Here is a 72089-nt window from a genome sequence, read left to right on the forward strand (position 1 = left end):
ATGTTGTCACCTTAATATCATCATCATACATGTTCTACCTGACAAGAATTTAATGTCAACTGATGTATACCAATTATTAATTATTGATTGTTGTTTAATTAGTCATAATTAGTGCAAGTTGTGTTCTACCTGACAAGAATTTAATGTCAACTGATGTATACCAATTATTAATTATTGATTGTTGTTTAATTAGTCATAATTAGTGCAAGTTGTATGGTTCCCAGTGTTTTTAGTTAAAGTTAATTATTATTTATGAGAGTATGGTATATTTTGGCCCTTCTAAATAAAATTCTAATCATTTTTGTATGTAAAATTTTCTAAAGCACCTATGATTCAGTTAATAGAATAAAGTTAAATAATAGCGATAGTTACTAAAAACACAATAAAAATCGATCAAAAATACCCCATTGACTTTTGAATTGACCAAAAATCAACCAACTCGGTTGATTTGATAACTTAATTCAATTTTTTCCAAAATTTTTTAAAACAAAATTGATTGAGCTTGATCGATTAATTTTCAATCGGTTTATTTTAAAAGTTTGATTGGAATTTTGACCAAAAAAATCAACCGGGTTGGTTGGCTCAATTTCTTTTAATAGATAAAACCAACCAAGCACTTTTTTGTATGTTACATTGTTCAACGAGATGTGTGTGCTCGTATTTGTTTGGGTAGCTTCAAAGAACATGTACATTAAATAACCAATGTATCTATCTATATTCATCACATACTTGATACTACTATTAATTACACACACAAATTACTAATCGTTTCAATTAGCCCTTTGGATTAGATTTGGTTATTTGATAGTTTTTACTCCCTTGATCTTGATGTTGGCCTGATAAAGAGTGTAGATACACTTTCTTTTAGTCGCCCGGAAGATGAGACATATTGAAAAATCAGCTTTCCTGTAGAACATTTTTCAACATGTTTATTTAAAAAGTTTGATTGGACAAAATATCAATCGAGTTGGTCGGTTTCTCAATTTTTTTGATAGATAAAACCTCAAGCTCGTTTTTGTTTGTTCTCCGATCAAATTAGATGTGTGCGCTTGGTTTTGTTTCGAAAACTTTAAAGAATATGTACATTAAATAACCAATGTATTTATATTCATGATCATATTTAATCTAAGTAGAATAAATAAAAACCCCAAACTTAACGCACACAAATTGTTAATCGCCTTAACTACTTCACTGGATTAGATTAGGTTATTTGATATTTCCTTGGTTCTAAATACTAAGTGTTCTTTTTTCTTTTGATTCTAATCTTAAATAAGTGTTTGTTTAAATCTTCATGAGGAATGAATTGATCATGTTCTTCCAAATTTGTCCTTGTTGAGATGAAATGTACTTCCTCCGTTCACCTTTACTTGTTCATTATACTTAAAATAGATGTCTAACTTGTCCACTTTGAAATATTAATGAATAATTTGTCATTTTCTACTCATTTTATCCTTGTTATTAAATATTACTCCCTCAGTCCCAAATTACCCATCTCAAATTGAGATGACAAATTGATTAAGAAAAATAATTAATAACATGCCTAATTTATCATAATACCCCTATTAAATAATGTTTATATTTTAATTTGAAGAAAAAAATAATTAATGCAAAGGATAAACATGAAAAGAAAAAATTGTCTCTTCTTGATTAATGAAAAAAGACAAGTAAAATGAAAAATCAAATTAGAAAATTTGAAACGGGTAATTTGGGACGGAGGGAGTATTTATCATTCAATCCATTTCTTAAGGTATTATATTTATTATATTTAAAGGGTGATAATTGAATAAAATTACACCTACTCTTATCTATTGCTTTTCTTAACATCAGTGTCAAGTCAATAGTAAACAAGAATTATTGAACAAAGGAAGTAATCAATGTCAACTCGAAAAAAAACAAATTTAATTAAGTCTAAGTTGGTAAAATTACTTTTATTGTTTAGGAGTTAGTAATTTGTTATAAAGTGTGTTCACCCTAAAAGGAGCATTCATTTAAAAATGAAGGAATTAGTTAATATTGAGCTGATAAAGAGTGTAGATACATTCTCTTTAAGTGGCGGGAAAGTTCTGAGAAATTGAAAAATTAGCTTTTATGTGATTTTTTTAACCTTTAATATATCGCATAGTCATTATAAATTTATAATAATTTTTTTGTTCCAATTGCATATTTTCTTCTTGTTTCTTTTTTTGTTTCTCATTCGGTGTCCGGTATTCGTATTGAAGCCTCGACTAACTCGGATCGCGCGTTGCAAGACCCATTAAGGTGACAGCACTCCCAACAGAGTTTTCTCCATACTCAGTATCGAACTCTCGACCTCAGGTTAAGGATGGAGCAGCCTTATCCACTGTATCACAACCCATGTTGGTATATTTTCTTCTTGTTTCATCTAAATATGTTATGCATATTCTACCCCGTTAGCCATTTTTTTTATTAATTCTCTTTAAATACAATGATTATCTTGTTGCAAGTACCAACAATGCATATTATTATTTTCGAGCCAAATTTATAAAACTTGGATAGAATTCCATCATTATGGACAAAAATGACAATTAAAGTTCTACATCGTGAATTAGTTCATCAATTTGGTGAGAAAATTCATGGATATTTCAATGAGTGGTATGTATTTAATGTTAGGATTTGTTTGAATTTCCTACTTACTTGATTTTCTAACGTAATTAGAATTGTCTTTCCTGATTGAAAAAGATTTTCTTACTGGAAAAGATTTTTTCATTATTAGGTTTATTCTTTCTCTCAGGAAGGATTTTGTACCTCTATAAGTCTCTCTTTTCAAGCCAAAACACGATATCATGGATGCAGTCCTTTAAGTCTACAATAAAAAACACAAGATAAAATAATAATAATTCAAAACATTAAATCAAATCTATAATCATAATCCGACAACCTCAATCAAATATCCAGCTGGTGCCAACCCCAATACAAATATCAATACCAAGACTGACACCAATACCGACAACGTCCATGCCCATAGTAGTACGACAAAGCCTCTAACCCGAATCAAGTAACATCCGGTCGGAACATGCCCCCGACCATAGCCAAAATCAAAATTCAAGAAAACAAAAATAATGAAAAGGAGTCCATAGCATAAAATGGAACTTCCGAAGTATAAAAGCTCACCACTTCAATTTGACTCAAAGCTTTTTCTGAATCCAAGTCAATGAGTAGGAGGAATAGTAGTATGACTGGTTCCTGTATCGCGTAGGGATACAACGCCCAAAGACAATTACCAGAGTGAACGCTAGCATGTACTCAGGGATAAAGATACAATAATGTCATTATTAAAAATCCAATCAAATGACCTTATGCAATTACACATATACATATATATCATGCGGGGATAGGAAACCGAGTTTAACATACATTTAAAACCTTAACCTGGGTTGTGTAGCTCTGCCGTCCTAAATGTCCACCTACAAGCTATATGAGTTCAGCTCTCTCTGCTGAAAGGGCTTCGGTGTGTGTTAGCAGCACAAACCAGTGAAAAAAAACTAAGATGACTAGTAAATCTCCCAAAATATAAAGTGGGACATCATGCACACAGTCACTATATCAAACTTCACATCGACAAATATGAGTTTCCAGTATTGGTCCCCCCAGGACCTCCACCTTCCACGGAGTTGCTAACACAACCCTTTTTAAGCTCATATTAAAATCAATTACACATTCCAACCATTTACCAAAGAGTCTTTTGTTTAGGCATAAATCGTTGGTATCGTCATACCAAAATTAGAGCTTGTAAGTCTATCATTTTATGCCATACCAAAATCATTAAATGAAATTGACTCCAGAGTTCTCAATTAAAATAATACCATGGCCATCAAGGCCTTTTCAAACCATTTAAAACCAACTAGACCAATTTAGGTTCCATTACCATTTATGCAATGCAAAGATATCAAAAGTAGTCAAACAATGTGACTAAATCCTTCTCATTGGCATTTTAACAAACAGGTTGAGAGCACATAAGTTTCAAAACCATAACCAAGTAGCTTGGGGAATCCATAATACCCCGAAACCTATTTAGGTACAAGAGGCTATAAGATATTTTTAGGATCAGTTTCCCTTCTTCTAGTATTTATGTCGTGCGAGTGAGCATAAGATTAAGTTGATCCTTAGTCTAATACCATTAACATGCATTCTGTAATGTCAAAATCATACTAAAAACGTGAAAGAAAACATAATTAAACCATGAGAACCATTATTCAACCATAAAAATCCAAAACCCCAATCATTATTTCAAACCATAACAATATCATGAAAATCTTACATTAAAACACATGCTCTTTGTAAAATAACAATGGGGGAGGAGTAACATGCCTTAGACACCAAGGAAGACGAGGAGAAACCACCCTTGAAAGCCTTAATTGATTATCTTGAAGAAACTCTAGCCTTTTGTTTGAAAGAGAGCTTGAGAGATTTTTAAGAGTGTATGATTGAGGCTACTAGGTTAATAAAGCCTTCAAATGTTTTTTATGTCGTGTCATCAAAGGGAGTTAAAAGGAAAAAATGTCCAGAATACCCTCAACTTAAAATCGTAAAAAATGTGTAGGTGGTTAGAAGTCGACCTTGTGACTCGTGATCACAACATATGACTCGTACCATTGAGTCTTCACCAATACAGTGTGTTGGACACCCATGCACTATCCACTATACGACTTCCTGACCTCCACTTGTGACCAAGCCATATGACTCCTATTGTCTAGTCAAACCCAAGGTAGAATCCAAAAGGATTGACACTAGACAATATACGACTTCTCACAATGACTTGTAACCTACCCTTACGGCTCTTAGTAGCCACTCGTATTCAGAGCCAAGTCAAGTCACTAAGTTACTGATTTGATTAGGGAACCGACCAAACGAACCATCACCACCCCTAACGACCCGTAACCACAACAAAAACCCAATCACTGTCTACTGGACTCCCTATGACTAGGGTCACTTGACTCGTACCCACACCATACGACTCATATGGTGAGTCATTACTAAGACAGTAAGTCCAAAACTCAGGAAATTTCCAAGAGCCAAAACCCAGGGTGTTTTAATTCTCCCCTACTTAGATTATTCGTCCCCGAATTATGGAACAAGGCATTGACTAGAATGATTAAACCTCCAAACACCCCTACGTTTACCTTTAAGATAGAAAATAGATTAACAAGTAATTTACAATCCACTCTTACCTTTAACTAAGAAAATAAAGATTTTAAGAACAATACATACCTTAAGCACGATTTGTCAGAATGGGAAATAGGAATGGATATTTGGACTTCATGTCCTCTTTAGCTTCCCAAGTAGCCTCTTCAAGCTTGTGGTTCCTCCACAAAACCTTTACCGAAGCTACATCCCCAGTCCACAACCAAAGAACCTGCCAATCTAAGATTTCAACTGTGACCTCCTCATATGACAAACGATCTGAAATACAAATATCCTTGGTAGGTACAATCTGCGACGGGTCACCCACACACTTCCTCAACATAGATACGTGAAACACCGGATGAATGAAGCTTAGACTAGAAGGCAAATCCAACTCATACGCAACACTACCAACCCTTCTCAAAATTAGGTACGAGCTAACATACCGGGGACTGAGCTTTCCCTTCTTCCCAAATCGTATCACTTTCTTCATGGGAGACACCTTCAAGAACATCATATCCCGAACCTCAAAATCTAGCTTCCTACACCTCATATCCGCATGGGACTTTTGGCGACTTTGGATGCTCTAAGCCTATCTCGAATCACCTTCACCTTCTTCACGGCTTGGTGAACTAAATCCGGGTCAAACATCTCGCCTCACCAACCTCAAACCACCCAATAGGAGACCAACAATTTCTACCATATGATGCCTCAAACGGAGTCATTCCAATGCTAGAGTGGTAGCTATTGTTGTATACAAACTCTATAAGAGGTAAATGCTCAACCTAACTACCACCATAGTTAATCACGCAAACACATAGCATATTACAAGAAGTGACCAGACTTTGTCATTCTATCCATGATGATCCAAACTGAATCAAACTAATTCTGAGATTAAGGAAGACCGATAATGAAATCTATATTTATCACTTCCCACTTCCACACAGGAAACTCAATTTCTTAATACAATCCTCCGGGCCTCATGTGCTCAACTTTCACTTGTTGGCACACCATGCACTTAGCCACAAAACTAGCCACATTCTGCTTCATATTGCTCCAATAATACATTTCCTTAAGGTCATGATGTATTTTTGTCGAACCAGGATAAAAATCATAACGCGACTCATGCACCTCAACCAAGATCCCCTCTCGTAATCCATCTATGTCAGGAACACATAACCTCCTTTGGTAACGTGAGGTACCATCACCACTGACCTCAAAGGCCATTACTTTCTGCCCACCTACGTGGCCTTGATCCTCATCAAGACAGGATCCAACACTTGCTTCTCCTTCACCTTGGTACCCAGGGACGATTGCGCCACCTTCTTCACAAACACACCATCATCCTTAAAGTCCAAGAGGCGAACTTCAAGGTTAGCTAAGCGATGAACATCCTTCACCAACTCCTATTTTTTTTTATCCATACGAGCAAGACTTCCCATGGATAACCTGTTAAGAGCTTCAGCAACCACGTCAGATTTACCTGGATGGTAGTGAAGGCTCATGTCATAATCCTTGAGGAAACACATATTGTAAGCTCTGATGATCAAAAAAGATATCCACATGCATGTCATATAAATAGCAATGCTAGATTTTCAATGCGAACACCACAAGCAATAATTCCAAGTCATGAGTCGAGTAATTATTCTCACGCACCTTCAACTGTCTAGAGGCATAAGCTATCAACTTGTCATACTACATCAAAATGCACCCAATCCCCATACGGGACACATCACAATAGACTACAAAATCTTCAGTGTCTTCAGGAAAGGTTAGAACTGGAGATGAATTTAGCTTATCCCTCAGCTTCTCAAAACTACCCTCACAAGCATCAGACCACAAGAACTTCACCTTCTTCTGAGTTAACTTAGTCAACAGGGCAGTTATAGTCGAAAACTCTCCACAAACCTCTTGTAGTAGCCAGCTTAACCCAAAAAGCTTTGAATATCAATTGGAGTCACGGGTCCAGGCTATTTCTTAACCACTGTAACTTTATACGGGTCTATAATGATCCCTTCACAAGAAATGACGTGACCTAGAAAAGTGACAGCGTTCAACCAGAATTCATATTTAAAAATTTGGCATACATCTGTTGTTCTTTCAGGGTCTATAATACAATGCGGAGATGATTAGCATGATCCATCCCGCTCTTAGAATACACCAGAATATCGTCTATGAAGACAATCATAAATAAATCCAGAAACTGACGAAAAACTCTATTCATCAAATCCATGAATATCGCCGGGACAATGTTCAAACCAAAAGACATAACAAGGAACTCAAAATTCTCATACCGAGTACGAAAAATAGTTTTAAGGATATCCACCTCCCTAATCTTTAGCTAATGATAACTAGACTGAAGATTAATCTTGGAGAAAAACTTAACACCCTGAAGCTGGTCAAACAAATCATTTATTTTCGAAAGAGGGTACTTATTCTTTACTGTCACCTTATTCAGTTGTGGGTAATCAATACACATTTGAAGGGAATCATCCTTTTTATGCATGAATAACATCAGTGCACCCCACAAAAACACACTAGGATGAATTAAACCTTTGTTTAAAAGATTCTTTTGTTGCTCCTTTAGCTCTTTCAACTCGGTTGGAGCCATTCTATACGGGACAATAGAAATAGGACGAGTGTCCCAAAAAAGATCAATCCCAAAATCAATCTCCTTATCAGGAGGGACACCAGGAAGTTCATCAGGGAGGTTTACCTCAGGAAATTCATTCTCCGCCAGGACGGAATACAAAAAAGGACTCTCTGAGTTAGAATTTTTATCCCAAACCAGATAATAGAGACACCCCTTGGAGATTAATCTATGAGCTCTAAGATATGTTATGAGCTTCCCCTTAGGAGCTAGGAAAACACCCTTCCACTCAATAACCGACTTATTAGGAAATTTAAAGATGAACTTACGGGTTTGATAGTCTAAAGAATCATAGCATGAGTGCAACCAATTCATCCCCAATATGACATCAAAATCAATCATGTCAAATTCAAACAATTCACCAAAGTCTCCCGGCCGCCCACAGATACCATACAACCCCTATAGACTTTTCTAGCCACCACAGAGTCACCCATCAGGATAGAAATAGAAAAAAGATCCAAAATACACTCGGGACCAAAGCTAAAATACACAGACACAAATGGGGTCACATAAGAAAGAGTGGACCCCGAATCAAGTAAACAGTACACATTATGAAAAAAGAGTTTCAACATACCAGTAACGGCATCAGGTGATACCTCAGACTTCTGATGAGTAGTGAAAGCATAGAGTCAATTTCGACTAGTGTCGGAGCCATAGGGTGCACCCTTTGGTGCCGGAGCAGAAGAAGAAGCAACAGGAACCTTATTTGCCTTAGAAGCAAACATACCAACAGGATAGTTTCTAAACATGTGCCATGACTGACCATAGTTAAAGCACTTGTCCTTTTCTTCATCATAGTAACCCCGATGCAATCAACCATAGAATCTGTAGTGAAGGTATAATGGAGCGGATTGGGCTCTGCTAGCCTGATATTGGGCATCCTGTTCCCTATAGTTGTCGACACTCTGAAAATGTCTATCACTAGATGGCTTTGGGTTGGGAGTACTAGCTGTCAGTAAGACCCAAAATTGTCCCACTTCTTCTTGGATAACTTTCCACCATTCCTGTCGCTCTGTTGTTGACCACCACCTTGATAAAAAAATCTAAACTTTTTTTCTGCCTTTTCCCAATCTCAGCCTACTTCTTCGTCTCTTTATCTACCTGTTGCATATACACAAACAACCTGAAGATATCCATGTCCTTGTTCAACAAGGCAGCCTTACTCTCCAAAATCAAGTCTCGGGATAACTCGGAAGCGAACTTCCTCATTCTAGCCCTCATGCTAAAAATTAACTCCGGAGCATACCGCGATAATTGGTGAAACTTCAAGGCATACACCTTGACTGACATCTTGCCTTGCTTCAAGTTAACAAACTTTTATCCTTCGCCTTCCTCAACTCCCGAGGAAAGAAGTGATACAGAAAAGCACTAGAGAAGTTATCCCACAGGGCTGACTCAGCATCGTCACCTTGACTGTTTCTATTTCTCATACCATTGGTATGCTACATCTTTCAGTTGGTAGACAACAAATTCCACACTCTCCATGTTAGTAGCATGCATAATGTGAAAGATCTTTTCCATATCACCAACAAAACCCTGAGGATCCCCCTCAACCCTAACACCAGTGAACACAGGAGGGTTCAACCTCATAAACTAGCCAACCCTTGTGACCTCAAAAGATGGAGTAACAGAAGCACCACGCTCGATGTGAGAAGCTACTAACTGTGTTAATATATGGATAAACTTACAAAACTCATCATTCATCACATCTACTTGAAGAGCTCGAGGAGGGCTGGAAGGGACTGGTGGAACTCTAAGAGGACAATCAGGAACTGGACCCCTAGACGGGGTCTGGATCCCATAAGCAAAGTGTGTCCCATTAGCATTGTCCTCAAGTAGGACAGAGGGATTTTATGAGCTTCATATCATCGGGTAGATGTGATATAAAAGGCGAACAAATGAAAATTAGAGGAAAATTCAGTACCTTAGACCCTATAACTTGAATACAGAACACAAGAAAGAGAAACATTCCTAAATGTCTCGTAGCCTCTCCCTTATGAGTGTGACATACTACACATCCTAAAAAAAGACACTACTCAACATAACTTTGTCGGTTACCCAATCTACCATAAACCTAGGGCTCTGATATCAATCTGACACGATCCAAACCAGCGCCTAGTTGTGTCGGGCATCTCAAATCCAACCATGACCGGAGACCATCCCCAATACCCAATCCTAACTGCTCTACACCCTATGTCGGATGAATTCCAAACATATAACAAGATAAAATAATAATAATTCAAAAATATTAAATCAAGTCTATAATCATAATCCAATAACCTCAACCAAATATCCAACCAATGTCAACCCCAATACCAATACCAATACCAAGGCTGACACCGAAATCAAATAAAATAAAATAATGAAAAGAAGTTCATAGCATGAAATAGGGTCTTACGGTGTATGAAAGCTCACCACTTCAATTTTACTTAAAGTTGTCCCCGAATTCAAGTCACTGAGCAGGAGGAACAGTAGTATGATCGGTTCCTGCATTGCGTGGGGATACAACGCTCGAAGATGGTTAGTGGAGTAAATTCTAGCATGTACTCAAGGATAAAGATAAACTAATGACATTATTCAAAGCCCAATCAAATGACCTTATGCCATCACACAGACACACACATATATATATATCGTGCCGCGATAGGGAATCGGGTTTAGCATACATTTAAAACCTTAACCTAGGTTGTGTAGCTCTGCCATCTTAAATGTCTATCTGCGGGCTATATGAATTCAGCTCCTCTATTAAAAGGGCCTCGGTGTGCGTTATTCGCATGAAGCGGAGAAAAGAACCTGAGATAACTAGTATATCTCCCAAAATACAAAGTGTGACATCATGCACACGATCACTATGACCAAACCTCACATCGGTAAATATGAGTTTCCAGTATTGATTCCCCCGGAACATCCACCTTCCACGACTTTGCTAACACAACCCCTTTTAAGCCTATATTAAAACCAATTACACATTCCAACCATTAACCAAAGAGTCTTTTGTTTAGGCATTAACCATTGGTATTATGATACCAAAATTAGAGCTTGCAAGTCTATCATTTTATGTCATACCAAAATCATTAAATCAAATTGACCCAGAGTTTCCAATTAAACCAATACCATGGCCACAAAATCCTTTTCAAACCATTTAAACCAATCAAACCAATTTAGGTCCATTACCATTTATGAAATGCAAAAATATCAAGAGTAGTCAAGCAATGTGACAAAATCCTTCTCATTGGCATTTTAACAAACAGGTTGAGGGCATATAAGTTTTAATACCATAACAAAGTAATTTGGGGTATCCATAATACCCTAAAATTCATTTACCATTAATATGCATCCCATAATGTCAAAATCATACTAAAAGCATGAAAGAAAATATAATTAAACCATGAGAACCATTATTCAATCATGAGCATCCAAAACCCTCAACCATTATTTCAAACTATAACAATATCATGAAAATCATACATTAAAACACATGCTCTTTGTAAAATAACAATAAGGAAGAAGTAACATGCGTTTTACCAAGGAAGACGAAGAGAAACTACCCTTTAAAGCCTTAATTTATAAGAGTGTATGATTGAGGATACTAGGTTAATGAAGACTCCAAAGGTGTTTTATGTCTTGGTATCAAAGGAAAAAAGGGGAAATGTCCAGAATGCCCCCAACTTAAAACTGTAAAATTTTTGCAGGTGGGTTATGAGTCGATCCCATGACTCGTGACTACAATATACGACTCAGACCATTGAGTCGTCACCAAGATAGTAAGTTGGACACCCATGCACTATCCACCATACAACTCCCTGACCCCCACTCGTGACTAGGCCATACGACTCGTATGGTCCAGTCATACCCAAGGCAGAATCCAAAGGGATTGACACTAGACAATATACGACTTCTCACAATGACTCGTAACCTATCCTCACGGCTCTTAGTGAGCCACTCGTACTCAAAGTCAAGTCAAGTCACTAAGTTACTGATTTGATTAAGGGACCGATCAAATGAACTGTCACCACCCCTAACGACCCATACCGCCCAACCGTAACCACAACAGAAACCCAACCACCATTCACTGGACTCCCTACAACTAGGATCACCTGACTCGTACCCACACCATACAACTCATTTGGTGATTCGTTAATAAGATAGTGAGTCCAAAACTCAAGAAATTTTCAAGGGCTAAAACTCTAGGTGTTTCACTAACATAACTGGAATTGTCCTGACAGAAAAAAGTTTCCTTGTTGAAAACTTTTTTTTTCCTATTAGGTTTATTTTTTTAGAGAAGGGATTGTGTACCTGTATAAATATAAGAACTCTCTTTTCAAGCCAAAATACCATATCATTCATGTCGTCTTTTAAGAATTTTGTTTAGGGGGAGATTTCTCCTAATAGAGTTTCAGCTTTTTGATTTAGTTTTCAATATATAGGGTCCTTGGTCAATCATATCAAATAATATGTGTTTTTATTATTATTTTTTTTGTTTAAATTATTCTCTATAATTTTTAAATTATTAACTTTCGCATGATGTTATCTTCATTTCGAACCCAATACTTGTTGATAGTAGTTATGTAACAACTCTTTAAAAGAAAAATCCAGGTGTGAAAAATTGGACTGGGATGCAACATGCAAGGAGAAGGTTCTTTGATTTGAAGTGGGGCAGATTCACATGTATAGTTTCTTTTGGTTTAAACCACCCGGTGTTCAGTACCTACTTTTTAGGACTCCGATTATATCCGGATTTGCTCCGCGTTGGGCCTCATTTGGGAGGGCAACTCAAATGTTCAACCTACTAATAGAGCTGTTCAATCTAGAGCAAGTTCACTTATCATCATAACATTATTTAGCTCCTTATCATGGCTTCTCTTTTTCTTTTCATTTTGTTTTTGGACGAAAAGAACTTCAAATTGAAAATGATTAATTTTAATCGTATATAGCTAATAACAATTTTAATCGTATATAGCTAATAACATAATTTAGGAAGAAACTGTGCCACAAAAGTCATCAATCATCAATTAATCTATTTACTTTAAAGAATAATATCCTGATCTTTTTCTAAGTTGGTGATGACGCTAATACGATGACGATAACGACGACCAAGATGGTGAGGAGGAAATTTTAATTCCACTATAAGATAATTGAATTAGTTAAAGGGTGAAAATGGTTTTACTTTAATTTTATTTTAAAAGTCAATCTCCCTCTCTGAATAATAATTAAATTCCTCTTTTTTCTACTTAAATTTTTAAAATACCTTATTTACACTTTCATTTTCGACTTCTTTTTTTACTTTCTTCAAAAATCATGATATTAATTTTTGATAAACACATATAACATTATTGTTTGGATGAAAAGTGAAAATACTAATTAATATGTAAACTAATAGTGTTCTATAATGAAGTATGTTAGCATAATGAGAAAAATTAATTTTATTAATAATAATCAAAACTCTGGTATTTATTTATACAAGTAAAAATAACAGATAATAATAACTATACAATTATATTTCAATGCAAAAAATATAAAATAATTAATTAAATTAAGCTCAAATCTTTAAAGATTGTATTCATTTAGATTTTAAATTATATTAAACTATAATTTATATAATACTTCATTAATGGTAATCAAATCTTTTTATTTATATAGACAATACAGAATATTTTTGTCGTTTCATATTACTTGACCCTCATACTAAAAAAATTTATTTTAATTTATTTATCCAATTTATGAAATAAAAAAAATAATATCTTTTTATTTCTATCCTTGGTATTATATATCTGCATAAAGTCGTAGTAGTCAAATTTAATGTTTCAAAGTATTATCACTAAGGTTAATTTAGTAAAATATACCTCTAATTAAAATTTTCTTAATGAGGAGTGTGACATATTAAGAAGGGTCAAGTAAAATGAAAACACATGAGGTAAGAGAGTGGGAAAGACAAAAATATACGCACATGCATGTATATATATATACACACACTTAGGGTGTGTTTGGTATAATGAAAAATGTTTTCTTATTTTCCCTTGTTTGGTTGCCATTAAATATTTGGAAAACATTCCACAACAACTTATTTTCCTCAATTTGAGGGAAAATGACTTCCCTCATGGGCTAAGGGAAGTCATTTTTCAGAAAATGACAAATGTGACTTATGACTCCCCCCCTACCCCTCTTTCCCACACCAACAACACTCATATTCACATGACTGAAAAAATTCATATTTCTAAAAAATTTACATTACTCGAAAATATTTTTCATTGTGTTTTGCTTCAATTTTTTACTGCTTGAAATAAAAAATAGTGAAGCCCGAATTTTTTTTATTTCCAATGTTCGTTGAATGTATTATTATTTTCAGATGCATAGAGGAAGACTTACTTATGTTACTTTTGCTAATTGCATATTTCATTTTGTCATCGATGTAACTTGTTCCATGAAGTTGAATAAGTTTGCCGTTCCGTTATATTTCTATTGATTGTAGTATCTTGAGATTGTTCAATTAATAGTTGCTTAAATTTAGTGATTTTAATATTTTAGTATTCGATATTGATATTATTTGTTATGCTTAAATTAGTTCTTACAAATTGTTGAGTTGCTAGAGACACTGACATACAAGTTAACAGTTAGTAGTATTTTCTAAAGAATAAAATTTTCACTCACCAATCAAACACTAGAAAATATTTTTCTAAGAAATAGTCTCTACTCACCAACCAAACACTAGAAAATATTTTTTACTCACCAACCAAACATGAGAAAATAAGTGGAAAACCAACTTATTTTCCAGGAAAATATTTTCCAAGAAAACTTTTTCCATGGAAAATATTTTCCATCATACCAAACACACCCTTAATGTATATAATATTGAAATAACGATCATAAAAATAACATTAGATTTTGTGACAAATTCATGATAGTGTTAGTGAAATTAAATAAAAAGTTTATTCATGTGGCTTCCAAGATGACCTATATAAATAACTCTTCTTCATTTGTGTTGTTTTTGGTTTTTATTTTCTTCAAATAATTTTGATTTCAATTGAAATGCAATAAAAAGTGGGACGACAACGTGTAAGCAGGTAAGTTCCATGTTATTCTCTAATTTTTAAGGGTTAGAGAAATAATAGTCGTTCCACCTTATAATAAAAAATGATGATTCTTTTAATAATATTTTTTGATGAAATTTTTCTATATTTGAATTAAAAAAATTCTAGAACTTAAAAATACGAAATTATTCTTATTCTACTAATATATCACTCATTCCAGTTGAATATAAGACCATTAGATGTGTTTGGTCATGATCATTATAGAATAAAAATTAAACTATTTACCGGGCTTAATACATTGCAAGCTACTTAAGCCTCTTTATCTAAACAAAAACATACAATATATACCATCCCTAATGAAGTATATGTCTCTAATGTATTCAGTATATAAATTTATTAGAATATCTCCTGGCCTTTTACTAACTTATTCATTTTTGTTACTATAACTTCGTTTTTGTTGTTATTTTTTGTTTTCACTATTTTAGGGGTTTGTTGTTGTTATTATTATTATTATTGTTTTTGCTTTTGGAGGAAATTCTTAATGATTAAGGGGATAAAATGAAAATTTACTCTATATATAACATCTTGCTATAAATTCTGTCAATATAATATTTAAATAATTGAATAGATAAGATTTTTTTTATTTTTTTTAGAAAAGTCAATAATCAAAAATCAAAAGGAATTAAATCCTCAAAATCAACAGAGTCCACCATCATATCTATCTTCATCTCCATCTCCAAACTACAATTAGTAGTACAAGAAGAGTAGTTGACATCATGATCGGACGACCCTGGTGACAATGCTGCTCTAATCAGATGATCATCGGATTGACTTTGGCCAACATTAGGGGAAAAACAATTTGAAGAGATCTCCCCTTTAGTTTCTTGTTTTGTTGAATGAAATGAGTGAATATATGGTTGGTGATAATTAATTTTATTGGTGTTGAAACTTAGTAACACCGAACAATCCTCATTTGTTGAAGAATCAAAGAGTATTTGAGAAATCGAAGGATAAGTTGTGCACGAGTGATGACCTTGGTATGTGGTACGAAACTTTGGTGGATTTTCTTGGATTCTTTGCACTTGTTTAGTTGCTTCGCATCCTTGATCAAATTTATGGGTACATCTATAATAGTTCCTGCATATATCAATCAATTATAAGTGTAATTAACGAAGAAATTGTGAAAAGAAAATAAAATAAATTATATATTAAACCTTGGATGTGGGAAATTGAGTATTTCTTTCTGACCATATTTTCTCCAAACATGGCCATCATCTACTAAAGTCGAGGCTTCTTTTATGGTTGTAGCTGAAGTTTTTCTGCGCACAATATTTGGCGAGCATTGGTTAGACACACACACATAATTATACCACCAATAATTGAACTTCATGAGACTAACCTATGTACAACAAAATCCAAAGAATAACTATGTTGAAAAGGGGAGCTTTATGTTGGAAAAAAGGGGTAAATTTTCCCACTACAAAAGAACAACTGGCTTTGATACCAATTGTTGAGATCATATGTAACTTTAACCAAACTCCGCACTAGTATGATATTGTCCGCTTTGGGTCAAGTTCTCGCAGATTTATTTTTGAATACCTCTCAAAAGACCTCATATTAATGAAGTTGTGTGAGACTTTAAATAAAGGACATGCTTCCTCTATTTCTCTAGTGTAAGATTGCTTTGCTTCCCAATAATAATATTAGTTGTTGAAAATAAATTCCGCCACGATATTGCGATAATAAAAAAATAATAAATATGACAACAATAATACGGTTAAACAACAAGAATAATAAGAGTGATTATGACACCAAGATTTTTACTTGGAAACCCTTCTAAATAAGAAAAAAAATCACGGACTAAAAGGAGCAACTGATATTACTATAGTAAGAAATTTTATACCGTAGTCACAGTACAAGATACAAAGTGACTACTAAACACTCAAAAGAAATAACTCTCTTTTGACTCCCACCTTACAAAAATACCTAGTAAGGAATTTTATACCGTAGTCAAAGTGACTACCACATCTTACTAAAACACCTAGTTAGAAATTTTATACCGCAGTCAAAGTAACTACCACACCTTACTAAAAAATATTACTCACTCTATTTTTCCTTTTACAGATTATTTTTATCACAGTCTATGAAAATACACTGCTCTCTACATTTTTCTCTCTTTTCTTGGTGTTCTGTGTTGGTATATTTAAGAAAGAAGCTGGGGGCTCCTTTTATAGGAAAATTTGCCCCTCCCCTCAATTGATGTGAGTCGTGACCTCACAAGCAAACAATCTTCAAAGTTTGCCAATTTTGAAGCAACAAAAATTGAAGATAAAAAAAATTGCCAATTTTGAACAAAAAACACAACTTTTTCAAAAGTTGTTGGGGGACTGGACCCCACAAATCTCCCCTCCTATGCATGCACCTGAAGGAGGTATCCTTATTCTTCTCAGAGAGAACTCATGCCAACAAGTTCTTTGCACAATTGAACTTGTCTTTTGGTACCAGTTTTGTCAACATATCCGCAGGATTTTCAGTCGTTCTTGAAGGAATCTCTGAAGCCATATTATTTCCTTGCCAGCTTCAGTAGTCGCAATATACTCAGCTTCAGTTGTAGATAGTGCAACACACTTCTGCAACTTTGACTGCTATGATATAGCTCCCCTTGAAAAATATAAATAAAAATTCAATAGTCGATTTTCTGTTATCAAGGTTACCCGCTATATAAGCATTTGAATAACCCTTCAATATTGGATCATATCCTACAAAACACAAACAGTCACCCAAGGTTCCTCCTATGTACCTCATATCCATTTGACTGTTTCCCAATACTCCTTCCTAGATTTTCAGGAAACCTGCTGACAACACCAACTGCACGAACAATAATAGAGCACCATGCTCCCTCTCAAACTAAGATTATACCACTTGTGACCTCCTCTTTAGCGATAATCCATTTGATATTGCTAACCATCTTGTACCGCCACTATCAATCAGTGGGACACGCCGCTCAACCACCATTTGTCAAGAAGACTTTCGACACAAGGCATCGTAGGTCACTTTACATGATCTGTCAAACAGATCTGTCAAACGTCTTGTACCGTCGATCTGCCAAACAGATCTGTCAAATATTTTTGTACCGCCAATCTGCCAAACAAATTCACAAACATATTGTACCACCGCCAATCTGCCAAACATATTGTACCACCGTCGATCTGTCAAATAGATCCGACAAACATATTGTACCACCGATCTGTCAAACAAATCTGACAAACATCTTGAACCGTCGATCTACCAAACAGATCTACCAAACACTTTATACCGCCACTGCCAAACAGTGGGACACGCCGCTTGACCATCACTTGTCAAGAAAACTTTCGACACAAGACATCAACCGTAAATCTTCAACTACTAGGAGACTTCAGATGATCTGCTAAAATCTGTCATACATCTTGTACCGCCACTGTCAAATAATGGAACACGCCGCTTGACCAACACTTGTCAAGAAGACTTTCGACACAAGGCATCAGTCGTAGATCCCCAACTTGTTGTCATACCGAAAACTTCTTACAAACTGCAGTCCACTACTCCGATACATTCGAACTTGGGCTCTGATACCACTTGTTGGAAAAAATGGGTAAATTTTTCCACTACAAAAGAACAACTGGTTTTGATACCAATTGTTGGGATCACGTGTAACTTCAACCAAACTCCGCACTAGTATAATATTGTCCGTTTTGGATCAAGCCCTCAAAGATTTATTTTTGAACACCTCCCATAAGGCCTCATACTAATGAAGTTGTGTGAGACTTTAAATAAAGGAAATGCTTCCTCTATTTCTCCGGTGTAGGATTGCTTTGCTTCCCAACAATAATACTAGTTGTTGAAAATAAATCACGTCATGATATTGCAATAAAAAAAAAAAATATGACAACAATAATACGGTTAAACAACAAGAATAATAAGAGTGATAATGATACCAAGATTTTTACGTGAAAATCCTTCGAAATAAGGGAAAAAACACGGACCTAAAGGAGCAACTAATATTACTATAGTAAAAAATTTTACACCGTAGTCACAGTACAAGACACAAAGTAACTACTAAACACTCAAAAAAAAAATAACCCTCTTTTAACTCTCACCTTACAAAAACACCTAGTAAGAAATTTTATATCGTAGTCAAAGTGACTACCACACCTTACTAACACACCTAGTAAAGAATTTTACACCGCAGTCAAAGTGACTACCGCACCTTACTAAAAAATATTACTCACTCTATTTTTCTCTTCATAGATTATTGTTATCACAATCTATGAAAATACACTCCTGTCTACATTTTTCTCTCTTTTCTTTGTATTCTGTTTTGGTACATTTAAGAAAGAAGTTGGGGGCTTTTTTTATGGGAAAATTTGCCCCCTCCCCCAAGTACAAGACATAAAGTGACTACTAAACACTCAAAAGAAATAACCCTCTTTTGACTCTCACCTTACAAAAACACCTAGTAAGAAATTTTATATCGTAGTCAAAGTGACTACCACACCTTACTAAAACACTTAGTAAAGAATTTTATACCGCAGTTAAAGTGACTACCACACCTTACTAAAAAATATTACTCACTCTATTTTTCTCTTCATAGACTATTTTTATCACAGTCTGCGAAAATACACTGCTCCCTAAATTGCGGTAATAAAAAAGTAATAAATATGACAACAATAATACGGTTAAACAACAAGAATAATAAGAGTGATAATGATATCAAGATTTTTAGGTGAAAATCCTTCTAAATAAGGGGAAAAAATCACGAACCCAAAGGAGCAATTGATATTACTATAGTAAAAAATTTTACACCGTAGTCACAGTACAAGACACAAAGTGACTACTAAACACTCAAAAGAAATAATCCTCTTTTGACTCCCACCTTACAAAAACACCTAGTAAGGAATTTTATACCGTAATCAAAGTGACTATCACACCTTACTAAAACACCTAGTAAAGAAGTTTATACCACAGTCAAAGTGACTACCACACCTTACTAAAATATATTACTCACTCTATTTTTCTCTTCATAGACTATTTTTATCACAATCTATGAAAATACACTGCTCTCTACATTTTTCTCTCTTTTCTTTGTATTCTGTGTTGATATATTTAAGAAAGAAGTTGGGGGCTCCTTTTATGGGAAAATTTACTCCCCCAGTACAAGACACAAAGTGACTACTAAACACTCAAAAGAAATAACCCTCTTTTAATTCTCACCTTACAAAAACACCTAATAAGGAATTTTATACTGTAGTCAAAGTGACTACCACACCTTACTAAAACACTTAGTAAAAAATTTTATACCGTAATCAAAGTAACTACCACACCTTATTAAAAAATAATATTACTCACTCTATTTTTCTCTTCATAAACTATTTTTATCACAATCTGTATTTAAGAAAGAAGCTGGGCGCTCCTTTTATAGGAAAATTTGCCCCCCTTCCCCCCATTGATTTGACCCGTGACCTCAGAAGCAAGCAATCTTCAAAGTTTGCCAATTTTGAAGCAGCAAAGATTGAAGATAAAAAAAGAGCTGCCAATTTTGAACAAAAAAGCAAAACTTTTTCAAAAGTTTGTTGGGTACTGCACCCCACACTTTAAATCTTAATTTTTCAAATATTAGTAAAAGTTTGTGACACCATTTTCATTAATGCTAATTAATACTTCCCCTGTGTATTTTTTTTTTTAAACATTATCTAAAGCATGTCATAACATATGTCTGTAGCTATAAAATAGTATAGTCGATTGTTTCCACACTTAGGAATGCGGCATCAGCTAAAAAATCTCCATTTTCTTCTTGATAACCGAGGTATCACGATAAATTTACATGCATCTCAATTAATTCTACACAATACATGTCGTCTTCCACGATAATATATTTCTCCTATCTCAAATTACTCTTTTTAAATTGAGATGACACATTATTTAAGAAAAATAATTAATAACATACCTAGTTTACCATAATTTTCCTATGAAATGATGTTATATTTTAATTTGAAGAAAAAATAATTAATGCAAAGGGTAAAACATGAAAAAAAAAAAATTTCTTCTTGATTAATGAAAAAAAAAAGTAAAATGAGAAATCAATTAGAAAATTTGAGATCGATAATCTGGAACGGAAGGAGTGATAGTATTAGATACTTTCTTCATTTACTTTTACTTGTCACTTTTTAATTTGATACATCTTTTGAAAAAATAATTAATGCACTATTAAATTACGTTTATATTGTGTGTTGAAATAATTAATGCTAAAAGTAAAATAGAAAAAAAAAATATGTCAAAAATAGTAAGTAAAAAGTATAAATTTAATTAAAAAATTAGTAACAAATAAAAATGAATGGAGAAAGTAACTCTTTCTATCAAAACTAGTGGTCAATAAAGTGTTGTAATTTTTATTTTAATTTTTTAATCAAATTTAAGTTTTACTTTTCTTGAAAGAAAATAAAAATAATACACTCTTCGTTTCATTTTAGTGAGCATCTTTCTATAAATATTTATTTTAATTTAGTTGTCCCATTAATAAAAGGATTTTAATATATTCTTCTAATAATATTCTTCTCATTAAAGGACTAAACAAGTTATATATTCAAATTTATATTTTTAAAATATAATTAATAAGGCTGATTTAAAAAAATAAATCCCTAATAAATATTTTTCTTAATGGTATGACAAATCTATAAAGAACAACTAATTTCAAACAGATGAAGGACCATAAAACTTTTACTTTTTCTAAAAAAAAAAATTATACATTTTTTTAATATTTAGCTAACCAAGAAAAGATTTTATACTTTTATAAATTGAATATCATTCTCTTTATTATACAAGACAATATGATACACAATATAGTTGTTTAAGAGCCTTATTTAGGAATATTTTCTCTCAAATATTTTTTATGCTTTTAATTTAGTTTTTAATATGTATGTCGATTGACCGAATCATATTAATAATATTATGTTTTAATATGTTTTTATTTGTCGTCTAAATTATTACTTCTATGATTTATAACATATTTCGAACCCAATATGAAGTGGGTTGAGTAAAAAAAAAAAAGATATAGAAGTTTAAATTTTCCGACTGAAATTCCGTCGAAAATCCCAAAATCCGGACTGATTTCCAAAGGAAATGCCGACTGTCTTTTCTTAGTTCATATATCTTTTTTTTGAAACAGACAAAACAACCGTGAAAGGAGTGAAATAATGATAGCAGTACTAGCTACAATGTAGTGTAATAAAAATATAAAATGTGGATACACACCTTCTCTTGTTGTATCTTTCTTGATCTTTTAGTGATGAAGGCTTGCAGCTATCAGTTGATTCTTCTGAACAATACGAGAAGGCCACCATCGGAACTTGAGAAAATTGATGTAACTCAGCACTGGAGTACAACAGTGAGAGTGACTTAGAGAAAGAAGTCATAATTTTCCCCAACAAATCCTCAGCCAACATAATATTATGTTTCTTCATCAACTCTCTTAGCTCATTCGTGAATTTCTGACCACAATTCAACTCTTTTATCAACCTTTTCATATCAACTACTGATGAATTGATTTCCATAATATAACTGTGTATGTATATAGCAAGAAGTCAACAAGTGCGAGGGCCTTTATATACAAGGGGTGGGTTGTTAAGATACTCTATTACTCCCTTTATTTTATTTTACTTACTTGACATTTTTCTTTAAAAAAATATCTATTAGAATTTTTTTTATTAAATTAATTTTATTAATTATATTCTAAAAATATAAATTTAGAGGTGTTTGGATTAACTTTTAAAAAATAGTTTATAAATTAAAAACTAAAAGTTATAAGTTGGTAGCACCCTACTTTTAACTTTTGACTTATTTTAATACTTTTAAAATCTAAAATGAGTGATTAAAAATATTTTTAAACTTTCCCAAACAACACCAAAATTAAAAAAAAAGTACTTAAAAATAAAAAACATCTAAAAATATCTCAATTCAAACACCCACTTAAAATATTACTATATACTTTATATAATCGCTTAATTACAAGATGACTATTTAAAAAATATAATAAACTTCCCAAACAAATAATTTGAAACAACTATTCTTTAATAATAAGAAAACCTAGTAAAATGAAACTCACGGAGTAGTTGGAAGTTCAAATTTACTAACCTGAATGATAGTTTAAGAAAGTTACTCCATGATCAATGGCCAGATATTAATAAATTAACGGGGTCATGTTCATGAACCTATATGGTCAAGCCACGTTAAGAAAATGCAACACATATATAGTTGGTGACGTTTGTAATATGATGTCACTCTAATATCGTCATCCACGTTCCACTAATGCAAGAAATTTTATTAAATGGAGTATATTCCTACTTATTGATAATGGTTTAGTCAAAAGTGCAAGTTGTTGGGGTTGGGATATTTAATCCCACTAACGAACAATTTAATCATATTATTGTGACGAGACGAGGCAATTACGTGATCTGAAAAATATTGTCTGGTTCTCATTCTGAGCGTTCACACATGCAAATTAATTGTGGTTGAGTGGGAACTGAGATGTAATTAAGTTTATCATCAATCATCATCAGTATTCACACACTCAGAGCCAAAAAGTATACACGGAATACGATCGCTTGCTGCTAACTTGACACTATTTTATTTTGACACCTCAAATGAATATTATTTATTTTAGGCATCTTAACTAACGTATTGATGTATTATTTTGATACCTTTTTTTGACTGATGTGGCATCCATGTTATCCCACAAATAATATATTAACTCACCACTATTAATTTATACCTTTTTCTTCATTTTTATCCACATTTTGTCAATATTAAATTTATTTAATGATAAAAATTATTGAGAGAAATTTAAAAATTGTATACACATTTAGGGGTTCGTGACGATTAGAGAATAAGCACAAATTTTTTTTAATCATTTCTTTTCTTTTCAAGCATTAAAAATAGAGAGACAAATTTAGTTGAAGAAGGCGATTTGCAGAAATAGATTTAGTTGGAGAAGGCGATTTGAGTAGAAAAATGTTATGAAAATTGTATTATAATGGAATAATAAATATTAGTTATTTCAAGAATTTAAATACGCTCGAAAAGAATTAAAATTCTCCATGAAATGTGAAACTGAAAAAATAAAAAGGAAGAAATACAAGAAATGGAGAGTGGAAGTTATACAAAAAAAAAAAAAAAGAGGAAAATAAATAGACACAATAAAACAATTTAATTGTATGTATGATGTTTCGAGAGGGGCGCAGGCAAAGGGGTTGAGGTATTTGCAGAAAATGATTTGGGGTGAGGGGTGGTGGACTGAGATGTTTGGAGAAGGTGACTGGGGGGTTGGTTTGAAGGGGGGGGGGGGATTGTTTGTAGAAGACAATTCACGAGGGTTGGAGGGGGGTTGATTGAAATTCAAAAATGAGGGAGGGATGAATTAAAAATTTATATGAGTCGACTGCTGAGCTTTCTTAGTCTACTTATCTGTAAATCAATATGCTTCACAAACCAGATTAGATTTAAGTAAATAGATAAGTAAATAAACAAATGAAAATAAAAAACAAGAAGATTTATCCTGCTTCAAAACGCCAATGTGATCTCTACTTCCAGTCTCTTTGGGTTTCAAAATTTCCCTAGATCTTTCAAAGTGGGGCTCTAATACAATGATAATAAACAAATTTCGAAGACTTCTTTTGTTCTTCAGGTCTTGTGACACAACTTCAATTTGTATTATAAAGTTAATTCGATCCTATTTTTTGTATAACTATTGTAAACTAATAAGTACAAAGATTTGTGAGATTAAGATTGATCCACTTTGAAGTTCTTTCTTGAAGTTGTGTAGTGTCTTCTGTCCTTCGTTTTGGCTTTTATAGTCTTCTGCTGCATCTGTTTCTTTTCTTCATAAGGAAACCCAAGAGATTTTTTCTCAATCAAGGATTTGAGTTGATTCCTTGATTGAGAGAGTATGCACCTTATGGTATGTCCATATCAGATATGGTCATATTCGGTGCAATTTTTTTTCTCACGATAATACAGATCCATATCAGATATGTCCATGTAGAGGGTGTGATCTCCTTTCCTTTAGTCTTGTCGTGAGGTATGTTTAATCATCCTCTGATTGCCTTGTCCAACAAGATCTTTAGTTGATGTGGTTCTTGTTGCCTTGTCCAGCGAGATCCTTAATTGATGTGGCTCCATATTTCGCACCGTCCTCTTTGATAGGATATTCCTTGCCTTTGTGCGAAATATCCTCTCATATTAGAGATATTCAATATCCATTGTGCGAGATATCCTTCCATTATCAGAGATTTTCAATATCTTGTAAATGTCCACTTATTAGTTTGTCATTATTAAAACATAGCACGTAAATATAGGGGGCTAACATTGATTTTTTTTTCATTTAAATCAATTATTTAAAAATTATTTGAATAAAGAATGACAAATATCCTATTATTATTGATTACTTTACACATCATATTGGTCACTTTATACGTTATAGCGTGTGTAATACACACATATTATATATTTTTGCAGATTGTGAAAAAAAATGTCAAAATGACACATCTGTACGCTAGTTGAGATGCCTAAAGTGAACGACGTCCATTGAGGTGTTAACGCAAAAGATGATATTGAGGAACCTGAGGATGCATTCCGCCAAAAGTATAACTTTCTGAATTTTAGAAATATACTAATTTCAAATGCTAATAATTGTACGCTGAACATATGCATCTATATTTAATGAACTTTTTAACACAAACAGTGTGAAATCATAAATTTCATTAAAGGTGTTTGAAATTTAATAGTACTATATATGAAAAATAATTTTTGACTATTACTTGTCTTGTATTTTCTTCACATATAATTTTTTGACGATATATGTTCAACTTGCCAACCTTCACTATATATGGCTATGCCACTGAACACAAACATATTGTATGGGTAAAAATTATTGAGTTAAGCAAAATTCACAGCTCGATTCCTACCTCCGCCTTGGGCATTAATGTTTACAGTATTTTAATCATAAGTTTAACTTTTGTATTTATCAAATTTATTTTTTTAAAAATACTTTTCTTCAGCGAAAAATCTATTAAAAATAGTCTTTCCACTTCACATAAAATAAAAGTAAGATTTATATACATCCTATCCTCCTTCCACCTCGCTTGCGGATCACATTATTATATAAGTTATTGTGTTGTTTTAGTAAATGTGAACTACCTGGGGAAGTTTATTGGTGGTAACTGGGGGACAGTTTGGCAAAGTATTAAGTATGCCTTAATTCTCAATTTTCTAATGCATTTTAACATTATGCGTTTTTGTCTTTTTCAAAATAAATTTCTTTATTATATAGGGCCGGACATATTTTGATTAACATCAAAAAATCGAACCAAAATTTAAATTTGATTTCAATTTTTTAAATTTTCGGATCGATTTTGATTTTCAATTTTTAAATTTCGATTAAACGGTTCGATTTTTTATTTTTTAAAAATAAAATTCGGTTAAACCGAAAATCTAAAATTATATTAATCACATATATATATATATTATTAATTTATTATATATATAATATAATATATTTAATATATAAATAATAAATTAATAAATATATAACCCTAATTCTCAAAACCGAAATCATATCAGTATATCACAATTCATAGGCACAGCCGCATAGGCACAACAACCGTTTTATCACTTTTCACAGAACTCTTTCTTTACAAATTACAACGACACCAGAGGCGGACGATAGACCGCCGGTGACAACGATGCAGACTCCCTTTCTTTACAACGACACCGGAGGCAGCGATCTGTGACTCTGGTGTTTGTGTTTTTTGACCGGTGAGTCGGTGACCGATATCTACTGTGGAATAGTCGTTTGATGAAGTGTTCGATGGGAAATGGATTGTTTCTGAAGAGGAGTATTCAGGTGAGTTTATTGCATTTTCTGCTGGTATGACCCATGTTAATCATGTGGAGTTATGTTTGGAATCCTTGTTTTAATGCACTTGAAATGGGAATCACCAGTGGATGAAAGTTCAACCAGTTCATTGAAGACGGCACCAGTAATTTTGTTATGTTACATTATTTCTTTTGATTTGGGTGTTCTGATGTAACGCTGTATCTGCAACTTAACAAATTAATTATTTCGTTGTTTCCAAATTCGATAGGACTGTTTTTTCAAATTCAGAAATCATCGACTCACTGACTGAGTAATAATTGCCAAATGTAACAATTTCTTTTATTGGGTCTCTGATTCTGATTGGTGTTGTCTGGTGAAATGTTCCAAACAAAGAATATGAACATTTGTAAATGTTGTGAACTATAATGGCCACTGCATTAGTAGGGCCGTTGTATTTAGTCTATGATCAAAGATCTAATTAAAGCAACTCATGCTCATAACTGACAAGTTGGAAAAATGTTTAGATGTGGTGATAAAGATAGCATGGGAAAATACACCTAATGATCATATACATTTCGTTAGTATTAAAGCTTTTTAACTGTCACATGTATTCAATTTAACTCCACAAAGTGCAGGTGTAGGGAAGGCAGATGTACACAAGTGTTAACCCTTAAACTTGAAGGCAGAGATTATTTTCGATGCACCTTGACTCCTATGTTAAACTTGAAGGCAGAGATTTGAAAGAAATCATTTTTTCTAAAAAAATAATCATCAATTTTAAATGCTCGGTAATGAAAAAGGGAGTCTCTCTACTTTAATATTTCAAATCGAAATAAAAATTCGAAATAACCGAACTGAATTTGTAGAAATCGAAACAAATTGATTTTATTTCGGTTTGGTTATGATTGTCAGTTTTGTCAATTTGAAAATCGATAAACCAAATCGATATTAAACGTTCAGACCGAAGCCAGACCAAACTAGTGAACTTAGATTGTAACTTATAGACCGATTAGTCGACCTTCAAAAATTAGCTTATTTTAAAGCGTTATCTAGTTAGAAAGGAACTTTAAATGTAATTCAATTTCAAAAAAGGAACTTTAAATGTAATTCAATTTCAAAAATTAAATTATGAAATAAGAATTATTTATATAGTATAAATAACATAAATACCAACTCTTTTCGAAGTAATTACACTCTCTCTCACTTTTTAAATTACTTTATTCTTTCTCCCTATTAATATACATAACATAGCTGATTTATACGTAACATTTTATGTATATGTTGAGATTTTTGTAATATGTTTAGAGAGTTGGGATTTTTTATAATATTAAAAATATAAATTGTGCATTTGTGTAATTTTTAGTATATAAAATCATATAAGAAATGCCTGATAACTAATAGGCATGCACTCATATGCGACCATATGTATGTATATGTCACAAGATAACTTATAATTGAGTTCGGAGTCTAAAGGATAATTTTTTTCGTCCAAAATTTTGAAGGAATATATATATAAAAAAAAAGCTTTCAAAATAGACAAGGCAAACCTAAGGCTCCCGCCTTGTCCATAAAAAGTTAACAGCGTCAGATAATAGTAAAGTGTAAGGCGGGAGCATAATTTTATCTTGTAAGGTAAATAAAATCTCTTATCTTATCTTTTGACTGAAAAAGCTGATGGGTGTTGGAAATTTAATTTAAGGTGGTGATGGGTAGAGCTGTCAAAATGGGTTGGTCCAACCCAACCCTAGCGGGCTAGAGAATTAAATGGGTCAGGACTGACTCGCTCTTTTAACTAAAGGGCCTCTGAAATAGCGGCCCAACCCACCCTAAGTTGGCCGCGAGTTAGAACGGTTTGACCCTTTAGAAAAGAATAAAAGCAACCTAAAACATAATAAACAAAAATATTGTAAGTACTAGATAATCATCAACTTTTATGAGTTCACTTTAATATGTCTCATACTAGTTTTTAGTATGTTATAGGCATCTTACTAATAACTTTAGGGGTCGTTTGGTTGGAAAAGAGTTATATCGGAATAATTAATCTCGAAATTAGTTATCCAACCATGTATATTGAATAATTTATCTTATCACTATGACGTAAATGGTGCGATAATTAATGTCAGTACTAACTAATACCTCCCACCAAACATGGGATAAAATAATCCTTTATTTATCTCGTACTATTTATCCCTTATACCTCACACCAAATAATCACTTAATTGTAATTAGCTCATGGCATTTACTGTAATAAGCAGAGAAATGATGAATAACTACAAATTTCACAGAAAAATTCTACTATGATTAAGATAATAAATACAGATATACACAAAGTATCTACATAAAAACAGCAAGACTATAATAGAAAAGAGCCTAAATTTAAATAACATAATGTCACATTAAGTAAAGGCAATAACTACTAAACCATCCCGAGTAAAAGTAATTTTTTGAAGTTCACTTAAAAGCAGCTTACCAGCCATTTCAGACACACACTAAGAACTTTCAAAAAGTTAGTATCAATCAAAGGATAGATAAAAAAATATGTAGCTAGTTAGAAAAGATTAATAAAATTCTAATTCATAATAAATAAATGACCAACTTAAAAATATTTAAAGTTATTTTTAATGTCCCAACCCACGGGCTAGCCTTTAAAGTTGATGGGTTAGGCCTCTGAGGCCGATGGGCCAAGTGAGGCTGGATTTATGAGCTTCTTCTCTAAATGGACTGAAAAAACTTAGCCCAACCCACTTAATTAAAGGGTTGGGTTGGGCTGGCCTTACGGGCCAAGCCCATTTTGATAGCTCTAGTGGTGGGTTATCTGGGAAGGAGAAATATTAATTTCTAGGAGGTGGCACCGATATACTCCCCCAATCCATCTTTACTTGTTCACTTTTCTATTTTGGGATGTTCAATGATACTTGTCCAGTTTATAAAATTAATGGATAATTTATCAATTTTTACCTATTTTACCCTTGGTATTAAATAAAATACATCACTTATTGCATTTTTTAAAATAAAAAAATTATTATATTCAAAGGAGGATTTAGTAAAAAATTACTCATCTATTTATTGTTTCTTAAGGTATCTACCAAGTTAAAAGGAACAAGTATTTATAGACGACGAAGTATTTAGTGAAGAATTTATCTTAACTGCTGATAGTGTAAGGTTGAGAGATTGTTGTACCATACAAGGTAAAATATATCCCTGCCTTATTAATTTTCTTTTATAAGACACCCATTTCATTCATTTCAAATCGAGATTTCACTAAATATTGGTTGTCAGTTGGATGCAAAATAATTTGGATATCGACCAGAAATAACCACATCATCTTCAGAATTAGTAATATCCATTTTATTCCTAAACAACCTTTTCAAACAATCCATTTAATTCCTAAACAACCTTTTCAAACAATCCATTTTATTCCTAAACAACCTTTTCAAACAATCATATTTGAGGGATGGAGGAAACGATTGAACTGCTATAGGATGCCAACTATATCGCACTGAATCTCCATCATGCAAAACTTCACCATTTCAATGTAAATTTACTCTTACCTTATTATCATCCATCATAAAGTAAAAAATGAATAGGATTCAATAAATATTTTGAGTTATACACTTTGACAATTTTTTCTAGGATTGCTGCAAATGAAAGTAACCTACTCTGTTTATAGCACCAATGCAATCACATAAAAATGAATTTTGTGAAGCTGTTACAAGGCAAAAATGAGATCCTAAATTACAAGACGAGAACTCATACTCGACTTACAAGTAAGTACCATCAGCTAGCAATAGAAAATTTATTCCCTCAGTAAAAGGCAAAAGAAAATTTATTCCCTCACTTGTCTTGCAGACACTCCTTTCGTAGGAAAATTTATCCCCCTTTGTTAGTCAAAGAATAATGTAAGAGACTATTGCACTTTATCATTGACGACGTTAACTTTTTATGGATAAGGCAGGAGCCTTCATTACCTTGTCCATTTTATTTATTTTTTTGATTTTCATATGTCCCTTCAAAATTTTGGATAATCAAACTTGCCCTTTAAACTTCTAACTTCTTATAATCTTGTACATTAATAGTTTTTCAGCGGCTCAATCACTGTAATACAAAAAATAGATCAAAAGTGCTTTTAACGAATTAGAAATTAAATAAAATTATTATCTTTCTATCTATTGAATTAAATTTGCCCTTCACTTTCATTTATTAGATTGAAGAAAAAATATTCTTAAAATATGTGATATGATTCAAAAATATCCTTCCACCTATAGAATCAATTTTATCCCTAATATTAATTTTAAGCTTAAATTTGTCACTCAGTTAACACCAACAACTATAAGCATTTAATTAAATTTTAATTAAATACTAGGTAATTGATTCGCGCTTCGCGTGATCAAACAAATTACTTTGTAAATTTTATTGATATGTAATGCATAAAATATTTAAGGTACCAAAACATCCACTTATAATAAAGGGCAAAGGCTCAAATGAGGAAGTGCCAAAACAAACATGTTGACCTGCTGTCTGCTTTGGTACTTCTTCGTTGGTCCTTTTTTCCTTCGTTTAATTTGTTTGTCTTTTTCTTAACTTGATATATATTTTTAAAAAAATACATAAAAAAAATTATTATAAATCACAATAATTAACAAGTTAAAAACTTTAAAAGACACAAAATATTCGACTGACTCTCGAAATTATTCAGTGTTGCTTAAATTGGAATAGAAGAAAAAATATTATAAATCACAATAATTCAAAACTTAAATTATTTTTCAAATATAATTAACTACCAATGCCGCAAAAGTTTGGTTTATTCTGTTATATATTTCAAAAAGTATGCAAAAAATACTATACGTTACAATAATTAACAACTTAAAAAATTTTAAAAATATAAAATATTTGTTTGACTCTCAAATAAAAATTAAACATCTAAAAAATTTTAAACACAAATTTCAGCAAAGCACCCATTTCGGCTCCAATTGAACTCCTGTACGAAGCATCACATATTTAAACATTATCGATTACTAATATACTCAAGTCTCTTAGATTTCGAATTTTTTTAATTTTTTTTTTTCAGAAAGCTCGTCAAGTGCTGATAAATAATTATAAATGTTTTGATTCAATAATTTTTGTCAGAACTTAATCAGAAACGAAAACAAATAGTTGACAAATATGATAGTTATTTTACAGGATCATATCGCCATTACAGGTTATGGACTTATTATTGTATCACTTGAAAGATAAACTAACCAATCGGGGATCATATAACACTTAAAAAGTAAAGTAACCAATCTACGATCATGTTGTATGTTATGGTTTAGTCTTATCCTTTCAAATATTTTTTTTCTTAAAAAGGAAAATGTGGCTTATTTTAGGAGTACATTTTTGTAGCCTTTTCCATATTCTATATCACTATATTATCGTATCACTGATACATATTCAAACTATAATAGAGAAATAGCAAACTAGAAATATGTTCACCTTGGTGTTCAATTACTTTCATAGTTTTGGATAAATGAGTTAGTACACAAACATGTGATTACAAGGAAATTAAGATTAATTTTCCATCTTAGTGTTTTCCAACCTTCAAATATGATTCCACTTTAATTTTTAATTTTTCTCAAGCTTAAAGTGATTGGATAATAATGCAATACATACCCGAAGAAATTAATTTGATTAAGGAATTAATCTATATTTAGAGTATGAAATATCTAAATTCTTGTCATTAATCTCTTTTCCTAACATTAACTTCTTTATTCAAGCAAGTCAAGTTTTAGGACATGTTCTCAAGTTTGCAACCAGGAGAACTAATTAGAATAAAGAGAAAGGTGATATAATCACAAATTTAATATAAACTCAACAATCATAACCTAAAAGTGAAATTTCACGAAAGATCCCATAACCCTAGCTATGAAGATTTAGCCAATCATGATCAGAAAATAGAGTAAAAAGCTTAATTTCATAAATTGCAGGTTAAAAATTACAATAAAGAGAAATAAGATTTCAAAATCCAAATTCAAACGACAAGCAATGTGTTCAACATCTCCAAACTTGTTTCTCATTAATACGTATGTTACAAAATTCAACACCTAGTCAAAAAATACCTATTCTAGCTGGGTATTAATAGGCTCCAACAATGTTGGAATTGAAATTTTAAAACTGAGCTGCCGCATCATAACTGACAGCTCGTTTACGAACCGTCAAGAGGGTAAAATTTTTCGACTGAACCGTCGCTGCTATCCAGAATTGATCTGCACTGTGCTGACCCTGACGACCTCGGTGATGCTCCATCACTAGTCTGACGGTCCGTCGCCTGCCATATGATTTTCCATGAGTTCTGTTTAGTCATGTCAGACAAAATAATGGTCCATTCCAGATCCAACGGTCCGTCGGGTGGACCATTACCTAATTCTAAATTGTCCACCTTTTTTCTTCGTGGTGACGTGTGGTGCAGTGGTCTGTCAGGACACCGACGATCCGTCGGTCTCCCTATCACAGGGCCCTTTAGCTTAATGTTCTGATATTCATGCTTTTGAGTTTGATTCCTGAAAAAAAGCATAAAACATTTTAAATATCACTAATAATTGCTAAGAAAACATTCAATTATCCTTGTTTTGCAAGAAATTTTAACTTTTTGAAGAGTCGCTACTTAATTTTGAAAAGGAATTAAGAAACCTTTGTAAAATACTTAGACGATTCAAAACAGGAAAATTGTTTAAGTTAGAGATTCTGAGTAAGCGGTTCCTATTAACGTTTTAGGAAGGTGTTAGGCACCTAAAACATCCACTAACTTGCGGTTATCCGATCATGTTTGAAAACATTCTTTTGATTAACTTTGGAAAATCGGTTTGTTGAAAAAGAAATTGACTAAGGAAAAGGTTTTTGTAAAATCAATTTTTTAGCGACTTAGTTAGGGATTTAACTAGGTTCGCAAAGACACAAGCAAACAAGTAAACGAAAGGGAAAGGGGGGGGATGGGAAAGTAGTGATTTAGGCTTTTAAGCCCAAACCATCAACCCTGCCCTAATCTAGTTGGGTTTTCAATCCATTTTTTTCACCTGTCCTAATTCTATGTTTTTGAGCCTTTAGCTCAAGTCTCACTTTACCTGTATTAAGTACAGCTTTGGCTTCGAGGTCTAAATGAATAAATAAATAAATAAATAAATTAATAAAGACGACAATAAGTAAATGGACAAAATGATAAATGAGACTTTTGGGTCTCGTAACGGCTTCAAAGATGGAACTTTGATTTACTTCTTCTTTTGACTCCTTGTATTCGTTTGCCACGTAATTGGCATTTTAGGGATTTTGAGATCGGCTCATGAGGGATGGGCGTCAATGGCGCAAATTGATAATGCTCCGACGGGAAAGAGTCCGTTTGGACTCAAAGGCAGATCCATGCAAAGAAACAATGAATGAATTAAGCCCATTCTAAATTTTCAACCAACACACAAAAGATATAAAATGATATATAAAATAATTTAAAGAAACATACATCAATCAGGGAGTTTGAAATTAATGAAAAATAAATTGGCATCCATCCATAGTGGCTGATCCAAATTATCTATTTTAAGCACTTTGAGAAATAGAATGCACAACTTTGAAATTCACCAGTAGGCTCCTACATAATCACACGTTTATGAAAAAGAATCACTTATTTATATATCCAAGAGAATGATACTGAATCAAAAGAAAATACAAGAAAGTTTATCAATTAGTGCAACACTTGGAGAGACGGGTTTCAGAACTAGATCTCTTCCCGTTATTTCGACCTATAAATTGAGCACATCGACTATAGTCGATTCAAAGAGAGTTGTGCCATCATAGTTAGGCAATTCGCAAAGCAACAAACAATCATGCCACAACTGAACTATAAACTTGGGATGAAAGTGACGTTATATAAATCTAAACTCCTCTGCGACTCAAGCAAACATAAGCTCTGCTAGTCACATTTTAGAAATAGAACAAAGGCACGAGGTGAAGCAGTCTGGAAATGACGTAACCATTTGGACAAGATATGTAGTCTTAATAAAATGACGAGGGAGCAGGCCCTAATCGGATTCCAAAATTATTTGATTAGCTTGAAAACTTAAACAAGTCCCCCCCTCATTTTTATCAAATATTGTAAAAGAACAAGACTTAGAATATTCGAAATCCGCAGGATTGATATTATGCAAACTTACAGGCCCCTTTCGACATCTTGAATCAAAAGGCACCATGAAAATTGCGAGTAAATCATACAGACACACAGTAAACATAGAAAGCTCAAAGGTAAAACGAATTCTCAAAGTTCTTAATCTAAATTCCCAAAAAAATGAACTTTAAAATTCTACCACAAGGAGCACATGGCCAGAACTTTAAGAGGAGCTTTTGCTAATGATGCTACCAGCTAACAACGTCAAACTAACAATGTCAACTACTAACAACGAACACAACTACTAACAACGAACAAAACCTCCTCGACCCCCTAAAAAATGAAACCTTTAGTTATGGAAATAGCTTTTAAATGCAAGCAATACTCAGTAATATCACGCGCAAATGACAAAATCGATGCCAAGTTAGATATAACAGCAGTCACCCATTAAACAACTTAAAACAAACACTACTCCAACTTAACCGAAATCTAACATTTACTACACTCAGAGAAACCTATAGCCCTTAAGGCCTCTACAACAGAAAACCCAGCCTCATTCATCGACAAACAGATAACTACTTCTACGAGGAAAGAGAAATAAGGAAGAAAACGATAAGTTAAAAGGGGCGAGGGTATGTTTACCTCCTTCGGGGCAGCAAAATGGGAACCCGAGCTTTCAGTAGAACCGTTACCACCGAGAGATGATGTTGTAGACTTTGGAATTTCCAGTTGATCGACCAGCTTCCAAAGAGAAAAAGTGGACGAGAAGATTTTCACAAAAAAAAACTTTTATTTTCAGGAGACAAAATTTTCGAACCCCAATTTTGGACTCTAGAATTCTTTGGCTCCCGAAAGAGAAAGAGAGAACCAAAAAAGGAATTTCACTCTAATTTCTTGAAACCATTTCCCAAACCCTAGAATTCCCCCCCTCCTTTTATAGAGAATAAACTAGGGGTTATTTAGGGCTTCAAATGAGAATAATTTCGGTATTCTCCCCAAAGGGGAATTTAAAATTTGAACTCCCAAAAGTGTTTTCCGCCAGCCAATTGAACTAATTTTGGAATCTTCCTGATGAAACCCAAAATTTTCCAACCAATGGAATTGAAGGAATGAAATTTTTCTCCCCCAACCAATGAGAATCGAGCAACTATGTATGATTTTGTACCATTCATCCTGAAATTTTCGGCCTCTAGCCGTTGGAGCGGACACCTATATATTTCTAGAGAATTCTCGAGCTGTTGATGCCATACGCTGGGATGGGTCATGGTTATGGGTAGATTTCAGATCGTTGGGGGTTGATATCGGGTTGTTTGATATTGTTGATGGGTTTGACGGATTCAGGTGTGAGACGGGTCACGGATGGAGCATGGTTTTTGTACGTTGAATAGGGCAGAAGCCGACTGTACCTTGGTTATATTGGTTTTAAGGTTATTTAAGGGAAGAGGAGATGACATGGGCCGGGTCAGGAGTTATTGGGTTGAAGATTGGACTGGCTGATATGTTATTGGTCTTGATGAGGGATTGGAGTTGTATTTGATTTTGGGCTAGGGAAGCTGATATTTAAATGGGCTGCTGGGGGGTTGTTTTTGGTTGGTTGAAATTGTGGAATGTTGCCCTAATTAAATTTAATTGGATTAAAATAATACCACTTAGGAAAAGGTACTTTGGGGATTAAGATTATAATTTAGGCAACTTATTTAAACTCTAACCAAATTGAATATCTCAATTGACTTAGGCAACTTATTTAAACTCTAACCAAATTGAATATCTCATCGGTCAATTGCATTACAATTGAGGCCTATTTGATTTCAATTAGAGTCAAATTTAATAAATTGACTAAATCAAATCAAAATTCGATATGAATTAACACCTTGTTTAATCCCGAGCTTCTTGATTCAATAAAATTGAATAAATATTTATCCAAATAAATTATTTTTGAGAATAAATTATATTTAAATCAAGATTTTGATCATTACATTTATTTTCAAAGATTATCCTTAATTAAAATTCGATATTGATGAAAATGTTCATTTAAATGACGTCGTTTATACAATCTCGTATATGTAAATACGAAAATATATAATTATCTCTTAAATAATAAATTTAGCCCAAATGCATATTTCAAAATTCATTTATTTGGAAAAAATAATTGTTGCGATTTTATTTGAAAATCGAAGAAACTCGAGATTAATCGTAGTTTTGGAGGAAAAAAAATTAGGTGTCAACAATTGCCCCCTCCCTTTGGGTAGGATGGATGCAAGTAACCCTGGGCAAAGGGAGGTTGACGTTCCTAATTTTTGTCCAAACACAAATCCGTATCTAAGAGAGATTGGTTTTTCGCACGAGTTTCGTGGAGTTATGGCCGAACCTTGGTATCAGGTTTCCTATATATCTCAGGTTACATGAGAATTCAGGACACTTGTAGTTCATAAATCTTGATTGTAAGCATGATTTTCAAGAAAATTCACCAACTATCACAATTTTAAAGTTTTTGGTTAAAACGAGAAGCTGGGGAATAAAGGGATTTCGGGAAAGTTGGAATGCAGTTGAGTTTTCTACACAGATCCCAGCCTACATATCCCCAAGATTTCAGGGAATCAGACTGCTTGCAGTTTGACTCAATCGGTAGAAAAGATAGTCTTTTATTTCAGACTAGCTTTGGCTCGGAATGAGTGACAAGTTGATCGAGTTGTGGAAAAGAGGCTTGTAACATCTTAACCATGAATGTGGGATCCTTCACATTCATATTCAAGAACTTACCTGGACATAATTTCCAAAACTCTAAGTATGTTGCCACCCAAATTTGAAAGAAAGAGAAGGTTACCCTCGACGTGAGTTTAGAAATATTTCAAAGGTGAAGCTGAAACCAGAATATCCAAAAATACCCACATGCCTTCTAATAGAGGCATGGTTAAATGGTGGTGGTGATCATCATTTAGCTCGCGTCTAGAGAGTTTGACATCCCTCTCCAGACTATGTCCCGTTTTGCTGCTGAGAAGAGTTCCACGTTGTGCTGTGTCCTTTTGGAGTCGTATGAACATATGGTTTTGGTTTGAGATTTTCATCCTCTCGGATGCTCTCGACAATATCTCAAATAAAAATCATTAGTAATAAGCATTATTCACGAAAGAGGTGTGTAGTATTTTACCATATCTCTACGTGAAGTCATCTCTTCTTGTGCCTGCTTGGAAAGAAATAACTTGCAATAACAGACACAACAACCCTCTTGGTTGTTGCATAATTAGCTTATTTATTGAGAGAATATGTTTTCAAAGTGGGGTGACCTTTTTGGACGCCGACGATACTTTATGCGGAATGGTCCCGGCAATCGATTAGCCCTGTATTGATGAGGAAACCCTTTTTGGTTGCCTATATCACTTGTTATATGTGGAATAACAACCTCTCCGGTTATAGACGATGATCGATTTATAAATTTTCTTTAAATTATCAACCTTTGGATAATCTTGTACATTATTTGATATTGGATACGAGGCGACTTACAGATATCCTTTGAATTTCTAGCTTTTAGGTAATCCTGCACATTATTCGACTTTGGATAAGAGATGGCTTACAGATATCCCTCCAATCACTAGCTTTCAGGGGTTCCTGCACATCATCTGACCTTGGATACAATATGACTTATAGACAATCTCTCAAATTGTTTGTCTTTGGGTAATCCTACACATAATCGATCTTGGATATGATGCGTCTTATAGAGAACCCTTGGACGTATCAATTTGATAATCTTGCATATTCTTCGATAAGGCTTTAGTTGTGACTTATGGATAACCTTTGAACTATCAATTTTTGGGCGATCTTGCACACTATTCGGTTAGGATGTTATTGTGACTTACGGATGACCTACAGGCTATCAACTCATAGGTGATCTTGCACACTATCCTATTTCAAATAATATTACTTATAGATGACCCTCAAATTGTCAATTTCTAAGAAATCTTACATATCATTCATCCTTAGATACCGACTTAGAGGCGTCCCTTCAAATTGTGTGTTCTTGATGCATTCAGATGCTGATTAATAAAATAATGAGATATCCTCGACGGCAGCGTTTATGTCTTGTGTGTCAACAAATATAAAATAATAATGATATCCTCGATGCCAGTATTGTGTCTAGCGCATCAACATATATTGAATGATGATGATATCCTCAACGCCAGTATTATGTCTTGCGTGTCAATAGATATATTGAATGCTTATGATATCCTCGATGCCAGCATTGTTTCTACCATGTCAAAAGATATTGAGTGATGATGATATCCTCAACGTCAGCATTGTGTCTTGTGTGTCAACAGATATATTGAATGCTGATGATATCCTCGATGCCGGCATTGTGTCTAGCGCGTCAACAGATATTGAATGTTGATGATATCCTCGACACCAGTATTGTGTCTTACATGTCAACAGATATAAAATGGCCCTCTCGGCAAATGATATAAATGACCCTTTTGGCAATGATATGAAATGGCCCTCTTGACAATAATATGCAATGACCCTCTTGGGAATAATATGCAATGGCCCTCTTTGAAATGATATGTAATGACTCTTGTGGCAATGATATGCAATGGCCCTTAGGGCAATGATATATAATGACCCTTGCAGCAATGATATGCAATGGCCCTTGCGGCAATGATATGTAATGGCCCTTGCGGAAAATTTTAAAATAATTTTACCTAGCTTCATTTGTCAGCTTCTTACTTTCTACATGTACCTGTACTCAAGATAGACGATTAGTAGACACAAAGTCGCTTGTACTAGCGACTATTTTTAGGAAATTTCTAAATACAATGTTTGTGAAGAAGACAAGGCGCTTTTGTTTGTCGCCCATGATCTCAAGAAATGAGATGGACAAATCAAAAAGTCCTTAATAAAACCTATTTTTAAGGCTACCCTAAAATACCGTTCTTGGACATTAATGCTCTATTGTGGCTCCCAATTTGCTCATGATTTTTGAAAGAGACCCTCACTTTTGTGTATTGATCCCTGCATCCACAGAAAAATGATTAGTTTGAATGAAATTACTCCGTGTTGACCTTCTTTGATCCTTGATTTGCTGCTTGTCATCTCTTGGGCATTCCGCTATATCGGGACTTCCATCCTGACACTCCATCTCAAGTGATGTCTTGGCAAGTACTAAATAAGTGAGTTGTAAGATTTTTTGAAAATAGTCTTAATTTTTATAACATAATTTCGAAAGCTTCTGTAAAACTTTAGAAAATCTCTGCCAGTCATGTCATGTACTAGCTCAATGACCATCTTTCTCTTGATTCTGACAATATCTAACATTTGATGGACGATTGCTAGGGATTCAGCATTGTCGAGGCTCTCCACCAGAAGTTTTATCAAAGACGGGGATTCAGTCTTCCAAGACTTTATCACAGGTGGTGATTCTCAAATCTCAACTTCGACCTTTAGTGCTGGGGAATTTAAAATATATTCCATTATTTGATTGAAATTTTGAGGCCTCCCTCAAAATTTCTGCCCAGTTTAAAGTAGTCTGAGATGATATCATCTTGAGTGGATCTGAAGTCTTTGCTAATCTTCATTCTCTTTGTTGGATGTTGATTTTCTCTTGTGAATTTTTGAGATTCCTTCTCAAAAATTCTGCCCTAGTTTCTATTTCCTGGGGTTATATGACCGAGCCGTTGGGGCGCCTACGTATCCCTTTCTTGGGAATTCAGGTCATCACGTAGTTCATATATAAAGGAAAAGGATAAATTTTCCTAAGGGTTTGACCGAAGCCGACATAGGCCGCCTACATATCCTTTTTTGGGAATTCAGGTCAAACGTAGTTCGTACATAAAGGGAAGGAATTGATTTTCCTAAGGGGTTGACCGAAGTCAACATAGGCTGCCTACTTATCCCTTTCTTAGTAATTCAGGTCAAACGTAGTTTGTACATAAAGGGAAATAATAGATTTTCCTAAGGGGTTGACCAAAGCCGACATAGGCCGCCTACGTATCCCGCTCTTGGGGATTCAGGTCAAACGTAGTTCGTACATAATGGAAAAGGATTCTAGGCAATTACACATCATAAAATTGATACTATTATAAAGGCGATTACAAATAAACCAAGAAACAAAAACTATAACATCTTTCAAGCACACTATCTTTTTACCACATCAGAATTGATTGGTTTGGTCCACTCTTGACCATCCATCTCAGGTAGGATTAAGGCTCCTTCAGGTTGGGCTTCTTTTGATTTTCATATTCCTCTGTATTTACTACTAACTGCTCCTTATCATTTTTTTCTGTTCATCATTATTTCCTTCGCTCTGTTCGGCTAACCCTCGACATGACATGACATTGATAGTTTTTTTAATTATTGTTACCAAAATAAGCCATTCTAGATAATCATATTTTAAAAATAACTTCTTAAATAAAGGGAGGCCTTTTGGAAAATAAACAAAAACTATGGCTTAGGACCCACACAAATGTGGGCCCATGCCTTTTTGAGAGTTGTAAAATGCGAAACAAAAATTTGAGACATAAAAGGGTGGATCACGAGGCCTCCTCTAGATCATCACCGATTTTAAAAACTATTGGTAATTACCCTTTCATCTACCGCGACGGGCGATGAATTAGGAGCGGAGTGGAAGTCCAATTTTGTGAAGCTTCTCCTGGTGCAACCTTCTTCATCCCATCGGACTTTGGGAAATCATCTGGTAGAGCATTGGATCCTTTAAATAGATCTCCTATCCCATCCCAAGACCATCATCATTTGATATCTCATGTATGGGAAATGACTGGTATAAGAGCGGCAAGGGCCTAAACAGACTCTTCTTTGAATTATCTTCGATCTCATCTTCCTTTCTTGGTTGGTACTCTATTCCTTGCTTCAAAGCTTTTTCTGGGACCATAACAGGCTTGATAATTCTTTCCAAATCCTTACTTAAGGCGGCCACAACTTCCTCTATCTTCTCTACCTCTTCTGTTCCTTTGACTTCTTCTGAATCTACCTTAGTGATGGCCTTGCTAGACATCCATTCACCCTCTATTTCAATTATATTAATTATAGGTCCTCCATGGTTAGGCAATGGATTACTGTTAACATTTGGTGTCGGTGACTGAACCGTGATGTCCTTCTGATCGATCAAATCTTGGATCTTATGTTTCAAGTTAATACAATCCTCAGTACTGTGCCCCGCTGCTCCTGAATGATAGGCATAATTTTGATCGGGATAGTAAAACCGAGAGTTGGGATTGATAGGCTTTGGCTGGATCTATTGCAAATAACCAGCTTTCATTAATCTTTTGAAAAGCTGGGTAGGACTTTCAGCTGGCGGCGTGTAGTTTTGGGGAGGTTTATTTTCAAGGTTTGGACGTGGAGGGTTATAATGGTTCTGATTTACATGAGGAGGTACTTGATGATAATTTGGAGATGTTTGGACGTTTATTTGGTTATTTGGAAAAGTAGCTTGAGTATGAGGCTGATAATTTGGCTGTGGAATTTGGTACTGAGGTAAATATTTGGAATTGGAGCTTGATATTGGGGATAGGCGTAGAATACAGGCTGAAAATTAGGTGACGGTGGTGAGGAAATAATATTCCTAGGCTTGAATTTCCTCTTCAATTTATCTACAAAATCAGTAGAGACCGCAGTCACATCCTCTTTTTTCTTGTTTGAGAATGCAGAAGATTCCGATGATGTTGGGGTTTTGGTAATTTTTCCTGTTCAGATGCCTTCCACTAATGATTCCCCAATCTTTACTAAGTTTGTAAAAGTTTCTCGGACCGTGGACACAAACCTGGTATAATATTCTCCTTCCTATGCATGAGCAAAAACTGATACCATTTCTTCCTCAAACATGGGAGGTTGTACTTTAGCAGCCTCTTTTCTCCAATGAAAGGCGTAGTCTTGAAAACACTCATTATTCTTCTGTTTGATCCTATCTAGTGAGTATCGGTCAGGGACCATCTCAATGTTAAATGCAAACCTGTCAAGGAAACCCTTGGCCAATGATTTCCAACCAGTCCATCTTTTCAGTTCCTGAGACATGAACCACTCTAAGGCTTCGTCACTTAAACTTTGGCTAAACAGACGTATCAATAACGCCTCATTTTTCCCTACCCCCACCATTTATCACAATACCTTCTCAGATGGGCCATTGGATTTCCGGTGCCATCAAACACCTCAAATTTAGGAACCTTATACCCTTCTGGTAGATCTATTCCAGGGTGAACACATAAATCATCATACCCTAAACCGTCGTGGTCCCTCACTCCATGTGATTCTTCGATCCTCATGATCTTTTCATTCATAGATAGCAACTTCATTTCATGTTCAGTCCTCCACTCTTTCTCCTTCTCCTTGTAATGGTCCATCTCGGAATTAGGAAGAGGATTATAGATATTAGGGGATATAATGGCATGAAGAGGATTTGTAAGGGAATCTTGATTTTGAGGATGAAATGAAGTGGGTTGGTAGGTAGGGCGGACGTTATGGAAATTAAAAAGGTTTTGTAGAATTTGAGAGTGGTTTGGAGATGGGTTTTGTGGGGTTAGAGATGGATTTTGTGGATGGTAGGCATCTGGGTTATTTTCGCGATTAGTGTTTTGGACAAATGGAGGAGCGGAGACAGACGATATGTTATTTGGCTGATTCCCGAGAATCGGTGTACTGAGGGGAAGAATTTAGAGTGGAGTGGAGTGTCCTCCTGGAGCGGGGGCATTGACGGTGATGGCCAGGTTAGCCAAATATCGAGTGCGATTTATTTCCTCCTGAAGCATTTCTAATTTTCTTGCGAGTTCCGCAATTATCTTACTCTGTTCCACTATTACATTGTCCCTGATGGTCAATGCATTTTCTTCATAATTTCTAGTCATTATTTAATGATGATCAGAGGATAGAATTTTATGCGCTTTTGACCGGGTGAAGTAGGGATGTTCTACCAGCTTATATCAACACGGAGTAGTTTCTATTATCTGTTAAGTAAAACAACTCAAAGGCAGATGCATTAGTTTCCGTATGTGATAAGTAATGCAAAATATTTTGACAAGGAATAACCACGTAGAGTTGTTTGACTCATAGCCAAATTCATCCATAGGAGCACAACGGATAAACTTTCCTTTGATCCAAACAAACACACATAAGCACATAAGACAATTATATTACACAAAATATTATGATAATACGTATCCTAACTGGGGTGACCCTTTTATGAGCCAAGGGTTCAGGCCAAACGATTTTTGAAGAAAATATATGCTTCCCTAAAGTCAATCCATTATCCCCCAACTTATATAGACACGAAAAGGGCATAAATACTTACAAATGATAACAAAAAAGGGATACAATCTTTAGGGAAAAAGGAAAATAATATGAAAGAAGATAAGTTCCCACGGAGGGGATAGAAAATACTAATTCCTGAGTGCTTCGTCTATCAGCCTTCGCCTTCTCAGCTTCATCCGTTTCTTATACTGGTGAAATCTGTAAACTGTGCCTTAGATGCAACCTCCCAAATCGATCAATTTCTTGCTTAACTTGCTTCAATTCTTCTTACAAAAGTAAGCAAATCAACATTTTCCTGACCCCCAAAGGATAATGGATTGAATTTAGACAAGCATGTATTGTTTTTCCAACACATAAATATGATTTGTCTGTAATTGACTTGGGGTCAATAGACGCAAGGCAGGTTTTCTAATGGGCCCAACACCCCGCTCGGGTATTGGGTTGTGCTAGGCTCATGCCTAAAATAGGGTTTTGGTTTCGTTCTATCCTCGGTGTCTAGAGTGGGTTTGAACACTGGTTCTCAAGCAGACAACTTGAGTTTGAAAATACGAACAACGTCAGATGACTCATGTACTAATAAGCCATTCATATTTCCAACATATTTTAAAATTGAACAATAGGGGTCGGGATATCCACGAAACCCCAAAACAGTTTAAATAATGTAGGAATATGCCATAAGATGCGATAATTAAACTTTATAGAATCGAAACATATAAATACATAAACAGTTAATCAAAAGATGAAATCAAACATTTGGTTAGAACTTAGTTAAAAATCGCCAGCAGAGTCGCCATTTCTGTTTTTCGGAGAAATTTTGACTTTTTGAAGAGTCACCACTTAATTTTGAAAAGGAATTAAGAAACCTTTGTAAAATACTTTGAAGATTCAAAACAGAAAAATCATTTAAGTTAGAGATTCTGAGTAAGTGGTTCCTATTAAGGTTTTAGAAAGGTGTTAGGCACCTAAAACATCCACTAACTTGCGGTTATCCGATCTATTTGAAAACATTCTTTTGATTAACTTTGGAAAATTGGTTTGTTGAATATGAAATTGATTAAGGAAAAATTTTTTGCGAAATCAATTTTTAGCGACTTCGTTAGAGATTTAACAAGGTTCGCAAAGAGAGAAGCAAACAAGTAAACGAAAGGGAAAGGGGGAAAACGGGAAAGTAGTGATTTAGGCTTTTAAGCCCAAACCATCGACCCTGTCCTAATCTAGTTGGGTTTTCAACCCATTTTTTTCACCCGTCCTAATTCTATATTTTTGAGCATTTAGCTCGAGTCTCACTTCACCTGTATTAAGTACAACTTTGGATTCGAGGACTAAATGAATAAATTAATTAATTAATTAATTAATAAAGACGACAATGATTAAATGGAAAAAATGGTAAATGAGACTTTTGGATCTCGTAGCGGCTTCAAAGATGGAACTTTGATCTACTTCTTCTTTCGGCTCCTTGTATTCGTTTTCCATGTGATTATCTTTTTAGGGATTTTGAGCTCGGCTCATGAGGGATGGGCCTCAATGGCCCAAATTGATAATGCACCGACGGGAAAGAGTCCGTTTGGACTCAAAGGCAGATGCATGCAAAGAAACAATGAATGAATTAAGCCCATTCTAAATTTTCAACCAACACACAAAAGATATAAAATGATATATAAAATAATTTAAAGAATCATACATCAATCAGCGAGTTTGAAATTAATGAAAAATAAATTGGCATCCATCCATAGTGGATGATCCAAATTATCCATTTTAAGCACTTTGAGAAATAGAATGCACAGCTTTGAAATTCACCAGTAGGCTCCTACATAATCACGCGTTTATGAAAAAGAATCACTTATTTATATATTCAAGAGAATGATACTGAATCAAAAGAAAATACGAGAAAGTTTATCAATTAGTTCAACACTTGGAGAGACGGGTTTCGGAACTCGATCTCTTCTCGTTATTTCGGCCTACAAATTGAGCACATCGTCTATAGTCGATTCAAAGCGAGTTGTGCCATCATAGATAGGCAATTCGCGAAGCAACAAAAAATTATTCCACAACTGAACTATAAACTTGGGATGAAAGTGATGTTATATCAATCTAAACTCCTCTGCGACTTAAGTATACATAAGCTCTGCTAGTCGCATTTTAGAAATAGAACAAAGGCAGAAGGTGAAGCAGTCTGGCAATGACATAACCATTTGGACAAGATATGTAGTCTTAATAAAATGACGAGGGAGCAGGGCCTTATCGGATTCCAAAATTATTTGATCAGCTTGAAAACTTAAACAAGTCCCTCCCTCCTTTTTATTGAATAATGTAAAAGAACAAACTTAGGATATTGGAAATCCTCAGGATTGATATTATGCAAACTTACAGGCCCCTTTCGACATCGTGAATCAAAAGACATCATGTAAGTTGCGAGTAAATCATACAGACACACAGTAAACATAAAAAGCTCAAAGGTAAAATGAATTCTCAAAGTTCTCAATCTAAATTCCCAGAAAAACGAACTTTATAATTCTACCACAAGGAGCACATGGCCAGAACTTCAAGAGGAGGTTTCGCTAATGATGCTACCAGCTAACAACGTCAACTACTAACAACGAACAAAACCTCCTCAACCCCTACAAATATGAAACCTTTAGTTATGGAAATAGCTTTCAAACACAGTCAATACTCAGCAATATCACGCGCAAATGACAAAATCGATGTCAAGATAGATATAACAGTAGTAACCCATTAAATAACTTAAAACAAACACTACCCCAACTTAACCGAAATTCAACATTTACTACACTCAGAGAAACCTATAGATCTTAAGGCCTCTACAACAGACAACCCATCCTCATTCATCGACAAACAGATAACTACTTCTACGAGGAAAGAAGGATGCAAAAGAAAACGATAAGTTAAAAGGGGCGAGTGCATGTTTACCTCCTTTGGAGCAGCAAAACGGGAACCTGAGCTATCAGCAGAACCGTTACCACCAGGAGATAATGTTTTCAACTATGGAATTTCCAGTTGATCGACCAGCTTCCAAAGAGAAAAAGTAGATGAGAAAATTTTCACAAAAAAAAACTTTTGTTTTCAGGATTCCCAACAAAATTTTCTAACCCTAATTTTGGACTTTAGAATTCTTTGGCTCCCAAAAGAGAAAGAGAGAACCAAAAAAAATATTTCACTCTAATTTCTCGAAACCATTTCCCAAACCCTAGAATTTCCCCCCTCCTTTTATAGAGAATAAACTAAGGGCTTCAAATGAGAATAATTTTGCTATTCTCCCCAAAGGGGAATTCAAAATTTGAACTCCCAAAAGCGTTTTTCGCCAGCCAATTGAACTAATTTTGGAATCTTCTTGATGAAACCCAAAATTTTCCAATAAATGAAATTGAAGGAATGAAATTTTTCTCCCCCAAAGGGGAATTCAAAATTTGAACTCCCGAAAGAGTTCTCCGCCAACTAATTGAACTAATTTTGGAATCTTCTTGATGAAACCCAAAATTTTCCAACCAATGGAATTGAAGGAATGAATTTTTTCTCCCCCAACCCATGAGAATCGAGCAACTATGTACAATTTTTTACCATTCATCTCAAAATTTTTGGCCTCTAGCCGTTGGAGCGGACACCTATACATTTCTAGAGGATTCTCGGGCTGTTGAGGCCATACGCTAAGATGGGTCATGGTTACGGGTAGATTTTGGATCATTGGGGGTTAATATCGGGTTGTTTGATGTTGTTGATGGGTTTGATGAATTCGGGTCTGAGACGGGTCATGGATAGAGCATGGTTATTGTACGTTGAAGAGGGCAGAAGCCGATTGTACCTTGGTTATATTGTTTTTAAGGTTATTTGAGGGAAGATGAGATGACATGGGCCGGGTCAGGAGTTGTTGGGTTGAAGATTGGGCTTGCTGATATGTTATTGGTCTTGATGAGGGATTGGAGTTGTATCTGATTTTGGGTTGGGGAAGCTGATATTTAAATGGGCTGCTGGGGGGTACTTTTTAGTGGGTTAAAATTGTGGAATGTTGCACTAATTAAATTTAATTGGATTACAATAATCCCATTTAGGAAAAGGTAATTTGGGGATTAAGATTATAATTTACGCAACTTATTTAAACTGTAACCAAATTGAATACCTCATCGGTCAATTGCATTACAATTGGGGCCTATTTGATTTCAATTAGAGTCAAATTTTATAAATTGACTAAATCAAATTAAAATTCGATACGAATTAACACCTTGTTTAATCCTGAGCTTCTTGATTTGATAAAATTGAATAAATATTTATCCAAATAAATTATTTTTGAGAATAAGTTATATATAAATCAAGATTTTGATCATTACATTTATTTTCAAAGATTATCCTTAATTAAAAGTTGATATTGATGAAAATGTTCATTTTAATGACATCGTTTATACAATCTCGTATATGTAAATACGAAAATATATAATTATCACTTAAATAAAAAATTTAGCCCAAATACATATTTTAAAATGCATTTATTTGGAAAAAATAATTGTTGCGATTTTATTTGAAAATCGCAGAAACTCGAGATTAATCGTAGTTGTGGAGGGTAAAAATTAGGTGTCAACAATCCTTCTTTGAAGATGAAAAATATATTGTCATGAGCTGGTACATCAACACCCTTAATTTAGGATGATTGCTTGTCCTTAAACAACTTAACACAATTTCATGAATGCATGCAGATCACAGAGCTACTGTTGTAACTAGCAAGGACTCACGCTTAAATATGTACATATATTCTGTAACTCTAACTCATAGGGATATATGCTTGGCATTACACTCTAGCTATGTTACATACATACACATAAGACACCTAATTCGAGAATCAACAATCATAATTATCATTCACATGATGTCACCTCAAAAGAGTCCTTTTCAAACGATCCATTTAATTCAAGGACTGTTATTTAAATATCCCTCTTTGACGATAAATTTCAAACAATGAATACACAAAGCCATATAATTGCCCTTATTATTCTATCAAGTACTACAACTAGTTGGAAAGGATTACTGCAAGAGTTAATAGGTTTGTATGAAGGCTTAGGTGCAGGTAAGGAATTATTTCATGATTTACATGAAATCCTCAAGCCTTCGAAGAATGAGATTCCTAGAAATTTTTCTATGGTACAAACCTGGGATGCTTCAGTTTGCCCCATGAGGGAAATTCATCCCAGAATGACGGATAAGGTAAGGGAAACCACACAAAGATTCATTTGTATTATCAAACACCTCATTAACAAAGTTTGAAAACAAAGAGGCAAAGATGTTAATCTTTTCATTAACAAACTCAGAAAATAATGATGTGTTCAAGAACACATACCTTCCGTACGAATATCAGGAGCAAAAAACAAGAGCAGATACTTGGAATTTATGTCCCCTTCCACTTCCCATGTGGCCTCTTCCACCTTGTGGTTCTGCCATAGAACCTTAACCAAAGCCAAATCCTTGGTCCGCGACCGACGAACCTGCCTGTTGAATATCTCAACTTGGACCTCTTTATAAGACAGAGAATCTGAGATATCCAACCTTTCAAAGGAACAATCGAAGACGAATCACCAATGTGCTTCCTCAACATAGAAATATGAAATACCAGATGAACCAATCTCAAAGGAGATGGAAACTCCAAATCATACGCAACATTACTTGCTCTCCAATAAATCTCATAAGGACCAATGTATCGAGGACTGAGCTTTCCTTTTTTGCCAAACCTTACTACTCCCATCATAGGAGACACCTTAATGAAAACCTTATCCCCAACTACAAACTCCAAATCTCTACGCCTAACATCCGCATATGACTTTTGAAGACTTTGGGCAACCTTGAGCCTATCCTGAATCACCTTCACCTTTTTCATAGCTTGACAAACCAAATACGAACCAAAAAATCAGCCTTGCTGAGCTTAAACCAACCAATAGGAGATCTACACCTCCTACCATACAACCCCTCAAAAGGAGCCATACATATACTCTCATGATAGCTATTGTTGTAATCAAACTCTACCAAAGGTAGATGCTCCACATAACTGCCACCAAAATCAATCACACAGGCTCAAAGCATATCTTTCAATGTCTGAATAGTTCTTTCCTCCTTCCCATTCGACTGCGGGTGGAAAGTCATACTCAGACTCTCCTTAGTCCCCAACCCTTTTTGGATATACGGCTAGAAGTAGGACGTAAATTGTGTACCGTGATTGGAAATAATCAAAACAGGCACCCCATGCAGTTTCACAATCTCTTGAAGATAAAGCTTTGCATAATCCTCCACAGAAATGCTAGTCGGAACAGGCAAGAAATGCATAAACTTCATAATCCTATCCATAGTAACCCAAATCAAATCAAATTAGTTTCGAGACCGAGGAAGACCAATAACGAAATCCATATTAATTTCCTCCAACTTCCATTCAGGAATCTTAATCTCTTAATACAACCTACCAGGCCTTATGTGCTCAACCTTAACTTGTTGACATACCAAACACTTGGACATAAAATCAACCACGTTCCACTTTATGCCACTCCACTGATAGATCTCCTTGAGATTATTGTATATCTTAGTAAAACCAGGATGGTAAACATAGCGCGACTCATGTGCCTCAGCCAAGATCCTTTGCCGCAAACCGTCTACATCAAGAACACACAACCTCCCTTGGTACTATAAATTACAATCTTCGTTAATCTCAAAATCTACCACCTTTTGCTCACCAATGCTTCCCTTAATTTTTATCAAGGCATAATCCAACACTTGCTTTTCCTTAATCTCCACACCAAAAGATGATCTAACCAATTCTTGCACCATTACACCACCATCCTTGATGTCCAAGAGACGAACCCCAAGATTTGCCAAGCGATGAATATCCTTTACCAATTCTCAGTTTCCTTCTTCCTAATGAGCCAGACTACCCATGGACAACTTACTAAGAGCATTAGTAACCATGTTACCTTTACCTGGATGGTAGTGAAGACTCATATCTTACTCCTTAAGAAGCTCAATCCATCTCCTCTGCCTGAGCTTGAGCTTTTTCTGTGAGTGCACATACTATAAACTCTTGTGATCAGAAAAGATATCTACGTGGACCCCATACAAATAATGCCGCCATATCTTCAAAGCAAACACAACAAACAATAGCCCCAAATCATGAGTAGGATAGTTCCTCTCATGCACCTTCAACTTTCTGGAAGCATAGGCTATCACTTTCCCACGCTGCATCACAATACAATTAAGACCGACCCGAGATGCATCATAATAAACCATGAACCTATCATTGCCTTTTGGCAAAGTCAGAATTGGAGCCAAAGTTAACTTATACTTTAACTTCTCTAAACTCCCCTCACACGCATTCGACCAAAAAAACTTAACCTTCTTCTAAGTCAACTTAGTCAAAGGAGCAACTATTGATGAGAAGCTCTCCACAATTCGCCTATAATACCCGACTAAATCCAAGAAGCTCCGAATATCAGATAGAGTTATAAGTCTAGGCCACTTGTTTACCACAACCACCTTCTGCGGATCCACCATGATCCTTTCACTAGAAATGATATGACCTAAGAAAGTCACAACATTCAGCCATAACTCGAACTTAGAGAACTTAGAAAACAACCGTTGTTCTCTTAAGGTCTGTAACACCACATGAAGGTGATTGTCATAATCTTCCTTACCCTTCGAATACTCTAGGATATTGTCAATAAATATAATGATGAAGAGATCTAAATACTGTCAAAACACCCTATTAATCAGATCTATAAACACTGCTGGGGCATTTGTCAATCTGAATGACATTACCAAAAACTCATAATGCCCATACCTAGTGCAAAAATCCATCTTAGGGATATCCACCTCCCTAATCTTCAACTGATGGTACCCAGACCAAAGATCTATCTTAGAGAATAACTTTGCACCTTGCAATTAGTCAAACAGATAATCCATCTGAAGGGGAGGATATTTATTCTTGGCCATTACCTTATTCAACTGTCTGTTGTCGATGCACATATGAAGAGAACCATCATTCTTGCGTACGAACAACACCAGTGCACCCCGCGGGGAAACACTAGGATGAATAAATCCTTTGTCTAAAAGATCCATAAATTTGCTCCTTGAGTTTCCTTATTCAGCTGGAGCCATTCTATACGAAGGAATAGAAATTAGACGAGTGTCTGGAAGCAAATCAATACCAAAATCTATTTTCCTATCTGGAAGAACTCCTGGAAGATCATTCGGAAAGTCCTCTGGAAACTCATTAATCACAGGGACCGAAGATAATAAAAGACCTTACAAATTAGAAACTTTAACCCAGACCAAGTGATAAAGACAACCTCTAGAGATTAACTTGCAGGCGCTAAAATAAGAAATAAACTTCCCCTAAGCACTAAGGAACAACCTTACCATTCTATTTTCGGCTTACTAGGGAACCTAAAGATGACCCTACGGGTTTGACAATCCAAATTTACATAACAAGAATGCAACTAATCCATGCCCAAGATTACATCAAAATCTACTATACCCAACTCAAATAGATTCGCTAAAGTCTGCCTACCACTCTCAAATACCATACACCTCCTATCGACCCATTCAACAATAACCGAATCTCCTATCAGGGTAGAAATAAAGAATGGATCCAAAATAACTTTTAGATCGAAACCAAAAGACAACTACATAAGGAGTCACATAGTAAGGGTCAAACCTGGATCAAGCAAATAATATATATCACGAGAGAAAAAATGTAACGTACCGGTAACAACATCAAGCGATTCCTCAGATTCCTGATGGGACGCCAAAGTATACAACCTATTCCCACCAGCATGAAACTAGGAATGGTAAAGAAGAAAATGTCATACCACCAAGTGTAGGAATAGAAGATGAAGCAGCTAAAATCTTATTTGGCCTATAGAAACCTTGGTAGACAGACAATCCCTGAGCTGATGGCCTATTTTTCTACATTTAAAGCACTTATTCCTACCTTTCTCACAGAATCCCTAATAAGGACAGCCGTAAAGACGACAAGAAGGACACAAGGAAATAGACTGACCTCCACTTGCCTGAGACTGGGCTCCCTGCGCCCGAGAATTGTCACTATGATGATGCCTGTCGCTCGACTACTAGGGATAAGGAGCATTAGAAGTAAAGAAGGAACCAGAACTCCCCCATTTTTTTTTCTGCCATTTCCCACCATCTCTACCACCTTGAGACTGGACATCTCCTTAATCAGAAAACCTATCTCGCTTACCATGCCTATCTTCATATTTTACCTGTCTTCTCTTTTTATTTTCAACCTTCTACATATGAACAATCAGCCTCGACATGTCCATATCCTTCATGAGTAAAATAATGTTGCTCTTCAGAATCAGATATCTATTCAGTTCGGAAGTGAACTTCTTTATTCTCGACCTCATATCATCCACCAAATTAAAAGAATATCTCGACAATTGATGGAATTTTAAAGCATACTCGTTCTGCCTGAGGTTCACAAACTCCTTCATCTTAGCTTTCCTCAACTCTTGAGAAAAAAACCAATCCATAAATGCATCAAAAAAGGCCTTCTACAAACCATCCTCTTCTATATCACTCTTATCTCTATACCACTCCTCATACCACAGATAAATAACCTCTTTGAGTTGATAAGTTGTAAAGTTTACTTCTTCCATATTAGTAGGCCTCATTACAAGAAAGATCTTCTCCACCTCTTCAAGAAAGTCCTGTGGGTTTTCCTCGACCCTTACTCCTGCAAAAGTCTGAGGACCCATCTTCATAAACTGTCCAAGCCTAGCGGCCTCAATAGATACAATACTGGTCGTACCCTACTTGACCTGAGTATCAACCAGTTGGGAAATAGCAGACATAGACTGATGAAACTCCGCATTCATCATATTGCCCTGAGGGACCTGAGGAGTAGTAGGAGAAATAGGAGGAACTCCGGTATAATCAGGAATAAGACCACAAAATCGATGATGTACTCCAGACATATGAGGTACTTTTTCAGCAATATCCCTAAATGGGACTAAAGAATTTCATTGTGTTCTAAATCTAGAAGGCATGATCTGAAAGATAAAAAAACAATGATTATAGAAGATTACAGGATTTAGAAGTTAAGCAAGAAGAAAGAATACCAAGAAAGTGACACATTCCTACATGTCTTGCAGCCTCTCCCTTATAAGTGTGGTACACTACATACCCCTAAAAGAAACTCTACTCAACACGACTTTGTCGACTCCCAATTAACCATGAACCTAGGATCTGATACCAACTTGATGCAACCCCGATCGAGGCCTTATCATAATGGGCATCCCAAGTCCACCTAGGACTAGATACTATCCCCTCAACCTAACCCAACCACCTTATACAATCTTAGATGAGCTAAATTTTGAGCATATAATAAGATTGCACAATACTCTCATGAAGACTTTGGGATAGGGTCACCACCATGACCAACCCAACCAAGTTTGTCCATACCAAACCAATCATCCATACCATGCCAAACCAAAGAGAATATCAACACATAATATGAAAGTCAGACCTAAAATATAATACGATGGAACAACTAATAATATTGTCCATGGGTGTAAGCCCAATATCTATCTCGATGCTAAGGTCAACACCAATACTGATCCATCTCATTCCACCATTAGTAGTACCACAAAGCCTCTATCTAAAAGAATACAAATATTCGGTTGGGACATACCCCCAACCATGGCCAAAACCAATATCCAAAAAGAAAATAAAAAGTCTAAGAATGTCCAACATGAAATGATGCCTTCCGAAAGAATGGAAGCTCACTACTTCAGTCCAATTAGCTGTCCTTGAATCAAGTACTATGAAAGAAGAGTCAAATATCTGGTTCCTTCATAGCATGGGTATACAATTGCTAATAGACGGGTTAGTGAGTGAACACTAGCATAAAACTCAGGATTGGGATAAAGTAATGCTATTTATCAAACCAAGTGAAAACTATCCAATGCAAACAACCATACATATATGTAAGTTCTGGGAAAAGGGACTGGGTTTTGCATGCCATTTAAAACCTTAACTTGGGTTGTGTAGCTTAGCCGCCCTACCTCTCATGGGCCATATGGGTTCAGCTTTCCCTGGTGAAAGGGTCCTAGTGTGTGTAGCCACATGACAATGCAAAAAATTTGGGATGGCTAGTACATCCCTCTTATGTAAATGTGACCCTCACACGTGGCCATTGAAGACCTCTCATATCAGTAAATATGAGTTTCCAATTTTTATCCCCCCAAGATCGCCACCTTTCACGACTTAGGTTACACTTCTTGCCACTAATGCCCAATTAAAACCAAGTTCGAACAATCCAATTATCCATTTATTAATCAAGGATATTTGGTAAACTAGTGGAATCTTCATACCATTATAAGCATTATCCATAGCCAAACCATTTAGATTAAGGGGACTTTCGGTGCCCTTTCCATTTACCATATTAACCTCTTGGGAGATTACCATGTTCTCCACAAGCATTACCAATTATCCAAAAACCTTTGTAAAACATTGAAAAATATTTAAGATTTTATATATAAGCTGAAAACAAGCAAGAGTTCCATTAACATAAGTCAATGCAATGAACATATCTTTATAAGCATTTTACTAAACAACTTAGGGGCATAGCACAACCAAAACCAAATTCCATTACAATTAAACCATTACCATGCAACTCCATTATCCAAAACAACCATTAATGCATAAAAAGCATAATTAAAAATATAAGAAGTCATAATCGAGCCTTTAATTATCAAAACCCCCAATTCAATGATTGAAAAGCAAAATCATGCAAAAGTAAAAACCATGAAATCAACCATATAACCATGTCTTTAATTGAAATTACAAGTAGGGAAGAGAATAATGCCTTAAACCAAGAAAATTGATGGAAAGAATTCACCAAGACAAGCCCCAAAGTAATACCTTAGTTGAAACCCTAGATCTTTGCCCCAAAATGTATTACTATCCTAGACCAACTCCCCAAGATATTTTATTAGAAGATCAAGATATAATTGTCTTTAATAGTTTTAATGGTAAAAAAAAATTATGAATGGTATATAGATGATTTACTGATAGATAAATTTCTATAGTAGTACATTGAATGTTGATGTACAGTACAATTTGCAAAATTCATGGGAATAGTGATAAAACTATAGCAGAATTGATTACGGCAGGATTCACAGGTCAGTTAAAAGGTTGGTAGGATAATTATCTCACCCTAGATCAGTGTTCAAGTATTCTTTAGCAAATTAAGAGTGAATATGGTCAGCTAGTTCATAATGTTGTCTATACTTTAGTCCTTAATAATATAGAAAATTTTTAAGGCAGATAGTCTGATAATAGTGAGACGATTAAAAAGATGCTTCAGAATTTAAGATGTAAAACTCTTGCATCTTTCTGATGGTATAAAAATGTGTTCCTATCAAGAGTTATGGAATCACCAGAGAGTAATAACTCTCACTAGAATTCTAAATTTATAGATAGGCTTCCAATACTTTTTGTAGAAAGGGTTCGAAAAACTCTTAGAGGTTCCTCAACAAGTATTACCTATGATAAGTACACTTATGGAAAGCTGATAAATATTTGTACTCAAAAAGAGATATACTTATGTAATGAGATTAGATGAAATTAGTAGATCAAGAGATATCCTCTTAATGAAAGACAACAACTAGGAAAATTTTGTGAGCAATTTTCCATCGATATTCCCAGGATTTCTAGAGAATCTTATTGGCATAAGAAGAAAAAAGAGTTTCCTCATAAAAAGACTAAGATGCTTGAGAAAAAATATAGAAGAAAGAAGGATTTTAAAGTAAAAAAAGACTTTATTTAATCCAAAAAGCCTAATGCCTGTAATAAATATGTGAGGATAGGCCATTTTGCTAAAGATTGTAAGGTTAAGGAAAATATTAAGAGTCTCAGTATAGATGATGAGATGATGCAATCTTTATGCAAAATTTTCCTCAATTTTTCTCCGGAGAATTCAAGTCCAAAACATAGTGATGCTGAGGAAGAATCTACAGATGAAGATTTATGGGTTCTTCATGGTGAGGATTATATATCTTCTGTAGATAAATGTTTCTCTTGATAAATAGGATAACCTTGCAATAACACTGAGGAAGATGATATTTTTTATAATATTTATTCTCAATTTCAAGAATTAGAAATAAATGTTTGAGAAAATGAAATGCTGACAACAATACTAGAAATTATAGAAGATCCTCAATTAAGATTTCACTTAATGAGTCAAATAGACAAACCCTCCATAAGTTCTTCCAAAGAACAAGTGAAACTTCCCTCCTCAAAGAGTCCTTATACCGTGACAGAAGTTCAAAGACTCCTCAAGGAAAAGGCAAAGGTTGTTAAAACTCCTGCAACAACCCAAGACTAATAATCAGAGATTGATAATCTTAAGAAGGAAATCGCAATTCTCAAAGATAGCAATATAACTCTGTATAAATGAATATCTACTTTAGAGAATCAAGGACTAGTTACCGGTGAGGTACATAACAGTCCTAGCTTACCAGAAGAAGGATTTCTTAAGACTCTAGAAGTTGTAACTCAGCAAAAAATTTATGCTAAAATAACTCTTTTAATTGATTACAATTTTAAAAATGAGTTTAGAACTCTTATTGATTGTAGGGCAGATTGTCATTTATACAAGAAGGTTTGATACCTTCAAAATATTTTCATAAAATCACTCATATTTTAAGAAATGCTAGAGTTCATAGAATGAGAGTTGAATATAAAATACCCAAGCATATCTTTACCAAGGCAAATCTTATATGCCAGAGACATTTGTTTTGAAAAAAGAAATTAGTGATGAAATTATTGAAGGGGTGCCATGGTTTGTTCATATATATCCTATCACTAGGTGGAATAAAAATGGTGTAATATGCAATTTTAATAACAAAACTGTCTTTAATGTTCCCATGGGTCAATTCGAATTAAATGTGATGCCTTTTGGATTGAAAAATGCTCCCTCTGAATTTCAAAATATTATGAATGATATTTTTATGCCTTATAGCAATTTTATAATTATTTATATTGATGACATTCTAATATTCTCAAAAAATATAGAGATACATTTTAAACACCTAGATTTATTCAAGAAAGTTATTATAAAGAATGGATTAGTAATATCTAAAACCAATATGTCCCTTTTTCAGACAAGAATAAGATTCTTGGGTCATAATATTGATAATATTATGTTGAAGGCTTTAATAAAGCCTTGTTGTATGAAAATCCTCATAGGTAGCATTCTTGGTTCATAAAAATTTGTGAAAATATTTTTAATTTGACTATTCCTAATTCGTTTTGACAGTGGTGAATATATTATGGACCATCGGTAAATTTTTTACCAGGTCTATTTAAAGGTGTATATACTGGATGGTTAGACGTATCTCGAAAATTAATAACATTGGAGAAGGATAATATCCATTTTAAAGAAATTTCTAACATATATTTCTTTATTGAGTTTTCTATTCTATGGATAATGAAATGATCTATGGAAGTGAAGCCAAATCTTAATAATTTTCAATGCCTCACAAGAATTTTTTATACAATATTGTGGAATAAACTAAATCAGAAGACAACAGATGGACATATCCGTGGACAAGGAATAATCGATTCAATAAAAGCAGCCATTACTGAATACAAAGAAGAATGAGATATGGTACCATAGCAAGAAAAAGATGATATTAGTCCTTTCAAAAGTATCAAGACTTCAGATGATGAAAGGAATCATATCCAGGTTAGAACTAAAAGCTTCATATATGGTGGAAATCAAGAAAGATTTAATGAGAAATCTGGAAATAAAAAATACATCAGAAGTTTCCATGGCATCTGCTGGTCATACCACTGACAACGAAGAAGATTGCTTAAATGGAGAATCACAACGCATCCAAAGTAATGATGGAATTAATCTTGATGAATACCTGTAAAACTTCAAAGAAAAATTGAAAGAATCTTCCAGGTCAGAAAAAGACAAAGGGGTAAGATTGTAATAAACACAAGACCCTACAATATGAATTATTTGGGATAATAGCATGTGAAAATAACTTTTATAAAGAAGCTTTAATAAAGTAGATTTTATAAAAGTAGCTTTTATAAAGTTGTAAATAGTCAGACCAAGTTTAAGGTTTTTGTTTTGTCATTTTGTAACGCGAATCCTTTATAAAAGGATCTCATCTTCAGTATTAGAAGGCAGGTTTTTAGAAAATACCTTACATTATTACTCTTTTACTCCCTTTGTAAAAAAATCATCTTTTAAATAAAAGTTTGCGTAGTTCCCAGAAGACACTGGTCACTCAAATTTACATTAAGGTATTTTCAATTTTTTTGTTAATTATTTATTTTATTACCTTTACTTTAGATTAGCCTAAATGATAGGCTAAATACTTTGTTTTGAACTATAACATACTAAGTTACTGGTATAATATGGCGCAAAGTACGTAACCAAGAATCAAATCACCCACTGGTATTAAAGTTACAAAGCATGATATGATAGTCATATTTCCAATTCAAGCTATATGCCATAGGTCTAGTTGAAAGTCCTATTGAAGGCAAGATGGTGTTGCAGGCTATGTTTGAACTCATAATGAATTAGAACTACGACTATTAAGTTTATGCCTTGTGTATAGGTTACTCTAATATCAATGAAGTGATTCGGCTCTCTTATGGTATCAGAGCCATGGTATATTAGTAACAATAGGGATTATATGTTCAACACATCTTTTATCAAGAATATTAAATGGAATGAGATTGATTTTCTCAAAGAATGAATTCTTGAGGAAGCTGTTCCTTCTTAGAATAATATGAAAAGTGAAATTACAGAGGTTGAATAGACCACTGATGGTACTGTTAAGATCAGATTACTGATTTCTCACCTCTAATAAATATAGTTGATAATCTTAGTGTTGTATCTAGATTAACAAGGTCAACGTCTCCTTACATTTCTCCTATTGATTATATTATCAATTCTCTATCTAGAGCTTCTACTTCTCAAATAAGAAAGAGTACTAGAATGACTAATATTAAATTAGATAGAGATAATATAGTTAATGTTATTCCTGATGTGGATCCTACTGAATCGGAAATGGATTTTCCCACAGGTTTGAAATGAATCAAAGCAAAATTGATTTTAATCTGGAATCATCGATAATAAAAAGAATCTCTAATGAGTTCTTTAAACCTAGATGGGAACTTTTGACAAAATAGTTTTTCAATACCTTAAGAAAGAGGAAAAGACTTCTTTTCAGGAAGAATTTTATAAAGATCTTTCTGCTCACAACAAAATTATTTCTTTTGTTCCATGGTTTATGGCTAAATATGTGATAGCTATATTTCTATGTTAGAAAAAGATTATAAATTAAGTTATGGTGAGATCACCAAATCAGTTTTTCCCCCTCAACAATCTTTTCAAATCAAAATAGATGAAAAGATAGTTTATTTTACTGCATTTTCTAAATTACTGGAAAATTATGTTGCCCCAAATTATTTCTATTCATGATAGATTTGATAAGATATTCTCTGAATTAAAGAGAATAGATCATAGTGATACTAAGAAGAATAATCAGGTCTTTATTGCTACTACTCGTATACAGTCTCTCCCTGATATTAGGGATTGTAAGTTAAATAATGACTTTGAGGGAATAGAAAAATTATTAGAAAAAAATTAGTGGATTAAAATTTAGTCCCATCAATAGTCATTATAATTTTGAGGACAATAATGAAGTACTTAGTGAGATCCGTAAGATCTCAGAAAGGCATGTAAGGAAACCAGTCCAAAGGATGTATTACTATCCTAGACTAACTCCCCAAGATGTTTTATAAGAAAAATAAGATATAATTGTCTCTAATAGTTTTAATGGTAAAGAAATCTATGAATAAAATATAGATGGCTTTATTGATTGACAAATTTTTACAGTAGTACATCGAATGTTGATGTATAGTAAAATTTGCAAAATTCATAGGAATAATGATAAAACTCTAGCAGAAATAATTATTGTAAGATTCATAGGTCAGTTAAAAGGTTGGTGGGATAATAATATCACCCTAGATCCGTGTTCTAGGATTTTTCAGTCAATTAATAGTGAAGATGGTCAGCCAATTCATAATGTTGTCTATACTTTAATCCTTAATATTATGAAATATTTTTTAGGCAGATGGTCTGATAATAGTGAACGATTCTTCATAATTTAAGATGTAAGACTCTCACATCTTTCAGATGGAATAAAGATATTTTCCTATCAAGAGTTATGGAATTACCAAAGAGTAATAACTCTCACTGGAAGTCTAAATTTATATGGGCTTCCAACACTTTTTGCAGAAAGGGTTCGGAAGACTCTTAGAGGTTCTGCATCAAGTATTAACTATGATGAGTACACTTATGAAAAGATGATTAATATTTGTACTCCAGAAGGGCTGTCCTTATGTAATGAAATTAGACTAAATTAGCAGATCAAAAGATATCGTCTTAATGAAAGACAACAACTAGGCAAATTTTATGAGAAATTTGCCATCGAGATTCCCAGGAGATTTAAAGAACTTTATAGACATAAGGATAAAAAGAGACTCCTCATTGGAAGACTAAGAGGATTGAGAAAAATATAGAAGAAAGAAGGATTTTAAATAAAAAAGGAATTTTATTAAATCCAAAAAGTCTAATGCCTGCTACAGTTGTGGGAGAATATGCCACTTTGCTAAAGATTGTAACGTTAATGAAAAGATTAAAGTCTTAGCAATCTTTATGAAAATTATTACTCAATTTTTCTCCAGAGAATTCAAGTCCGCAACATAGTGATGCTGAGGAAGAATCTACAGATGAATATTTACGGGTTCTTCATGATGAGGATTATATGTCTTCTGAAGATGAATGTTTGCCTTGTCAAATAGGACAATCTTGTAATAACACTGAGGAAGAAGATGTTTTTTATAATAGTTATTTTCAATTTCAATAATTAAAAATAAATGTTCTAGAAAATGATAAGCTGACAACACTTCTAGAAATTATAGAAGATCCTCAATTAAGATCTCAATTAATGAGTCAAATGGACACACCCTCCACAAGTTCTTCCAAAGAACAAGTGAAACTTTCCTCCCCGTAGGGTCTTATACTATGACAGAAGTTTAAAGACTTCTCATGGAAAAGGTAAAAGTTGTTAATACTCCTGCAACAACCCAAGACTTAAAATCAGAGATTGTTAATCTCAAGTAGAAAACTGCCATCCTCAAAGATAGTAATATAACTCTAGATAAATGAATATCTACTTTATGGAATCAGGGACTAGTCACCGATGAGGTAGATAACAGTCCTAGCTTACCAGAAAAAGGATTTCTTCAGACTTTAGAAGTGATAACTCGGCAAAAATTCTATGTTAAGATAACTCTTTTAATTGATTAAAATTTTAAAAAAGAGTTTACAACTCTCATTGATAGTGAGGCAGATTGTAATTGGATACAAGAAGGTTTGATACATTTAAAATATTTTCATAAAACTACTCATGTTTTAAGAAATGCTAGTGGTCATAGAATGAGAGTTGAATATAAAATACCCAAGGCATATCTTTGCCAAGACAAATGCTGTATGCCAGAAACATTTGCTTTGATAAAAGATATTAGTGATGAAATTATTCTAGGGGTGCCATGGTTTGTTCATATATATCCTATCACTAGGTTGGATGAAAATGGTGTAATATGCACTTTTAATAACAAAGAAATTATTTTTGAATGGTGTTCACCACCTTATACGAGATTTCTAAATTTAATAAAAGAAAAAATACTTTCAAAAACTAGACAGTTAGATTTTCTTAAAAATGAAATTTGCAGTTTAAAAATAGAAGAAGCTTTGCAAAATTCTAAATTAAATGAAAAGATAGAATTTTTGGAAAAACAGTTTTCATTAGAAATATTTGGAGGCCATCCAAATGCATTTTGGAAAAGGAAGAAACACGTGGTTAGTTTTCCATATAAGACACTTTTAAAGAGGATAACATTCCTACTAAGGCAAGACAATGCCAAATAAATTCTGAATATTTGGAATTATGCAAAAAAGAAATTGGTTCTAAATCACCATGTCATGGACCGCTTTTTATGTTAATAAATATGCTGAATAGGAGAGAGGAGTTCTGAGGTTAGTTATTAATTACAATCCTCTCAAATAAATTTTAAAATGGACCAGATATCCAATTCCTAATAAAAAAGATTTATTAGAAAGATTATACGATGCCATTATAATTTTAAAATTTGATTTTAAATCAGGTTATTGGTAGATCCAAATTACTAAAGCAGATAAATACAAAACTGCTTTTAATATTTTCATGGGGTAATTTGAATAGAATGTGATGCTTTTTTGATTGAAAAATGCTCCCTCTGAATTTCAGAATACTATGAATGATATTTTTATGCCATATAGCTATTTTATAATTGTTTGTATTGATGACATTCTAGTATTCACAAAAAATATAGAGGTACATTTTAAACACCTTGATTTTTTCAAGAAAGTTATTATGCAGAATGGATTAGTAATATCTAAACCCTAGATGTCCCTTTTTTTTCAGAGAAGAATAAGATTCTTGGGTGATAATATTGATAATGGAAAAATAATTCCTATAAACTGAAGCATAGAATTTTCTTCTAAATTTTTGAATGTTATTACTGATAAAACTTAATTGCAGAGATTTATGGGAAGTCTCAATTGTATTTCTCTTTTTATAAAGGAACTTTCTAAGGATACAACTATCTTATATGATAGATTGTAAAAGAATCCGAAAGCATGGACAGAAGAGCATACTCAAGCTGTCAAAAATATCAAGGTAAAGGTTAATAACCTACCATGCCTTACATTGGACAATCCCAATTGGGAGAAAATAATAGAAATAAATGCTTCTGATATTACTTATTTAGGAATTCTAAAGAAGTATTCCCCACAAGACCAGCAAGCATATATTATTCAATTTTATTTAAGAAAATGGAATGCTAGCCAAGGGAATTATGCTACTGTGGCAAAAGAAATTCTTGCAATAATAAAATGTGCTTTGAAATTTCAAGGAGTTTTGTACAATCAAAAGTTTTTAATAAAAACTGAGTTTCAGGTAGAAAATTTTATTTTTAATAAAGACTGTAAACATGATGTCTCTAAAAACAAATGTTTGCGAGATGGCAAGCTTTATTGGCGCCGTTTGATTTTGATTGACTTTTCTAACTTTCTCATCAAGGAATATTTGAACTAATATATTTTATTTTATATAGGATGAAATCTCAATTTTCAACCTCCTTTCATAGAGGCAGGGGAAGAAGGCGATTAAAAATGGGCAGGGGAAATGTCCTTGTCCAGATTGGAAACCAAAAATTGATTTCTGCAAATATTTCAGGCACTTCACATCCTAATAAGGATCAACAAATATATCAAAAATTCCTGGATTTTATAAAATTCAAAAAGGGGGAAATGATGTTCCCTCATATTTAAGTGCTCTTACAGATGACAGTAATGAAAATTTGAGCTATATGAGCAAAATGAGATCGATGAAGTAGTACTCATCTTAGAGAAAAATGATCTTAAATGGAAAGATGATCCATGATAATTAATGCAAAGGTATTTGGATAATACTTCATATGGTACTACTGCATATAAATATAAAATGCATTTTGAGACAATATTATCTCAAACAGGCTCAACTGAAATTCAATATTTCTACCCAGCCAATAATATCAGAAAAGAATATAGCTTTTTAAAAATTATTATTAAAAACATTTTTACTCCAGAAGAGTAGGCAATGAGCACTCTTAAAGAAAATAATTATTTATATCCTGAATAAAAGATTTCAGTAAAATTCAACTATCGAGATCATGTTGAAGGCTTTAATAAATCCCTGTTATATGAAAATCCTAATAGGAAGCATTCTTGGTTCACAAAAATTTATGAAAATATTTTCAATCAGAATATTCCTAATTGGTTTGGACAATGATGGATTTATTATGAACCATTCGTAAAATTTTTACCAGAATCATTTAAAGGTTTATATGCTTAATGGTTAGATGTATCTCCAAAATCAATAACATTGGAGAAGGATAATATCTATTTTAAAGAAATTTCTACCATGTAATTCTTTATTGAGTTTTCTAATCTATGGATAATGAAATGGTCAGTGAAAGTGAAGCCAAATCATTCTCAAATAATATAAAAGTGGCTTTTATAAAAGTAGCTTTAATAAGTTTCTAAAAGTAGCATTAATAAAAGTTTCTAAAAGTAGCTTGGAATATAATAAAGTAGCTTTTATAAAATTAGCTTTAATAAGTTTCTAAAAACCTTGATCATGCTACTTTTAGATTATTATCTAAGAAAGATTTGGCTTCACTTCCACAGACCATTTCATTATTCATGGAATAAAAAACTCAGTAAATAAATACATGGTAGAAAACTCAATGATTTGGCTTCACTTCCACTGACCATTTCATTATCCATGCAATAAAAACTCAATAAAGAAATACATGGTAGAAAGTCCTTTAAAATAGATATTATCCTTCTTTCTTCTATTTTTTTTTCAATCCTCTTAGTCTTCCTATGAGGAGACTTTATTTTCTTCTTATGCGTATAAAGGTTCTCGAGAGCTACTGGGAATATTAATGGCAAATTGTTCAAAAAATTTTCCTAGTTGTTGTCTTTCATTAAGACGATATCTCTTGATCTGTTGATTTAGTCTAATCTTATTAGATAAGGACAACCTTTCTTGAGTACAAATATTAATAAGATTTTCATATGTGTACTCATCATAGTTAATACTTATTGCGGAACCTCTAAGAGTATTTCGAACTCTTTCTGCAAAAAGTGTTGGAAGTCCATCTATGAATTTAGACTTTCAGTGAGAGTTATTACTCTCTGGTAATTCCATAACTCTTGATAGGAACACATATTTATACCATCTAAAAGATGTGAAAGTTTTACATCTTAAATTCTGAAGCATCATTCTAATAGTCTCACTATTATCAAACCATCTGCCTGAAAATTTTTTCATAATATTAAGGACTAAAGTATAGACAGTATTATGAACTTGCTGATTATATGCACTCTTAATTGACTGAAGAATCCTAGAACACTGATCTAGGGTGAGATAATTATCCCTCCAATCTTTTAACTAACCTGTGAATCCTGTAGTAATCATTTCTGCTATAGTTTTATCATTATTTTCATGAATTTTGCTAATTGTACTGTACATCAACATTCGATGTGCTACTGTAGAAATTTTTCTATCAATAAATGCATCTATATTCCTGTAATACCCCAAGAATCAAAAACAATATTAGAGCCATGATTTGAGCTTGAGAAAAATAAATTATAGTTTTTTGATAGTTGTATGAGCGAGTTTGATGTGTATTAAGGCCTCAAATAACCCCTAGCTATTAGACGAATCAAAATATTCCTTGTCGATTGAGTTTTTGAGAAAAATATTGATATAGTCAACTTCAAATGAGTATATATTTTGTTCTGCTGAGAATTTTAGAGCTCAAAACCCACCAACAGATAGATAATTGAATTAGCTTTCCAGAGATACCAATTTCACCTGAATTTGATATCCGGGGTTAGAAGTTATGGCACTTTTAGTGAGGGACAATAGCTTATCGCGATTATGCCGCGTTGCGGTGATGGCCAAAATCAGTTTCAACCTTTTCTAGTGACGCACTATGATTGGACAGTGTCATGCCAATAATCGCGGTATAGCAAGCACCGCATCGTGTTGGAGTGTAATTTCGCACTCGTCCTTTTCCAATGAAGCACCGCGATGGCGCCGCGTCGCGCCAAGGTGTAATTTCGCACTTGTCCTTTTACAATGAAGCACCCGATAGCACCGCATCGCACCAAGGTGGAATTTCATGATTGTCCTTTTTCCAGTGGCGCAACGCGATAGCACCGTGTCATGCCAGAGTGCAAAATTAGGATTTCCAGTCCGCGTTTTAATTTTTTCAGGGATTATTTGGTCTTTTTTTTGCCCTAAATTCATCAAAAACATGAGATTCAAACCCTAAAGGAGAATTATGTGCCCCATTATTCATAATTACCCTCCAAGAAACTAATCCTCTCTCAAGAACAAACGCTAGCCCTTCAAGATTCAAGTTCAAGTTTCAAGAAAACCATCAAGGACCTTCACGAATTCCTCAGTAAAGGTATGTTAATTGTTCATCCATGGATACCTTCCACCCATGGAGCCCTAGAATCTAATTTCAAATTCAAAATTGTGATTTTTAGAAGTTATTGTGGTTTTTAATTGTGATTTTAACCATGAATCCCTATGAATTTTGATTCTATACCATGTTCACATAAAATTGTTGTTGTTATTAAACCCCACACATTTGAATGGTGTTGTTTGTTAATTTAAATCATAATTAGTGATGTTGTTATTAAAATCGTGATATTACTATAAGCTTTAAACTATTCCCATGCTTATCTTAAACTATGAATATCTAGTGTTTGATGAAATGCCTAAAAGAATGAATTTTGAATAAATGCTTTCACATTTTTCCCTCAAAGTTTTAGTACTATTTTGCTATTATTTCTATTGATTCCTGGGGATTTTGAATACCCAAAAACTTAGTTATTTACTTAGTCTCAGTATCTTCAGAATGGTTTCATATATGTTATGAGCATTATCAGTTCAGTCAGTTATCATAATCAGTTAAACTTAGAACAGTTCAGTAGCCTGAGTCAGTTTAGTTGGAAGTAGGATTTAGCACCGAGTGAGTGAAGGGATGGTGGCTTCTCTGTTAGTTAGGCAACGTTGTTAGTAACAGTCCTTGTACTCCAGAACTATGAATCCAGCATAGTATATGAGGAGTCACCCGTTAGTTAACGCTTGGCTACCTCTCAGGGGTCACCCGTTAGTTTAGGCTTGACACTCTTAGTCCTTTGGGACAGCACATTAGTGGATCCACACAATCAGTGTTAGTACTCGTGGCACGGTAATGACACCCTTCTAACCGGGACACATGTTGGACCCCAATTTGCTCATTGGGGCATGTCAGTTAGATGATAGCTCCCACGGTATCAGTCCAGTAATCAACTCATTAATTCATTTTCAGTTTTGCTTGACCATAGCATACAAATATAAGTAATTCATTTATCAGTATTCAATATCTCAGTTTATAGATTATATTCAGAACATGTTTTATGCCTGTTCATGCATTCTCAGTCTTTATAGATTTCATGTATTCTATTCAGTACTTCTTGTTATTCATTCAGTCATTTATTATTTCTGCACATAAAACCATGCATACTAGCCTAACCTCATTTAGCATACTAGTACATTTAAAGTACTGATCGCATACTCGTTTCTTCCGCTATGATGTTTAATATCATAGGTTCGGATGCTTAGTTCTCTAATAGTGCATAGACATACTAGATTATTAGCTGTAGCAGAAGTTAGTCCTCATAATTTGAGAAAATGATTTATTTATCTCAGTTATTTCATCAGTTTCAGTATTTTTCCATTCAGTCAGATTTAGTTGCGGGCTTGTCCTATTAGCTCCACAGTCAGTCAGAGAGGCTTTTCAAACTAGTACAAACAGTTAATCAGTCTACTGTTTTCAGTTGTCATTATCAACCATTTTATCAGTATTATCAGTATTGTTTTATAGACTTTATCAGAACTATGATTTAAAACCTTATGGTATTTCTCAGTTAAATTCTGCATATGATCTTTTGTTATCAGTTTTACTCAGTGATCACAGTAGGTACCAGCTCATGAGTTAGCTTGTGGTCTCTTGGGATCATAAGCACCATGTGGTGCCTAGGGTGTACTCTCGAGGAGTTACAATTTCATTCATAGATTTCTTTACCATTAAAACTATTAGAGACAACTATATCTTGTTCTTCTAATAAAACATCTTGGGGAGTTGGTCTGGGATAGTAATACATCCTTTGGACCGATTTTCTTGCATGCCTTTTTGAGATCTTATGAATCTCACTAAGCACTTCATTATTTTCCTCTAAATTACAATGACTATTGATGGGACTTATTAATCCACCTAATTTTTTTCTAATAATTTTTCTATTCCCTCAAAGTCGTTATTTAACTTAAAATCCCTAATATCAGGGGGAGGCCGTATACTAGTAGTAGTAATAGAGACCTGATTATTCTTCTTAGTTTCACTATGATCTATTCTCTTTAATTCAGAGAATATCTTATCAATTCTATCATGAATAGAAACAATTTGTTCACCCAATATGATCATATAAATATTAGCATAATTTTATTATTTTATCATGACATTAACATGTTGCGCAGTAATAAGGGCAGTATTATTTTCAAGTAATTTAGCAAATACAGTAAAATAAACTATCTTGTCATCTTTTTCGATTTGAAAAGATTATTGAGGGGAAAAAAATTCATTTGGTGATCTCACCATTACTTAATTTATAATCTTTTTCTAACATAGAAATATAACTAACAACATAGTTAGCCATAAACCATGGAACAAAAGCAATAATTTTATTGTGAGCAGAAAGATCTTTATAAAATTCTTCCTGAAAAGAAGTCTTTTCCTCTTTATTAAAGTTCTGAAAAAATTATTTTCTAAAAAATTCTCATCTAGGTTTAAAGAACTCATTAGAGATTCTTTTCCTTGCCAGTGATCCCGGACTAAAATCAATTTTGTTTTGATTCATTTTAAACATATGGGAAAATCCATTTCTAATTCAGTAGGATCCAAATCAGGAATAACATTAGCTATATTATCTTTATCAAATTTAATAATATTTATTCTAGTACTTTCTCTTATTTGAGAAGTAGAAGCTCTAGATGGAGAATTAACAATATAATCAATAGGAGAAATGTAAGAACATGTTGACCTAGTTAATATAGATGCAACACTAAAATTATCAACTTTATTTATTAAAAGTGTGAAATCAGTAAATCTGATCTTGACAGTACCATCAGTGGTCTATTCAACCTCTGTAATTTCACTATTCATATTATTTTGAGGAGGAGGAGCTTCCTCAACAAACCATTCTTTGGGAAAATCAATCTCATTCCATTTAATAGGCCGCCTAGTAATAACTTTTGACCTACCAAAATTAGTTTCTATTAGAATAGTCTTATTTTTAAAATTCATAATTTTATACATAGGATTTAAAGCATATAAAGGTTTATAATAAATCCTATAGCATATGCATACAACATACAACTTCAGTCCCTGACACATAATTATAACCATGTAATTTAATACTTAATATTAAAGCTTTTAAGGAATTCTCATCACTCAACGATATTTGCAAATTAGGATAAGCATTAAAATAAACAGGGTCATAGGCCAAACTCGTTTGAACCGTCCCTATAAAGACTTTTTTCAGCCTTGGTTTCTTCCATCTCTTAAAGCTGCTATAAAGCTTTCTGGTAAACCTCTTAAAGTAAGTGATTTAAAAGCAACTTTTATTAAACCAATATGCATGAATCTATGAGTTTCCTTATAAGTAGCCAAATAATTCTTAGAACTAGTTCTAATTCATCACGAGTCCAAATATAGCCTGCAACGCCATCTTCGCTTCAATAGGCCTTTCAACTGGACCTCTGGCATATAGCCTGACTTGAAACTATGACTACCATATCATGCTTTGTAACCTTAATACCGTTAGGTTATTAGATTCTTGTTTACGTACTTTGCACCATATTATACTGGTAACTTAGTATGTTATAGTTCAACACAAAGTATTTAGCCTATCATTTAGGCTAATATAAAGTAAAGGTAATAAAATAAATAATTAACAATAAAATTTAAAGTACCTTAATGTAAATGAGCGTGACCAGTGTCTTCTGGGAACTATGCAAACTTTTATTTAAAAGATGAAAATTTTACAAAAGGTTCAAAGGAGTAATAATTTAAGGTAGTTTCTAAAAACCTGTTTTCTAATACTGAAGATGAGATCCTTTTATAGAGGATTCTCATTACAAAATGACAAAACAAAAACTTAAAATGTGGGCTAGCTATTTACAACTTTATAAAAGCTACATTTGTAAAAGTTACTTTATTAAAGCAACTTTATAAAAGTTATTTTCACATGCTATTTTCCCCAATAATTCATATTGTGGGGTTTTGCGTTTGTTGCGATCTTATCCCTTTGCCTTTGTCTTTTGCTGACGTGGAAGATTCTTTCAATTTTTCCTTAAATTTTTTCAGGTATTCATCAAGATCAATTTCATCATTACTCTGGATGCTTTGTGATTCTCTTACTAAGCAATCCTCTTCGTTTTCAGTGGTATGACCAGCAGATGCCATGAAATGTTTGATGCATTTTCATACTACTACTACTACTGCTGCCGCTGCTGCGGTAGCTGTTGTAGCTACTACTACTAATAATAATAATAGAAGATAAAAATCTTATTATTAGAATTTTTTAAAAAATATTTGACTTTTTAGATTTAAAAAATAACATATTTTCATTAGCTTAAAACTAGGAAATCATGAGTGGAGAGTAGTAAATGCATAAATTTATACTTTTTCAATGCTATAAAATATATTTATATATTAAATATAAAATAAAATTTTAAAAATTATCATTTTTATCTCAGTGATTTCAAATATTCATATCAATTAAAATATATAGATAAGGTAGCTATATATTACATTTGAAAAGGAAAGGATAAGAAAGACTAATAAACTAGAAAACTATGATAGTATTTGAATTTGAATTGAAATGGAATTCCAGTTTCTTATGCTCTATTATATATACTCCTCTATATAGCATTAGCTTTATTCATGAATTCATTTGCTGCAATTTTTCATTCTTAATATTTTAAAAAGTATTTTTTGATTTAATATTTTTCTTTTTTACATGCAGGAAGAATATGTCATTTTTCATCTTCATCTTCTTCCATTAATGTTCAAGGTACACCAATTTAATCAATTTGTTTTCCTTAAATTTGTAAAAGTCAATCTTTTGCTATTTTTGAACAATGTATATACAGACATTACTTGCTTTATTGTGTACTAAACTATCTGAAAATTACA

At 33.7% G+C, this 72089-nt stretch overlaps 1 protein-coding gene and 1 long non-coding RNA gene across 2 annotated transcripts; both read right to left on the reverse strand.

The window, feature by feature from the left end:
• Positions 1–15365: 15365 nt before the first annotated feature.
• On the reverse strand, positions 15366–22676 carry LOC107845927 (WRKY DNA-binding transcription factor 70). Its single transcript, XM_016690440.2, has 3 exons — positions 22108–22676; positions 16035–16139; positions 15366–15957 (listed from the first exon to the last, which is right to left on the reverse strand). The coding sequence occupies exons 1-3, from the start codon at positions 22404–22406 to the stop codon at positions 15486–15488; spliced, it is 876 nt and encodes a 291-aa protein (XP_016545926.2). The 5' UTR covers positions 22407–22676; the 3' UTR covers positions 15366–15485.
• A 10021-nt stretch (positions 22677–32697) lies between these two features.
• On the reverse strand, positions 32698–36610 carry LOC124888043. Its single transcript, XR_007045922.1, has 2 exons — positions 33971–36610; positions 32698–33261 (listed from the first exon to the last, which is right to left on the reverse strand). It is a non-coding gene; the product is annotated as an uncharacterized LOC124888043 (long non-coding RNA).
• Positions 36611–72089: the final 35479 nt, after the last annotated feature.

The sequence above is a fragment of the Capsicum annuum genome, chromosome 10 (assembly GCF_002878395.1).
Source record: "Capsicum annuum cultivar UCD-10X-F1 chromosome 10, UCD10Xv1.1, whole genome shotgun sequence".
Lineage (NCBI taxonomy): Eukaryota > Viridiplantae > Streptophyta > Magnoliopsida > Solanales > Solanaceae > Capsicum > Capsicum annuum.

Excerpts from the sequence above, each read along its gene's own strand:
- LOC107845927 (XM_016690440.2), bottom strand. The coding sequence starts at position 22,406 with ATGGAAATCAATTCATCAGTAGTTGATATGAAAAGGTTGATAAAAGAG. Across the intron at positions 16,140-22,107 it reads GAAAGATACAACAAGAGAAG|AAAAACTTCAGCTACAACCA; the intron begins GTGTGTATCCAC and ends TATTGTGCGCAG. Across the intron at positions 15,958-16,034 it reads CTCAATTTCCCACATCCAAG|GAACTATTATAGATGTACCC; the intron begins GTTTAATATATA and ends TGATATATGCAG.